General features: G+C 35.8%; 4 protein-coding genes across 4 annotated transcripts; 1 reads left to right on the top strand and 3 right to left on the bottom strand.

Annotated features, from left to right (window-relative positions):
* Positions 1-1,578: 1,578 nt before the first annotated feature.
* On the bottom strand, positions 1,579-6,144 carry LOC134846327 (uncharacterized). Its single transcript, XM_063863632.1, has 4 exons — positions 5,994-6,144; positions 5,678-5,728; positions 5,038-5,277; positions 1,579-1,997 (listed from the first exon to the last, which is right to left on the bottom strand). Exons 1-4 carry the CDS (start codon positions 6,043-6,045, stop codon positions 1,609-1,611), a joined length of 732 nt encoding a protein of 243 aa, XP_063719702.1. The 5' UTR covers positions 6,046-6,144; the 3' UTR covers positions 1,579-1,608.
* A 5,375-nt stretch (positions 6,145-11,519) lies between these two features.
* LOC134845563 (receptor-interacting serine/threonine-protein kinase 4-like) lies at positions 11,520-16,802 on the top strand. Its single transcript, XM_063862507.1, has 4 exons — positions 11,520-11,701; positions 11,775-11,897; positions 13,167-13,317; positions 16,531-16,802. Exons 1-4 carry the CDS (start codon positions 11,669-11,671, stop codon positions 16,800-16,802), a joined length of 579 nt encoding a protein of 192 aa, XP_063718577.1. The 5' UTR covers positions 11,520-11,668.
* Positions 16,803-16,924: 122 nt separating this feature from the next.
* On the bottom strand, positions 16,925-31,256 carry LOC134845562 (peroxisomal multifunctional enzyme type 2-like). The gene is made up of 16 exons (XM_063862506.1): positions 31,076-31,256; positions 30,789-30,905; positions 30,623-30,682; positions 29,607-29,675; positions 29,147-29,419; positions 28,670-28,786; positions 28,533-28,598; positions 28,131-28,300; positions 25,059-25,161; positions 24,560-24,714; positions 24,109-24,232; positions 22,747-22,853; positions 22,476-22,611; positions 21,981-22,087; positions 17,183-17,269; positions 16,925-17,053 (listed from the first exon to the last, which is right to left on the bottom strand). Exons 1-16 carry the CDS (start codon positions 31,194-31,196, stop codon positions 16,973-16,975), a joined length of 1,893 nt encoding a protein of 630 aa, XP_063718576.1. The 5' UTR covers positions 31,197-31,256; the 3' UTR covers positions 16,925-16,972.
* A 7,201-nt stretch (positions 31,257-38,457) lies between these two features.
* LOC134846078 (uncharacterized) lies at positions 38,458-51,187 on the bottom strand. The gene is made up of 4 exons (XM_063863283.1): positions 49,061-51,187; positions 41,008-42,497; positions 39,067-39,238; positions 38,458-38,812 (listed from the first exon to the last, which is right to left on the bottom strand). Exons 1-4 carry the CDS (start codon positions 51,159-51,161, stop codon positions 38,592-38,594), a joined length of 3,984 nt encoding a protein of 1,327 aa, XP_063719353.1. The 5' UTR covers positions 51,162-51,187; the 3' UTR covers positions 38,458-38,591.
* Between the last annotated feature and the right edge of the window lie 4,336 nt (positions 51,188-55,523).

A 55,523-nucleotide genomic window follows, 5' to 3' on the forward strand; every position in this document is an offset into this window, starting at 1 on the left:
ATACTAATTGGTCTCCATGTATCTATCTGTAAAAGTTTGCCTCTCCGGCCTAATTTGAAATTTTCACAATAAAAATGTCCCAGAGAATTCGTTTGTTTTTGCTTTTCTAATTTAAATCACGCTGCGAGTCCCTTAAGCACTAAATGAAATTGATGAAGCGTATCTCCCTCTTTTTGCTTCCGCGATAGTACCTGATTGGTTTCGAATATTTTCGTTCCGTTTTGAAGATTTCTCAAAACTCGACCAGAATCCGAGGCTGTCCCGTTGTCGCAAAATCCAAGTGAGGCTTCCTGTTAACTAGTTCCTCCTGCCGTGTTCCCCCAAGCATTAGTATAAGTTTGAAACAAGGGTCTGTTATGCCTCCGTACGGTTTTTCCAATACATAGATCCAGAGTTAACGCTTTGACCAGCGGGTAAGTCTACTTTAGAAAAAGAACGATGTGGTTTTAAACTCATGTTTTGCAGTTACACCACAGATGAAACGGTTTATCCAATGCTCTACACTTGCTCGGATAGAAGAATGTGACTGCCAGCGGGTTTTTTTCCTCCCTCGCATCGTTCATTGCTTTCTGCAACATGTTAAAAGTGCTGATTCAAGATTTTGCCTCCATTTGATAGGTCAGCTGAAAAATTCAAAAGAATAGTGAAATTGACCATGTTTCAGAACTAGACGTGGCTGTTGGCAGATTCCATTTTGTAACATCGAAAACCACAGACAAGGAACTCAAAACGTCAATCTAAAAATCTAAATCTAATACAAAGTTTTCATATATGACACTGTTTTTATTACTCGCACGCATATATATACATTTAAGTTGTACTTGGCGTTTGCTCTCTGTGCCAATTTCAATGAGATCAAAAGTTTATCAGTTGTTCCACTTTATCGCAATGGTTTCTAATAACTAGTGAGCCCATTTTTCAAATAGTTGTCTCCTCGGATTTCCCATGTTTTGATTGCTGGAGGGCTACTAATTGTTCTCTTCTGTAGACTGAGCTGTTGGCAAATCATGGTATGGCATCAAGGGACAATTACTTCGAAATTTTGCACCCGTTGGTTTGACCTATAAAAATTGTTGCACAATTACGTTGATCTACGACAACGTTTTGCCCACATAAATGTGTAACTTTCTCCAAAGCACTCCTGTTTTGGTAGAACTTGTCGAAACCTTTTTTTTTTGGATTTATCTTTGTTTTTTTTCTATGCGGGTACAGAACACTTCACTTGTTTCCTCTTTGCTTCTAAATAAAACTGTGGATACAAAGTCTTGATAACAAAAAAAATTGTTTACGAGGGCTTCAAAACTATCAAACATTTTTTTTTGAGTTTTATTTTGTCTTACAGACTTCAGCATGGGCCCATGAAATTTTCAACAGTTTTGTCAAGAACTTTGAAATTCTTAAGGTGATATGGAAAAGCGCATTTGATTTATGAACTATGTTCTGGCCTCAACACAGCGACCTATTAACAATCCAGTCATATACAAATGAATGCCAGTTTGCGTTTCAGTGTGTGCGGGAAGGCATTCCAAACTTGCCAATCTAACGTTTTTTTTTGGCTGAAATGAATAAAAAAACGGATTTTGAAATCAGATTTAATTCTAAAACATATCAAATAGCTCCATAATTATTTTGCTTACTGCTAGAAAAGCTGGGCGATGAAAAATTTTTGGAGCACCAGTTTTTAACACAGTAGTGCAGTTTTAAAACTGGGAGTGTGCAAAAGGCGAGGGAACAAGCTGCTCCGAAAATTAGACCAATCAGAATGTAGGATCCAACTATGATCCAAAATGAGGCCCAGTACAGAGTGGCGTTGCAGACATTATCGGAGGACCAGTCATCCATCGGAATGAACACATGTTGTGCATTTCGGAATATGTCCAACAAGGTCTCTGATTGGTTGTGCTGGCTGTAGTGGATGACCAATGAGAACACAGTATCGGTTGTGTTGTTTTGGTCGTGAACTAAGTCATACGAAACGGCGAACACCAAAAAGTTACCTGAAACACCGAAAAGTCACTGCTAAAAATTCATAAAAACTACTGCAGTGATAAATATTTGTCAAATGGTTTTAAAATTATAGTTTTCAAAGCACAAGTATCAAACGGTTGTTTCTTTGTTTGCATTCAATTTGAGATAGTCAGTTAGTCCATTTGATCCCCCGCCATGGCAACGAAAGTGCCAGAGAACGAGCTCTCACTTGACATCTAGATTCATTTCTACCGCAGCCTGGCCAATTTCGACTGCAATAGTGGTATCACGCGGAAAATCTAGACGCAAAAAGAGTTATCCAAAAACGATTTCTAACTTAAATTAGATAAAAAAATAAGCAATAGAATGGAGGTCATAAAACTTCATTTGGAAAATAGAGAAATTAGACAGATCAGAAATCAATTTTTCTGTAGTTCCAATTAAACATTCGATATTCATTTCCTATGGGGGGGGGGGGGGGGGGGTGGTTAAAAAGACAACGCGAAACTTTGGGAAAACAAATCAGATTTTTCATTTGGCCTAAAGTCGTTGAATGTTTTCAATTTGCTTCTCAAAGAAGACATATTTTTGCTCAGCATTAACTTTACAGTACCACTGATAACTATTTAAAGTAATTTGGACCAAAGAGATCATTTCTGCCAAACTGTGGCATTTTAATTATAAATGTAATATTCTAAATTGCAAAGTTTGAGGTCATTTTTGGGTGGTTCTTTTGGTCTAATTGGAAGGGGGGTGATTGTTCACATGGTCTTATGATATAAGTAGGACATCCAACCCCTGCCCGTCATTTTGATTCTCTAGTTTCGCCATTTTAGAATCAATTTAGATCCCCGTTTGAGGTGCTGGATTTATGTTCCGACTTTGAAAGTCGAGCAAGTGCAGTTTTGCGACTTAAACTCCGGGTTCGATAAGCAATTTTAAGTCGAGCAGAAAGTTGAAAAAAAACCCGATTTTGGTCGAGAAAGTAGAAACGTAGGTCGAGAAAGTCAAAACATAGGTCGAGCTTAATCAAAACATACCTGATTTTGGTCGAGAAAGTCGAAACATAGGTCGAGCAGAGTCGAAGCATAGATCGAGCAGAGTCGAAACATAGGTCGAGCACAACCTAATTTTTTTCCAGATTTAATTTTTTTTTTCAAGATTTTAATTAAATTTAACTTAGAAATTGAGCAAATAAGTGCTCAGAAAAGACCTATGTCAGGAAATTGCAACCGATCAATTGAGGAGAGTTGTTTGCAGCAAAACAGCAAGATAAAAGTAAATTTGACAATTCCTCAAATATAAGTTTTCACATCAACAGTTTCAGTCCAGATTTCTAAAAAAAAATTCAAAGCAAAATGGGAGATTCAACTTGAAAACTGTAAGTTTTCCATTGAGGCGTTTTGCATTTTACAGGTTCTTATAGCTTATTTTCAAATGAAGCATCATTCCAAAAAATCAACTGAAAAGCATACATTATAATTTCTTGCCATTTTACTCATGTTATTTGATAGTCAAAAAAGTCGAAACATAAGTCGAGCATAGTCGAATACCCATTTATGGTCAAAAAAGTCGAAACATAGGTCGAGCACAGTCGAAACATAGATCGAGCACAGTCGAAACATAAGTAGAACACAGTCGAAACAAGGCCATTTTTGGCCGATAAAGTCGAAACAAATCTATGCGGTGTCGAACAAATAAACTTTTTTAAAATGTCGGTCGAGACAGTCGGGAATGTCGAAACATATCTGAACTGGGTCGAACAAAGTCGAAAAATTTTTTTTGTGTCAAGAAAGTCGAAAAATACCAAAACTTGGTCGAGAAAGTCAAAACACGCCAATTTTGGTTGAGAAACTAGAAATATATATCGAGCATCTCGACCAGGGATCCTCTAATGCAGTTTCAAAACGTCATTATATATCAACTTTTTTTACAGGGTTCGCGATTATAGGATTCGATTAATGAATTCATTTGTAGGGTTAAATTCTATGGTTCCAAGTTTGTCACTGAAATTTGGTTTTTTGATTTTTGCAAAGATTTTACTTGATTTTCTGAATTTTTATCTCCATTATTAGTATTCGAAATGAATTTGTTCCAGCTGAAAAAGTTTTGGCTGCTCAGATATTGTATAATTGATCTATTCCGCTAATGCTTTGCTTTTTTTCTTACTATTTTAATAAACCCGCATAAAAACCACAAAAAGCTTATTTGAGCCATTTTTTTAAAGCCACTTTTCTGAAACTCTGCCGATTTTGTCCCTTTAGCCTTTTTTATTACTTTGGTTTACCTAGATAGAAGATTTGCTTCAACCAGGCTGAGTTTTTAGTTTTCGGCTAAACTCTTTCACAATTTATAGGCCCATAGGTATATTAGCGCAAACAGGAACACCTTCGCGTTAAGAATGGCATTATTCGTGGAACTGAACGACTCGTCGATTTTATTCTCCATTTTCGGTTTTTGAATGTTTAGCCTGTTATCATGGTACAAGGTTATATATCCAAAAGAGCAATTTGGCTGTTTATTTATTGGAATATGTTGGATAAATTAGGTTTTCGGAATTTCTCCATTTTCAAGTTTCGTCTGACTTCAATTTTTCGCTTTTGTCTACCCGGGTTATCTAGCCAGGGGAAAACCTTAGACTTCCTGTCAGGAACTTAAAGGGTCCATGGCAATCCTGGTGTTCCTGGAAGTAGCCGCCTAGGAACCCTGCCATGAAGTCTAAGATTTTTTTCTTGACAAAAATTCTGTAACTTCCTGTTGGCTACCTCCTTATGCGAGACCATTTTTTTTAGCTTTCAGGCAGATTTGTAGGCATTTTCCGATTTTAAATTTCGCCTAAAAATCTGGGTTTCCAGCCTGGTTTGACGTGGTTTTTCCCCTGGTTAGGTGACAGGTAACCCGGGTAACTTACATGCACCCAAGACAATTTAGTTTGGAATGGGGGGAAAAGCAGAGACGCTCTATCCTTAGACAAGCTTAGTAGATACTGAAAGATCCGCTGCGATTCCCAGAAACGTAGTGATAATAAAATATTTATGATTTCAAGCAACAAATGCAAAGTGTACTAACCGAAGAAAAACCAGATGCAGAGAAAGACTGCGCATGCAGCTCGTGAGGCAGTACAGGACACTTTAATCGCAGACGCAGATACATGCTTAATATAATGTCTCAGTTTAGCAAAGACACTTGGGCGGAAGATAACTTTCTCCGCGGCTTCGATTGTGAGGAAGGTTAGTCCAAAGATGGCGTCCACTAGGTTCCATATTGGCAGTCTGGGCTCAGCCGGACACAAGTGCCAGTACTCTTGGGCTGAAAAGTATACGCGGAATTTTTTTGTAATGAACTTTTCATTAAGTACTGATAATGTAAAACTCGCAAAAAAAATACGCGAAAAAAAATACTAAACCAGATGATGCGATATTTTCTTGCAAATATTTTAGGAGCTGTATCGTTGAATGAGTTCTCTATGGGGGTCAAAAATTTTTATAGGTACCGTATTGGTAGGGGAGGGGATAAACAACTTTTTGCTTTTGAATCTAATGCCTGTGATTTTACTGTTAGAACATTTGAACTCAAGTGTTTTCATTGTGTCCTTGGATTCGACGTAATAATTTTGGGTTTGAAGTTTTTCCAAAATCTGCTTAAAAGTTTGAGGCAAAAAAAAACAGAAATTTCTGTCAAAATGGATGTAAAAATCTACTATACACACCAATGTATATCTGGAATACGTGACAAACAGATCGAACACAGAAGAACACACCTGAAACAAGACACACAACACACATAAGAATAATTTTTTGCCAAATTTCATCTCCTTGATGCAACCCGTAGATTTTTTCTTGGAAAAATTGTTTGCAAACGCCTCCAGGCCTTTGAATTGGGTTATTAATTTAATGCCCGGGTCGAGACATGTCAGCTGTATAAAATTAGACACAGCGGACAAAAACTTAGGAAAGTGTAGGAAAGTATCAGTTGGGAGGGGGGGGGGGGCTAAAAACTTACAAAAACTGAATAGAAATACTTACAGTAGATCACGAACTGAACTAGGCACACAGTACGAGTTGGTTTGGCCACCATTGCTCTACAAAAGCACTGATCTCAACTATATCTCACATAATCCTAGTTGGTTTGCAAATTTAAGTTTAGTTAGTGGTAAGTTAGCGCAAATAAATGATTATTCGGGCAACTCATTGTCTTAATCGGTGATGACCTTGCTCTACCAGTATAATATCAAACAAAATTCACATTTTAGTAAATATTTCTCACTTTTTTAACTTGGGCGCCGCAGACAAAATAGGCGCCAGATCTAGCCAAAAAAGGTATAATAATAATACGAATAATAATAATCATAATAATCATAATAATCATAATAATCATAATAATCATAATAATAATAATCATAATAATCATAATAATAATAATCATAATAATAATCATAATAATCATATTCATAAAAATAATAATAATATTAATAATAATAATAAAAATAACAATTATAACAATTATAACAAGACTGCTTGTATCAGGGCGAAGCCCTTAAAGTTCCGACTGCCTTTTAACGTTTATGGAGCAGTAATAACACAAACAACACAAAAAAGATTAATTGAAATAAAATAAAATGAAAAACTTTTTTCCTAAAATTTTTAAAATTTTTCTATGAAAATCATCCCCCCACACGCCATATTTTGTACAAAAACAATAGATTTTGCTCCTTGTAACAAATCAATTATGGTAAAAATAAGCTTCTTTCAACCAATTTGGAACGATTTCTAAGACGGATTAAATCTCCGGTTACGCGCTAATAGCTCGAATTATATCGCGCGTTAATTGTCCCAAATTGGTCAAAATGGCAATCTTTAAACCCTCATAATTTTACAAAAAATGATCACAGGTGAAATATCTTTTCAAATTTAAGCTCAGGACAACAATACTTTTTGAATGATATTAAAAAAAATTTGTCAAAACTGGCTAGTTAAAAAGTCGAAATTTGTCTGAAGAAAAAAAAATCCACCCCGAGCACAAATATTCCGTTACTTTCGTATCGAAAGTCGGAACAAATATTTTTATTTTCCAGCCAAAACTTATAATATATGTTCAATGAAAATGTACGTTAACAATTAATTTCGGCTTGAGAGAAAACCAAAAAGGCATTAACTTGTCGGGTGCCATCTTCATGAGCAAAATCTATTCATCTACTTTTTCATCTTGTACGCCTTGTCTACTTTTTGTACGCCTTGTCTACTTTTTGTACGCCTTGTCTATTTTCATCTTGTCTACTTTCTTATCTGGCGAAATCTATTCATATACTTTTTTTTATTTTGTTCGATTATCTTGTAAGCCATCTGTTTTCATGTCAAAAATCGATATAACCCCCCATAATATACACCAACAAAGATATCTATGAAAAAAATAAAAGTCATAATCTTGGTAAAAACTGTAAATTACTCACAGGCGAAGAGGAGCCTACCGAAAAAAATTAACATGTTTTCAAGAAACTTATTTGAAAAAATAAAATTTGCCCAAAACGCACTCCACCTATTCACAACTAGATAAGCTATTTTCGGTAAACTAGACATAACTTTTGGTATTTGAAAGCATAATTTAATTTCATAAAATACGCAAAACTAAAACATTAAAAAATCAACTTTAAAACAACCCCTGAGCAATTTGTGAACTTTGTTCCAGTCTTTAAGTTTTCGTCTTTTCTCACACACTGTTCTTCGTTCACCAGAAAATTCATTTGTTACGACCTTGGTTTCTCTCGCCATGAGTTCTAGCGAGAACATTTTAAGAAGATTAAAAATTTTTGAGATGCTCAGTAATGCCGTTTCGAAAAAACCTCCGGGCGTAGTTCGATCTGCTTTAAAAAGTCGAGCCTTCCAGTGACGAAAAAAACGAATGAATATAAAGTATCGCCATTCAATCGCAAATCATCGTTTTAACCAATTGAAAAGCGCTAAAATTGTAAATTCACTATATTCAGGATTAACTGCGTGTCCTCATTTTAAGAATAATTTGCAAACCCGGAAGCAATTCTAACAGAACTTTTTCAGCCAATGGCTCGTTAAACATTATTATAATGTTCGATATTTTAAGCGCACGGAAAAACTTATGAAGTAAAAAAATGACACCGAAATTCAAACCGATATAGTGACAACCAAAAATATCAAGTCGAAAAAATAATTGCTGAAAATTAAACTGTTTCTGGTGAAATTTGAGGAGGCTGCTTCGAAAAAAAGCTCTCAAGGAACACTGCAATTTTGATTTTTCAAGCGATGAAGTGAACAAAACGTTCGTTCTTATTTCTGCCGTTTTTCAACAAGTAATAGAAATTCGCGTTTAAGTTTTGACATACGACTAATAAAACTGTTCGTTAGAATATAGCCGGATTAAAAACCGTATTTTTTTTTCATTTCCTCATTAGCCTTTGAATTAGAGGTGTTCTCATTGCCAAAAATCCATCTGAACATCAGAAGCTTTTTGTAATTTTAGAATTTTTGAGTTTTAGCTGAAAAGCTAAGAAGCTAAATAACACCTTTAGAATTCCCTTCAAATAAAAGTAATGTATTATATTTGATATATAATAATAATAATTGTCGTTTCTGCGATTCGCAAAGGATCTATGAAAGGCCATCCAACCTATCTAAGCATAGTCCGTTTTTTTCTTATTTCCCAACGTTCCAAGCTATTTTGTTGAGCGAAGCTCTTTTTTTCCGAATCCTGGCCGTTTTTTTGCGTCTAGAACTTTCACGTGGTACCACTATTGCAGACGAAATTGGTCAGGCTGTGGTAGAACTGAAGCTAGAGTTCAAGTGAGAGCTCGTCCTCACACACTATCATTGCCATGGCAGGTGATCGATTACATGATCTGACGATCTAATGTGAACGCCTTACACTCACCAAACTCTTGACGTTCTCGGACAATATACGCGCATTTTCCCCTTTTGTTCTTTATTTTGGTCGCTGCAGCTGCTTCTTTTTAGCCTCCATGGCCGGCTTTTTTTCCTCGCTCGCTCACATTTTGCTGCGGATGCACGCCTACTCGTTCCTTTCTTTTTCTCCTTTCACGTTTTGTTCTCGCATCTCCCTTCCTTTCGCTATGTCGCTACTCAAGGAATGGTCTTGAAAGAATACGGAACATTGGCGATTCGTCCTGCACTTACTTTTCCGCAATAGCTTTTTTGTAACCAATTCGGGTTTCACAGGCTGCTCAGTCGCCTTTTTCTTCCATCGCTTTGATTCGAAATCCTCCTTTGACTTCGGGACAATAGCTGCTGCTCCGGGAGCTCTTTTCTTTGAATCATTCGGGGGTTTTCAACGCCATGTATTTTTTTCAAGTATAACACTGTTCTTCTACGTGATCTTATGTTTATTTTAGTTATCAATTTTCGACTTAGTTAGATGTTCCCTTGTCAGATTTACCTAACCCCTCTGCTGGAATACGAACTCGTCCCGGTCAGTTGTTTGTCAGAGAATGTCACCTGCTACATCATTGTCTTCATCTGACCAACATGGCCAGCTCGTATAGTTTTGCCCACTCGTATAAGCATGATTGTTTCTGTTTAATGAGCTTAGCCCAATTTAAAATTCTAAATCAGGGGCGGATCTATGAATTTTCTCAAGAGGGGGGCGGATTTTCAAAAAATTTTCGAAAATTTTGACGACCTTTTTTTTGGGTGGACCAAATTGATTTTCCGAGCTCTCCTAAAGCACTAAAAAGACGCTGTTTTGGCCCAATTTTCTGCGCCGCCGGCAAATTTTTCAAAAATAGGTAAAAAAAACCGTTTTTGGGCACTTTTTAGAAAATTTTGACAAAAAAATTGCATGTTTTTTTGGCGCGCGCTTCCTCTCAAAATGAGTATATATTGGTGCCGAAGGCGCCTGTAGAAAGATTTTAGGGTCGATCTGACAAAAACGAATTTCTTAAAAAGTACCAAAGGGGGACCCTTTGGGTCGGCAGGGGGTCGAATCCCTGAGGGGGAGGGGCGTTCGTATCCACCGCCCCCGCCCCCCTCCCCCCTAAATCCGCCCCTGAGCTAAATCCGCCCGAGCTAAACAAACTTTTTGTCAGATTGTTGATCTAGGCAGTTAGATATCATTTTCGTATTATGAGCTCGTATTTGGGAATTCTCCGTACCTAACTTTTTTAATTTTTCAAAACGGTTCGAAATATTAGTTCGGTGTACATATTGATTTTTGTAACACACCTGAAGAAAAGTTCAAATATGTTAATATGAGCTTCGAGTTTTTTAAAATCACTTTTTGCTTTTCTGTTCCGCAGGTGTAGTGAGAACTTATTTGGGACTTATTTGGGGCGTTTTATTCAGGCATAATCAAGTACCACAAACGGAAGTCAGACTGAGACAAGTGCTATGTCATTTTGAAGCCCGGTCAACCCAATATCGGGCTGTATTAACTAATTTTTAGTGCCATGAAAAAATCGCTGCAACTATTTGGCTTTTTGGATTAAGGTTGATTTATTGCCATGTTCTAATCCCCAACCAAGCAAATATCTACACTAACTTTTCCCACAGTAGTTACTTTTCCTTAAACACTTTTTTCAGTGATGGTATCTATTAAAGGATATCCATCTCCATAAACGACTAACTCAACTGTTAAACTAATAATATATCCCTTAATTTTATGAGTAGCAACATTTCTTTCTTTATTATAGAAGGGGTAAATACAATAAGAGATCCAAAAGTGAGTTAATTTAATCTAAATGACCCTGATATGGAAAAACTTCCATAAAATGGAAGTTAAATGGAGCCCTTACTTTTATTTCAGTCAATGTCATACCATCAAAAGATTCGTCCATTAGTATAAACGGATACTCACTACATTTAAATCGAATGCATTCGAATGCATTAAATTATAAATAAAATTATGTTCAACCAATTTCTTATTGATTTTAGCGCATCAACAGAAAAAAAAACTCGCATCACTAACCATCTTCATTGCAGTGCAAAGGTTTTGCAAGTAAACTGTCTGGTGAAAAATCCGATCCGACGAAGATGTTTAGTTCATCAATTTGGGTGAAATAAACGTCGGTCAGGGGTGCACTTAGGAGAGGTCATGCTCTAAGGAATTTGAAACTGCCCCAGCCATAGAGTCTTCTCTTTGCTACTATTTTACCTATATTTTTTTTTAGCTTACCGGTCGTAATAATTTCTCTAAAGGCGCGTTTAGTGCCAATAAATATTAAATTTGTGGGGAAAAATTCGACTGCGGATTGCAACTTTTGCTTGAAGATCATATCGGAAAACAAATGACTTGGTCGACTTTGAAAAAAGAACATTTTAAATAATTTTGTATTGATAATCCATGGTGACGGGAAAAAGTTTAGCACAGCTTTAAGCATAAAAGCTTTCCAAAAAAAAATTTAAGAATTTTTAGTAACTCAACTTTAAATTCAGAGGCGATTAGTTTTTTTGGGAAAACAAAATAATCGCAAAAAGCTGTGATTGCGATTAAAAATCACTGTTTTGCGATTGGCAAGGATTAGTGAATGAGGCAAATTGACTAGTTTATTCTACTCATCTGTATTTTATAGAGTACATGACCATTATGTTACATCAGCGCGTCTTCTGACTATTATGACCATCATATTATGTCAACACATCTTATCTCATTTTCAGCTGCAAAGCACTTGACTTGCTCTTCTGCAATCTAGAGAAATAGCGAAAAGTAAACAAGCACCATGGTATTATTTTCAGCCCAAATGATAGTAGCAGTAAGTGTCTCTTAATTCTTCTTGAAATGCGTTTGTTTCATTAATTAAGTTTGATTGATTAAATCGTTGCCAGGTAATTGTTGCGCTGTTTCCAGCATCAGGAGCAATTTCAAAATGCGGAAGCATTAAAGAAAGTTTCCTGGATGCAAATTATGACTTCGATCTCAAAAATTTTGTCAGCTGTATCGAATCCCGGGTAAGTCTTTACAGTAGTTTAACAATACGACAACTGATTTATCGATGAGAATCATAACAAAACCCGTAAAGCTGTGATTTGAGCTCCGAAAAAAATTCTCTACGACTATTCAAACTCAAATTTAGGGATAAGGCTCTAACCCAGGGCGGTTTTACAAAATCAAAGACCGCTAATTTTGATCAAAGACCGCTAAATTTGATTGTTGGTAACTAGTTTTGTGAAGCCTCTACAAGCTAATTGTCAAATTTAGGGATAAGGCTCTAACCCAGGGCGGTTTTACAAAATCAAAGACCGCTAATTTTAAACAACAAACAATTAAATAAGCCTAATTCCAGCAGGTCGTTAATTTTTTGGTCGGCAGGGGGGAGAATTCCTGAGGAGAAGCGTCCGCCCCCCCCCCCCCCCGCCCCTCCTAAATCCGCTGCTGTTTTCAAGTAAATTTGATTGTTGGTAACTAGTTTTGTGAAGCCTCTATAAGCTAATTGTCAAATTTAGGTATAAAGCTCTAACCCAGGGCGGTTTTACAAAATCAAAGACCGCTAATTTTAAACAACAAACAATTAAATAAGCCTAATTCCAGCAGGTCGTTAATTTCCTGCAGAAAAAAAAATATTTTTCAAGCAGGCGCGGATCTAGGAAGTTCTCGAGGGGGGGGGGGCGGATTTTCAAACATTTTTTGAAAATTTTGACTACCTTTTTTTAGGTCAACCAAATTGATTTTCTGAGCTCCCCCAAATCACTATAAAGACCCTAATTTGGCAAAATTTTCTGTTCCGCAGGCAAATTTGTGAAAAAAACAGGCCAAAAAAGGCGTTTTTATGCACCTTTTGGAAAATGTCGACCAAAAAATCGCGTTTTTTTGGCGCGCTCCTCCCTCAAAATTAGTATAGGTTGGCGCCAAAGGCGCCTTTGGAACATTTTTAAGGTCAGTCGGCCAAAAATGGATATAGTACAAATGGGGGACCCTTTGGGTCGGCAGGGGGGCGAATTCCTGAGGAGAAGCGTCCGCCCCCCCCCCGCCCCCCCCCCCGCCCCTCCTAAATCCGCTGCTGTTTTCAAGTAAATTTGATTGTTGGTAACTAGTTTTGTGAAGCCTCTATAAGCTAATTGTCCAAGAAAAACATTCAAAAATTTAAAAAAAAACCAAAACAATTTCGGACAAAATTGTGCTGAAATTTTGCCAAAACAACTGTTATTGCTGCAATCCACGCTCTGTTATTCGGAATGTGCAAGAAAAGAGTGACATCAATTTTTGTCATTTTCTTGAAGAAAATAGGTGTCGATCTTTCCAACCGACTTGAATGGAGACCCCTTCACCTCACTGCCAATTTCGGAGATCTAGAGGGGAGCTCGAAGCTGCTTCAGTTTGGTGCGGATCCGGCACCACAGAATATGAGGGCGTCTACACCCTTGCATATTGGTCAGTTACTCGTTCAATTTTTGTACTCTTACCAGCGTCGATGATAATTAGTGTCGGTTTTTTAACTTGTGTTTTGCTATATTACAACAATTTTGAATTTTATATATATATTCAACAAAAAAATTGTACGTTTCCGTAGAATGCAATACTTTTGATACCAGGTGTATCCGGAAGGTCTTCAACATTGACAATCCAAAAAACGAGTTTTGAAACGAGTTTTATATATATTTTCAACAAAAAAATAGTACGTTTCCGTAGAATGCAATACTTTTGATACCAGGTGTATCCGAAAGGTCTTCAACATTGACAATCCAAAAAAAAACTTACAAACATAGGCACCAGACAAACTCAAGAAAAGTTTCTTTTCAGAAAAGTATACAGACTTGAAGCTCTTCCAATTATATAATTGCCCTTTAGAAACTCAGCAAATCGCGGATCTTTTTACTTATTCCGCCAAAATTTCGTTTGCGGTTTTTAATATTCAATGTATAAATGATGAAAACAACATACAGATAGCACTGGTTGATTTGGTTAACGGGATCACTTTATTTATTCTTAAGCCGACTTCTGACAAGGCCGAACTGTGAGCAGATACGGTGGTCGTTTTTTTTCTTAGAGCTGTTTTCTGTGTCTTTTTACTAGTCTGGGTAAGAATCTGGAGCGTATTTGAAAAAAAATTTGAGTAGTATATCAAACATTTTTCATTTTATGTCAATTCAGCTTATTTTTAATTCGACTTAAAATTGTGAACAAAACATCTTGAGTTGGTACTGAAATTTGATTGGCTCATTCTAGCCAATCAAAGTAAAGCAAAATAAATTCAACGTAAGATGTTGAAAAAATGATTTTTGGGAATAAGTAAGAAGACCCATGTAAGCTTCAAAAAAATCAAATAAACTCAAAAAAACTTCTTAAATTCTTATTATGAATCTCAAAAAAAAAGAAAAGCGACTAATTTTTAATCCAAGTCATTTCCAGCTTTCTAATCTTAAACTAATCAATTAAAAAGTCAACACTGCTGCAACTTTTCATTTAAAAAATTTAATTATAAAAAGTGTTTCTTTTAGTAAAAACTCTTCCAAAACGCTGCAAAAAATTGTTCTTAAAATTAACTATAGAGCAAAAAACAGAGGCAAAGCTATGCTTCGCAACCACTAGCGAGAATACGACAAAAAGCAGCTTTATACAGTACAATAACAAAGAGTATAAAGAAGCCTCGGTTTAGCAAAAAATCGTCGACGTCTGAAAGTCGAACATGCAATTTTGAGATTAGGAGTCACACACACTAACCACTCAGCCAGGGAACCTTCTTAGTAGAATGAAGATTGAACAATAGCCACAAAAAAGGCAGAGAACAGATGCTACGCAATTTCCAATGCTATAGTGAAATTTCCAAAAAAGTGAACACTTTTAATGAAAACTTTTACTTCCGAGTTGGGTTAGAAAAAAATAGAGAATGTTCTTAATCATACGCTAAGCTGACGCTAGTGTAATTAGGTTGAAAACAGAAAACCCTATGCATACTAGAAAATATGATACAAGCACATTGAAACGGGGAGTAAGAACTCTACATAACATTCGCCATTACTTTTTAATGCAGCGCAGACAAGTCGCAGGGCGGTTTGCAGGGCAGACAAGTCTTAATTAAAAAATTAATTCATTGCTTACAAACAAGTATTTAAGAACAAGGAAAATATGAAACAAAGCACTTTGAAACTGGGAGTAAAAACTAGATAACATTAGCCCTTACTTTTTAATGCAGCTAAGGCAGTTTGCAGCTCAGACAGTTGTCAATTAATTAATGCAGCGCAGACAGTTTGCAGCTCAGACGTAAATAATTAAATGTTTAATTTATTGCTTACGAACAAGAAATAAAGAACAGAAAAAGAACCAAAACATGTTTTGATAACAATTTTCAAAATAGGACACTATATTCGGGTAACTTTCAAACATATTATTTAGGCCATAAACTTTTTTTAGAAACATCAAGGAAAAACAGACGTGAAAATTTCAAACAATACCAGACAAGCAAACACATTCAATTTTGCATCAAAATTTTAGTCCATTTTAATAATTTTTATGTCTTGCAAAACACTTTTTTTCAATCTTTGAAATTGAGTTTTAGAAAACAGTGGCAATTATCCCAAAAAATTGTTAATAAAACTGCAAAAAAATGCTCCTTTTGTGAAAAAGACAGCAAGTCTTTGCAAAAAATGGTTCTTGCTGAAATTCTAGGCATTATTTAATGCTGAAGCAAATATAGGTGAGGCTTTGTACTATTCTACGATATCCATTTGTCGCTCGTCGACGCTGCATTTTTCCTAAAGCCGCCATTGGTGCTAGTATATGTTAACTTTGAGGGGTAGCGCGTGCCAAACAATGGAATTTCTTAGTCAAAATCTTACAAAGAGTGCCCAAAAACGGCTATTTTATCCTTTTGAAAAAAATTGATAGTTTTATCTCTAGCGAGCGTAGCATTATGATATGAATTTTTTTGTCTTATTTTACTCGCAAATAGAAGTGATGGTTTGGCGGCCCTTTTGGTGTGTTTACCAACATTGGAAATTTAAAAACTTCAGATACTTTCAAATTTCCAATGTTGGTGAATACACCAAAATGGCCGCCGAACTATCACTTCTTTTTAAAGGAAATTAAAAAAAAATGATTTATATTCAAATCATAATGCTACGCTAGCTAGAGTTAAAACTATCTTTTAAAATTTTACGACCTATACAAGTGTTTCCACTCCTTTCACTGACTTTAAAAGCCGGAATTTTTGAATTGAACGAGATATTTTAGCTAAAACTCCAATCAGGTTTCTTCAACGATTTTATACATTGAAAACTTTGAAAATTGATTTAAAATTCAAATCGATTTAAAAGCATGATTTTGTGAAGATGTTTCCTAAATGAGGCAAACAAGTCAGTTAACTTTAGACAAATGCCCGAAACGTTGAAAAATTAAAAAATTTTCTGCTACGGGAGATATCATACCTCATTAAAAAGTGCAATTCAAAAAAATAAACTTGTCAAACGGAAGAAAAGTTCAGTTGATAATTATCGAATGTTAGCCATCGCAAGATTAAAGAGCCCAAAAGTCAAACCACTAAAATGAAATTAAGTGCGTGAAAAACAATGAAACACGACCTAAATACGTATCTTCATTTTGTTCATTGACACTTCGTTTAAAAAAAAAACCAATTTCAAATTTCAGCTGCTTTCCAGAATTATAACGGAATCGTCAAACTACTTGCTCAGAACAAAGACACACTTAACAAAGTGGACTTTCTCGGAAACTCTGCTTTACACCTGGCAGTGCAGAACAAACAGAAAGAAACCATGAATATTCTACTGGACGCGGGTGCAGACCCATACCTGGTCAATCAGAGGGCCCTCAGTCCGATTTCTCTGTCATGCACACTCAAGGATCGAGAGGTTATCAAAGTGTTCAACTTGAACGAAAATATATGTTCGAGAGATGAATAAGAACACTATCATCTTATTCTTATAGATCTTGTCCATCTCTGATTTCAAAAAATTGTACATGAAAAAAAAAACGGTTTTGAATGTAATGCAAATTTTACAAATGATAATAAATAAATATATATATTTGACCGCCTGACAAATAGCTTATCATTTGACAAGCGATAGATGTTTCATAGTTTTGATTTGGAGTTTTCATCGGCTGATAAAGTGGCGTACGCTCCACTGATAATGACGTTCCCACTCTCAGCAGCCTAAACAGGGAAGGGAACAAAATCTGGCTTTGACTATCGTGATGAGTTAAATGATTCGATTCAGAGATAAACACAGGGAAACATTTTAGAAACTTATTTAGTATGTGTAGATGTTAGTTTGGTTCTTACGTGACATTCGAAGTGAACAGTGTCTTTTTCTTTCCACATTCGGGTTTCTATTGTCTCTCCGGGGAAGATTGGCTTCGAGAAACGAGCCTAAAATTTAATTTTAATTAATTGCAAAAAAAAACAAATAACAGTACCCGGTTTCTGTGCAAGGAAGGAATCTTCGACCGTAGTCAGTTTCGCACAAACCCTTTTTTGTTGAAAAGCCTTTTTGGGAGCTTTTCTATGCAATTTCCTTTAACTAAACAGTTTAGCCTCAAACCTCAACAAAACTTCATTAAAGCTTTTCAATACTTATACTTTCTCGCATTTTAGAACAGTTATGATTATTTCAGCGCTAGTTTTGAGCATGATTTCAACCCACACCTGCTTCAAGATCAAATTTTCAAAAAATTTCAAGTTGTATACTCATATTTTTTGAACAAAACATTTAACCAAACCCTATATAAACAAATTAAGCGAACACATTTTGCTCATGGAGATACCACGATACAGGATGATGCTTTGTTAGCATTCTTCCACAATGAATTAAATTGTTAAAAAATATTTCAAACACAGAGACTAAGAGAAGCTTCGCAGCTTCTGCGATACAACACAAGAAGGCCGCAAAAATAAATCTTTTTAAATAGAAAGTTTCGAAAAAAAAAGATCGAAATGAATAAAACTAGTTTTTAAAAAAATCATTCCAAGACAATAGAAAGTGAAATTATTATCGCAAACATAACTTACTAAGCGTTAAAAAAGCAAAAAAAAACATCTAAGCAGAAATCCTAAAGCCAAAAAAAAATATTAAATCCCCTCAAAGCACAAACACACGCCCAACAAAAACTTTCGCTTTTCGAACCACGCAACATAAAGCCACTAAGCCGATTTTATATAGGCTGAAATCTGTGCAGCTAAAAGAAAAGAGAAAAAGCAAAAAAACTAAATTTTTACAAAACAAATTGAAAAATTACAACCAACATGAAAAGCAAATTTCGACAAGGAGGCGATGCTGTACTTTGCAAACGCAAGCAAACAACGCCTAAAAGTAGCTTAAAAAGAGTCACCTTCACACATAAATTAGAAGTCAATCACGTTTTTCGTGACCTTTACTCTTTGGATGTTCGGAACAAAGGAAGTCAACTGAGGTTAAAAAAAATCAGAAGTCTAACCGCGAAAAAGTAAGTTTTGAGCCTGAACAAATTTAAAGGCCTTCTCCTGAAAAAGGAACAAAAAAATCATCATGACCTATAAGAGAGTGTGAACCACCAGATGCACCTTAAGTAGCAATTTTATTTGCCACTTAAGTTGGAGAAAAGTTGCATCGCACTATCACACTACGCCACTCTCGTACAATCGTTGCATCGTACTATCACACAAAGCAAAGTGCACCATATTAAATTTGGTAAAAACCAAAGCATTTTTTGTTTTTATAATTTTGTCCGGATTAAATCAGCACTGTATATTGAGTTGAAAAATTTCTGAAAATGAGTTTTTATTGCACTTTTGTTTGAAACAACAGATTTCTTCGATTCGTTTTATGAATTAACACAAGCGAAGATGCGCTTCGCAAACACAAGCAAGGAAAATGCAAAAAAGAGCTCTAAAAAGGCAAATCAAAGTGAAATAAGAAAAATAATAATAACACAGAATTTTAGTGAGACGAGGAGTATCAAGTTCCCAAATCTCCTCCACGTCGGCTTGTATTTCACTAACACTAGCCACCAATAAAGCAGCTGCAGTTTCATCAAATAGCCAATGCTACACAGCAAAAATTCGACAAAAAAACTATTTCAGTGTTCCGGATTTGAATCTCCGACCTGTTGATTAGAAGTTTCACGTCCTCGCATCTGCGCCACAGTCGCTTGAAAGTAAATTATGCTGCATCCACCTGTTTTAAATCTTTTTAATTATATATTGTACTGATACGGAAATGCATAATTTTCAAAAAAAGGACTTAACGCAAAACCCTATTGACTTCTCTGCTTCAGTCGATGTTTAGCCGTATAATTGAAGGAGAAGACTACTACTTGCTCTTTCAATTGAAGTCTTTATCTCAGATTTGTTTGGGTAGTTTTCGAGAAAAGTGAAAAAAGATTCCAAAAAAATACGAAAAATTTGACTTTTCCTAATTCCTAACTTTTCTCTATCACAGAATAGGCATAACCTCTTATTCAGGGAAGACTTCCACACCCCAATATTCAAACTGAACCCTTGATATCAGCCTTTGCTTGTAGTTTTCAAGAATAGTGATGAAACTTCTTAAAAAAACGTTAAAAAGTCAAAAAATGGATTTTTCCGAAGTCCATATCAGGTTTTCTACAAATAAAAAGGGTAAAACAGATTGTGCAAGGAAAACCCAAGTACCATGATAGTTTGAATGAACTATGAACCTCAGAATCAGCAGGTAAGTTTTTGAAAAAAAGAACAAATTTCAAAAAACGGGCAAAAATTGGACATTTTCTAAGGCCATATTTTTTTTAATGCAGGGCATAGCCGCTTGCGCAGAGAAAATTTGCATAAATGATTATTTTCCTTTCATTTAAACCGCTAATCTCCGATTTGGCAGGGTAGTTTTTGAGCAAAATCAAACTTTTAGAAAAAATTAACAAAAGGTTAAAAAATGGGCTTGTTTGAGGCATAACTTTTTTTTAATGAATTTCAAGAATAACTGCTTGAGAAAAGAAAATCTCCATAAATTGTTCTTTTGATTGAAACCCTCAACTCAGATTTGTGCTTTTAGTATTTGAGAAAAACAAAAAATTCAAAACAAATAGGTCAAAAATCCCTTTACTGAAACTTTCGAAGGCCGTAGAAAAAGGGGTAAAATGAAAAGAGACTAGCGAAATATGCAGGCACATAGAAGAGCAGCCGACTTTTCAATTACAACTTTTTTGAAACTTGGCACAGTTGTCTTTTACAATTTGATATTTACAACTTAATTGATATTTCTGCGGAAAGTGCGAAAATTTTCCAAAGCGTTGAAAAAAAAACAATCCCAAACGTTTTCATTATCCTTTTATTTTAAACAGGACCTAACACCAGCTAAAAATAAAGCAGCAACATATGCTTTTAAATTGCAAAAAACCACCAAATGTGCACTTTTATTTGCGACTTAGGTTAGAAAAAAAACTCTTCGTACTAATACACTAAACATAAATAATCAAATGTCAACGCACATTTACTGAATAGCCATTTCAACCTTCTGGTGTAAAAATGCCACCAAAAACACCACTAATATTTGCGACTTCAATTGGAAAAAGGAGCCTTGAAGTATAACAGTACGCTACAATTGTGTACATAGTACGCGATTTGCACAGAGCCGAAGTTGCACTTCGCATACACAAGCAAAAATATGACCGATAACGCTACTGGGAACAACTGAATGAGTAAAACTTAGAACTTACAAAACTTCTTAAGTGACGCACGCCAATTATGAGTCTACATAATTGCTAAGTGACGCAAGGTAATTATGACGCATTAGCAGTACCAGTCAATTTGAAAAAAAAAAGAAATTTACCAATTAAAATGCTTCAATTTATAGAGCGGACGCATTTTAAGTAGTAGGCGAAAAATTTTATCAAAAACATCCGACCCTGCCCAGCTTTGAACCCTCTTGTTTTGTTAAGGGTCTCCTTCCATACCTCTACCCTACAGATCCATGATACTTTGAAGCTAAAATTTGTAATATAATAGTCTGTTAATATCCTTAGTATTGGCTGTACTTAATAGCTGCTGATTGATCAAAATGAACACATTTTCTCGCAAAAATATTTGCTTCGCAACAATATTTGCGACTTAGATTGGAAAAATAGAGAGTTCATACTACAACACAAGCTTTGCTTGTGTAACAATGCTAACATGCACAAATTGTATGTTGCGGAAAATTTGTTACCGACAGAAGCATCAAGGAAATGAATCTTGTGAACAAAGTTACTTACGAGAAAAAAGTCTATCGCAAGTTTAAAAACGTTTGGTTATGAAGCTTTGGCTTGAAAAAAAATATTGTTAAATGTTTCATCAGTTTTTAAGAGAGAAGGGGCATATGCAGGCATTTTAGCCTCACCGTATAACAAAAAGAATCAAATTATTTTCAAAATGAAGTTTCATTAATCACACAGAGGCAAGGCAGCGCTTCGCAAACACTGGCGAAAAGCAGATATATAAATAGCAAAAGTGAAATAAAAAAAACTATAAATAAGCCTCGAATTAGTAAAAATTCGGCAAAGTCTCGGATTCGATCTGCGACCTAGAGGTTATGAGTCTCACCCACTAACCATTTAGCCACATACGCTTAATAAACCACAAACGCTAACTACAAATCAAGCAGAGGAGAGATGCTACGAAATTTTGAAGTTGCATTAATGCAACTTCAGCCACAGATAAAGCAGAGAAGAGATGCTATGAAAATTTCAATGCATTGGATCGTGATTATAGCAAAAACACCACCAAATAAGTGAACACTTTTAATGAACAATTTTATTTGCGAGTGAGCTTAGAAAAAAAAGAAAGTTCGTTCTAATAAACTAACGCGCGCAAGTGTAATGAAGATCGCTCTTATGAAGAGTGGAGATAGTTACACGGCATCTTTCATAAATATTTAGATTGTTTTCCCTCAACACCCAGTAGTTATATTCGGAATTTTTATTGCACCTCGAATTACGGCTGATCGATTTTGTAATTTGATATATCACTGGATTTAATCTAAATTTCAGCTTTGGTATCTGGACTTTCGATGAAACAAAAAACAGCTCACTCCTTAACTTTCAGTGGTCAGAACAATAAACTTTCACTCTTCGAATAACCTCAAAAACCTCACCTTTAATGCTTTGATTTGAGAAGGGTCATGGTTACAGAACTCGGAGACTATGTGGCGGGTAGCAAATCCAAAACTGCACATGCCATGCAGGATAGGCTTTGAAAAACCTGAACAAAATACATCTGCAGTTTTTAGACGTCACGTTCCTTTACGATTGATTCATTCAAATTTTTGATACAATCGATCATTATGAGGCCAAACTCTGCGCTGGATAGGCTTACAATTTGGTGATTGTAGTTCTCTGGATTCCAGAGACAAGTCTTAAATTATGTTAAAATTTTGTCGGAATGATCAAAGAAAACGAAAGAACAAAAGAAGAGCAAAGAGCGTCTTTGTTGCGGAATCCGCTCACAATTCACAAAAGACACAGTTTGGCCTCGTAAGGATGCGGTTATCATTAATTTTTTTTCTGCAGTAAACCATTATTAATTGTATTTTGCTGTTATAAATGAACGACCACAAGATCCAATACAATTGCGAAAAAAAATGACGCACCTGCCATTTGGGCGAAGTTGGAGTCGACGTGAAGTGGGTTCCAGTCACCACACAGTCTGTACAAAGCAGCCTGATCTCCTCTTGTCTTCTCTCTCACTACCCTGTCCGGTTCCCTCGAAGGCTTCTTACCTAAGGGCTGAATAGATCCAACTTAGAATTCACTCTTTCAAGCTCTTTTGGAATGAATTTTTTTAACCTTTCTGATTAGTATTGTCGATACAAAAATTAGTTATGAGCGAAGCATATTAAAATATATAGTTTGAAAATTCACCCTCGCTGCTGCTGCGACCTTGGGTCCCCCAAAGCCACCATGGCCGACGATGAAGATGCCGAACTGGTTGAAACACACTTTCTCACCGCTGTCGTCAAACGAGTCAACTGAAATGGACAATCCATTCTACAAAAATTATTTCAGTTCTCTTGCCAGTTTACTTATCCCATTTACTTTAGTCGCATTTGTCGTACTAAATAAAACTTGCGGAATCATCTAGACAATTAGGATTCTACCCCTTCATGCCTGTTTGAGCGCTCGCTTTTAAAAATAAAATCAAAAGTCGTTTTATATGATTCCAAGAAACAAAAAGATAAATCAAACCTCCATGAAAGACTAACTAAGGATAGCCGGTTGCAGTGTAAATAGCACAAAAAGTTCCGACCACATTCATCAAAGGAATAAAAATTCTTTCATAAAAAAATAGGTAAATTAGGCATAATTAATTACAAAGGTCATTAATCACAAAAAAATTAATACACAGGGGCAAAACTGAGCTTCGCGACATTTTTGATACCAAATGAATTACTATGATTAAAAGCAAGTGAAACGTAAAATCAAAAACTGAAAAAAAACTTGAACAAACAACCGTTTTTGCCAAAAAAATTCATAAAAATTGCATAAACAAGCCCAAAATATCCAAGAAAAAATTACTTGCACCATAACAAACTATACAAGAAGCTTTCGGAATGCTGCGAAGTAGTCGAACTTTCAAAAAAGTCCTTTCTGTGGGAACTAAGCCGACAAAAATAAACAGACAGACGATAGTCCAAAAGAGCTCAAAATTTCTATTTTGCAAAAAAAACAGGTTCCGGCCGGATTCGAACCACATGACTTTGCCGTCTCAAGTAGATGCGTCGGGTAGTTGTTTGAGTTTAAATTTAAACAGGACTGCTCATATCAGGGCGAAGCCCTGAATTTTCAGACTGTTTTAGGGTCAATAGAGTAGTGTTGAATTTAAGAAATGGATAACATTTTCAAAAAAAAAATGAAAAATCATCTCCCACACGCTGTAAAATATAAAGTGAAATATTTCTCATATAGGAAAGTATTAATAAACCAAATAGCATGCCTCAATTTAATTTGGGACGATTTCTTAGACGGATTAAATCTCCGCTTACGCGTTAATAGTACGAAATATATCGCGCTTTAATTGTCCCCAATTTGGCAACCATTAAACCCCCATAACTTAACGAAAAAAAGATCACAAGTGAAGTTTTAGTTGATAATGTTTTCGAAGTTTAGCAATGCTGCTCGAAACAAAATTCAAAGTGCTTTAATACGATGTATCACTCTAAGACTAAAACCAAACTACGACTAAGCCCCTTCCCACTTTTACTGGTCGGAGCAATGAGAAATTACCATTGATGATGGCCAATGCCCCACTGCCTTTGTCCACTACTTCTGCAATGTCCACTTTGGACACAAGAGACCCACTAACGGGGAAAGGTTTCAACAGCTCCACGTACTGCTCACCATGCAACACCTACAGAACATTAGTACTTAGCTGACGGTACAACTCATATTCATCGTCATCAAACCGTTTAAAATATCTTGCATTGCATTTTAAAATAGCTAAGACGATTTATCCACAAGGAAAAGGACCAACATTCGAGCTGTTCAGCTTTTGATATAGAACCGCTGTTCTTCCCCTGGTTTTCGGAAAGAAATTGAATAAAAAGTTTTTATTTGACTTTTTTACTTGACTTTCTTCCCTCAAATAGAAAAAGAAACCCTTTAGAGCTGTCAGTCATAAACTTCAATTTATGCCAACTTTCACCTTCAACTAATCCGAGTGCCATAATTATATAACCTTTGTGAGGTCAATGTCCTGTAACCTCGGGTGTGACATGAGCAATTCAGGGGTCATGATCACCCTCTGGGCAGGCAACACTGCCATGCTAGGAATGGCTGCGAAGTCATCGCTGTTCTCGTACACCAAGTCCAGCTCAGTCTCTTTGGCACCAACTGAAAGTTAAATCAATTACAACGGCAGTGAAACTTTTGTAATAATCACTCAATATCACCTCTGCAATGAAATTTTTTTTTAGTGTTTGCTCTTAGGGTATCCAAAAATAAGACAATAAAAATAAAAGAACCCAAAAAACGTCACATTTATGCGACTTTACATTTATATTACCATAGACTTGCGAGAAATACATCAGCTAAACTCTTTTCAGGTAATGAAACACAGATCTAGATCTGCTTTTTATGTATTTTTTTTTTCTGCACGAAAGATCATTTCAGTTTGAAGCCGTGTAAATCGCGAATGTTCACACGCACAAATTAAATCGCGACTGAAGAATACTGACCTGCAATATTGTATAGCACTACATCTCTGTGTGTGATGACATACTGGGTGGGGTCAGGAGGGTGTCTGGTGGGGTCATTGAAAGGGGGCAGTCCTTCTGTCGGCTAAACAGACAACAGAAAGAGTTGAATGAAAAAATAAAGATTTTTAACCAAGGCCGATATGCACTTCCCAAAAACAACAAAAAAGAGCTCTTAACTCAAAACATAGCCAACAGACAATTGGAAAAAATTCAATAAATACAAGTAAAACGAAAAAAATCGACTTTTTTTAAATCGCAATTTTGGAAATTCCAAGAAAAAAACAGATGGCTTTAAAGCTCTTTGACTTTAAAGCTCTGATAATTAAATTCCATTTTCGAAATAAGAAGTCGATCACGTTTTTCCTGACATTTACTGTTCGAGAGTTGAGTTTGCTTTCTTTTTAACAAAGTAAAGGAACTAAACTTAAAAAAAATCAAAACCCCGATAAAAAAATTGAGACTTTTCCTTTAAAAAAAAACAAAAAAAAAATCATCACGAACAAAAGACTTTCGAGCCCTTTAAAATTTCGAGTCCAGAGTTCCAACTATTGATTCACAAGCCTTAAGCCACTGATAGATCCGAGATTACTGGGCAATATATACACAGCATTGAGTGCGCCTTAATTGCATGCACACATTTAGCTCAAACTATTTACAATGGCAAAATAGAAACTAAAATGTGACAAGCGAAACACAACACAAAAATAACAGAAATGTGCGACTAACATTAGAAAAAGGGCCTTGTATAACAACACAAACTCGTATAACAACACAACCATATCTATCGTGAGCACTTCACTAAACATATACATCATCATGGTGACACATGTCATTAATTGGGCCGAATCATCCAATGAATTCACATAGGTTAATTATAAACCTCTGATATGTGCAAAAATTTGGAGATCAAAAATATAAAACAATACTTCTAAAATAACACAGAGAGTCAGTTGCTGTACAACGATTTGAGATGATAAATTCAAAAATAAGAAAATGAATGAACTTTTTTTTTCAATTTTTTTATATTTTCTATTTTTTTTAGTTAAGGGCAACTGAGTTAGATAAAAAAACTGCAAGAACGACAGGCAGCAATCTCCATTTTTCAGCAATTAACGTTTGAAATATTACAGAAGCGAAGCGGAGAATAAAATAAAACATAAAAAGCCGAAATTGAAAATTTTTGAAAAAAACTACGTCATATAAACTTTCATATGTCTCGATAGAAGTTCATTCCAGGCAAACAAGCCGGAATTTTAAATCAGCAACAACTGAACAAAATTTACGAAAAGAAACAAAGCCGACAATCTTTGAGCAGACACAAGTTGAACCGAAAAAAAAATTTAAAAAAAAAGTTTTGTCCCACCTTAAACAATAATGAACAACTAGTGAACTTGCAACTACAATGAAAGTTGTTTAGAGCACAAGGAAAATCAGTGATGTGACTGTAAGCCAACAATCTTGAGCGGAAACCACTTCAACCGAAAAATAAAATGATTTTCTAAAAATCTTTCAAGTTCAAGTCCCCCTTGAAACTAGAATGAACAGCACTTGCACTTGTAACTCCAATGGAAGTTGCTTACAATAAAAAAAAATCAGTGACAAGGCAACTAAGCCAACAATCTTTGAGCAGACACCAACTGAACCAAAAAAAAAGATTTTATGAATTTTTTTTAAATTTTCAAGCCCCCTTCAAATTAGAATGAACAACAATTGCGCTTGCAACTACAAGGAAAATTAATTAAAGAACAAGCAAAATCTTTTGTGGCAATTTAGTCGGCAAAACCTGAGCGGACAAACGAAAAACAAAAAATTCATTTTTCTCGGAATTTTTTTTTCAATTTCCTTGATACTGAAAAAAAAAAGATCCGGCCACGACTCGAACCCCAGACCTTAGGGTAAGTTGGCAACTGCTTTACCTCCAGACCAAGGGGGAGCAAAGAGTTACATGATAAGAGAAAGTAAGAAGAGAAGTGAAGATAAATAGAGAAGTGAAAAGAAGTGATTCAACTGATTTTGTTAAACTAGTTGTTAAACCGAAAAAAAGTCTCCACTCCAGTTTGATAACGCTTGCTTATCGCAAGCGTAAAAATCAAGTGGTGACATCAGCCTCTCATCAATGTTCGTATAATTTAGTCTAAAAACCAAAAATTCAAACTATTTCTCTCGACACTAGAAAACTCTTTTTTTTGGAATCCAAATCACAATCAATTAGCACAAATTACCACAATTGTCTTTTTCTGATTAGAGCTTTCTTTGAGGGAGTCAAAATGCGTCAGAAAAAAAAACCACCCAATGCCGTAACTCCTTCTTATCCCACTAGGGAGTGGTCGATAAAATGAATGGGGCCGAATCATCCAATGAATGCACAGGGGTTATCAAATTATTAAATCAAGGATTATTAAATTCAGCTATTAAATAGCTAACAATGGCAAATCAGCTAAATTGTAAAAGTGTCAATGAACTCATGTAAAACAGGAAAAAATATATTTTTTACTTTAGAAACTTTCGAAGTTTAAGATTTGTTTATGATTGGCATATTTCTGAATGTTATCCTATTTAGAGAAAACTATCAGGATAAACTTGACTATTTTTTTTTCGGCTGGGAACTCAGAAAATTAGAGCCTATTTCTGAAATTAGAAGACTTACACGTTTTTCGTGACCTTTACACTTTTGCTGTTCGAATAACAAACAAAATCATCAAGACCTATTGTAGTTCTTCACTACGTTCTTTGACACTGAACAAGAGTGCAAAAAACTGGAATATCTAAGTAAGTGCCTTTATTACGTTCAGTGACTCTCAATGAACTACCCGCAAAACAAAAATTGAATATCGGCATAGTTTCCCAGATAATTTGAATAACTCCTCGGGGCACTACTTTTTGGATTGCGTTTCCTGAATAGGACTAGTCCTTGATGGTCCTTACATGTCTTCTTTCGCCATAAAACTGTTGATGCTATTTAATTCAGTTTGCTTGACATGCTAAATACGCTCTGGCAAAACAATTGAATTCAATCTAATTCTTTGTTTCGGTGTTTAAATCTCAGTCTACCTTGGGACTTGTTGGCCGAACAGTCGACTGTTCCTTTTTGGACCCCACAGTGGGTATTTCTGATGAGCCCTGGATGAGGGAGAGTAAATTCTGCACTGTCTCCTGCTGGTCAGAAGTGGCTACTAATTTACTCCTGTTCAAGTCACATACACTGTCCCAGTTAGAAGCCACTAGACAAAAATATGAAACTATAGAATAGGCCTGTCATAACATTGTGAATATCAATATCTAGGACACATTTATAGGATGTTCAACGGAAAGTATGCTCGCCTACGCCGGCAACAGAAGCATTTTTTCCTTTTCCTGTCCATCACTTGTTACTGTATTCACTATCGATTGGCAACTACAACAAGAGTCCAACAACAGGTAAATTTAAGCGTGCCTGATTTTAAAATAAACTACCTGATTCAACTGATATAGGTGTGTCTTGAGTTTCCATTTGGATTCCCGGTGATCTAAACAGCTGGCCTAAAAACACCTAACTCCTAATAATCTTTCCAGTGACTGAAGTCAAATACAGTCCATTAATGTTAACTCACATTTGGCCGCCCATCCAGCAGCGGTCTCTATTATGGATCCATTCTCCTGGCAAGATTCATGGCACAGATAGGCCACTACAGGCGCCACATAGCTCGGCTTCAGAGCATCCACCAAATCTAACAACATTACACAGTTGTCAAGAGATCTCTCACGATCACACATATTCAGCATGGCACTTTTTTGTAATGAACTATTACTGCTATGTTTAACATAAAAATTTCCAAGTCCTGCTATAAAACAAAATTATAGGAAGCGAAACACTAATCAGAAGCGAAACACTTTGCATACACAAGCAAAGTGTTTTGCTTTTGTTAAATTTTAATTACCTTATGCAAAAAATTCATTAAAAATTTGAAGGAAATGATCAATTTCTTGCTCAATTTTTTTTAAACTCAAAAGGCAAATAATTGGCAAACTTCTTCTGCGGCAAAAACTGCACCCGTAACTATTAAAAAACGTATCCTGTAATCTCACACCTGGTGGCATGACTGTCTGCGTGAGTCTGGATCCGGCCACTGGAGCTACCGCATTACAATGTATATTGTACTTCGCTCCTTCCTTGGCCAGAGTGCTACTCAAACCCACGAGTGCCATCTTGGCTGCCGAGTAGTTGGCCTGGCCGAACGAACCATAGAGACCCGAGGTGGATGACGTCATAACTACTCGGCCGAAGTTCTGCTGCCGGAAGTGGGGCCAGGCGGCCTTGGTGGTGACGTAAGAGCCACGAACGTGCACTCGGAATATCATGTCTAAAATAGCCAACCTGTTGATTGTGCTGAAAGCTGAAGAAACAGAGAACTTGACTCCATTGTGCTTATTCGTTTCAACTTAGATCACTAATTCTGGCTGAATTACTTTAGATAACACATTCCATTAAATCACAGTTCGATTTAACTGGTTTGTGGTCGCTGATGAAAATATCGTAAGTCGACTAACCCCAGTCCTCGTCGGTCATCTTGAGAAAGGACTTGTCACGGAGGATCCCAGCATTGTTCACCAGCACATCTGAATAGTGCCAAATTATACAGCCAGCCTTCATACACACAAGCGAAGCGGAGCTTCGCACCACTTGCGACAAAAAAGAAAGCCACTAAAGCGAAAAAAAATCGAAAAAAAACTAGAAAATGCAGAAAAAACTGATATATCAAAATGAATAAAGCTACATGCAAACTAAAACATTAAAACAAAAACATGCAAAGACAAGACAAAATGCAATTAGCATCGGAAGAAAACTGAGCGAGCGGTAATAAAGTCGAAAATACCGTAGCCTTTAAGCCAAATTGATGACTCAGAAAAAAATTATTAAGTCCCCCTCACCCTCGAAAACGACACAATTTCTTTGCTCGTCAAACGACACAATAAGAGGCCAATATAATTTAGGCCGAAACCTGTTAAGCCGAAAAAAGGAAAAGAAAAATAACAAAACAATGATATTTTGACAAATCGAGTTGGTGAAATCCCACCCAACCTAAAAAGCGAAAAATTTCGAATAGGACAGATATTTAAAATGCTAGCATGCACAAAATATGTCTGTGCAGTAAATTTATTGATAACAGAGGCTTCCAAGAAATGAGTTTAGTAAGTCCTGTGAACAAATTCAAATTTATTTACGGGAAAAAGTCTAGTACCCGATTGCAATACATTGCTACAGCAAGTATAAATAAACACTCAAATTCGATTTTTAAATTGTAATATTAGCACAGATTCCGTTTGAAAACAAGAGTAACTGGTTGCTGTGCAAAAAGAAGCACTGAAATTTCTGATCACAGTAGTCTATGCAAAGTCCAAACTTAAAGTTTTAAACAGCATGTTTTTTGCTATTATTTAAAAAAATTCTACCTGTTATTTTCATAGGGTACGGGACAAAACTGAAATAAGATAACGCGACAAAAATAATTGGTGAAAGTTTCTGAAACAAGAGGTCGTCGGAACAAAAAACACTCAATTCTCACCTATGCGTCCAAATGATTTGATAGCAGTGTCCACTATCTTCTGGCCTTCCTCCACCGAATCTAATTGAGAACACTTTTGAGAAGAGCAATTTGACAAGCTAGTTAATAACAAATTGGATTTTATTTGAATGGCAAATTAAGTGTTCAGTTGCGTGAAGTGTCTCACCGTAATTGGGCACTGCTTCTCCCCCTGATGCTCTGATTTCACTCACCACTCTGTCGGCTGGGTTGTTCGAACCCTGTTGACCTCTACCTCCCAATATATCCCCTCCATAGTCGTTCACTAAAGGTTGTTTTGAGCAAACAATTAATTTACCAGCAGAACAGAGCAATTTGTAAGAAATTTTTTTAAATTTAAACCACCTATTTTGGCAGTTATTGTAACAGAAAAACAACAAAAAAGCACTCGGTTTGAAAATTAGATCTGATTTTAGGCTATCATAATTAGAGTACCTACGACTTTGGCGCCCCTCTTGGCGAACAGGAGAGCATACTCCCTCCCTAGTCCATTGCCAGACCCAGTCACTACCACCACTCTGTTGCGGAACAGATACTTGGCAGCCGAAGACATCATTAGACGCAATACAAGGGACAACTAAGTTTTATTGCGATAGAAATCAGAATATCATGCAATTTATCTGCAAGGATTTCCATGTAAAGAGGTGAATAGTAACAAAACCGCAAATAATTTGAGACAAATAGCGAAGAATAACACGGTGGATTTTGATTCAAACAATGATTTAAAATTCATCTCGTCGGATTCCGCGAAGCGACAAATTGATTAAATAAAAATTATATTTCAAATACAAATTTTCGCAAATTTTCAAACTCACGTTTTGGCCAATTCTTGATCGCTCAGAAACAATTGGCCCAAAACAGTTTACATATCAATTGCTGTCAAAAAGACAATGAGTTTTGAATTATTGAAATTACTCCAAAAACTAACTTTACTCGAGCAAAACTAAAATTAAGCGTGAATAAGCTTGCTCGCTCGCCTTACTCGTTCAAAATAAGACAAAAAAAACGCTTTTTCTCGACACTGTGAAATTTTTAAATGTGGATCGAATCACGACTGAAAGGGCTTTCATTTGATATATCACTCAACCCAGTCCGATGATTATTTGCGGTACTGACTTTGCGTAGAAAACAAAGTAAAACACACCCGAATAGAAAGTTCCTGTCCATTTTTCATAGTCGGAACAATAAGGTAAGCCAGTTGCTGTGCAATCAGCACAAAGCAACGACCACAAAGATAAAAAACCATCTCAATTTTTTTTGGAATTGGGTTGCTCCTTGTTCGTGGTAAAATAGAAAAAATCTGAAGAAAAGCCAAAAGTTTAGACAGATTTGATAATAACAGTATATTAGCTTATTCGGCAACAGTTTTTCTCGAAAAATGAAACAAAAATTATTGTTTCAAAAATCAACAGAAAATTTTCTAAAATTGTTTGCAGGAAAAATTGTTGTTTTTGTTTGGCGCAGAAAAAATCTTCTTCTATTTTTACTGAAGTATAGATAAGTTTTCAGTCAGTACTTGAATTATAAGTGTCCGACTATTTCATGTAGTTTTATTAGATGTAGTTTCTCGCTTTACTCGCTCGAAAATTGAATAAAACTCAAAAAAATCGTAACGAGTTTTGAATTATTGAAATTACTCCAAAAACTAACTTTACTCGAGCAAAACTAAATTTAAGCATAAGCTTGCTCGCTCGCCTTACTCGTTTAAAATAAGACAAAAAAAATGCTTTTTCTCGACACTGTGAAATTTTTAAATGTGGATCGAATCACGACTGAAAGGGCCTTCATATGATATATCACTCAACCCAGTCCGATGATTATTTGCGGTACTGACTTTGCATAGAAAACAAAGTAAAACACACCCGAATAGAAAGTTCCTGTCCATTTTTCATAGTCGGAACAATAAGGTAAGCCAGTTGCTGTGCAATTAGCACAAAGCAACGACCACAAAGATAAAAAACCATCTCAATTTTTTTTGGAATTGGGTTGCTCCTTGTTCGTGGTAAAATAGAAAAAATCTGAAGAAAAGCCAAAAGTTTAGACAGATTTGATAATAACAGTATATTAGCTTATTCGGCAACAGTTTTTCTCGAAAAATGAAACAAAAATTATTGTTTCAAAAATCAACAGAAAATTTTCTAAAATTGTTTGCAGGAAAAATTGTTGTTTTTGTTTGGCGCAGAAAAAATCTTCTTCTATTTTTACTGAAGTATAGATAAGTTTTCAGTCAGTACTTGAATTATAAGTATCCGACTATTTCATGTAGTTTTATTAGATGTAGTTTCTCGCTTTACTCGCTCGAAAATTGAATCAAGCTAAAAAAAAATCGTAACGTTTTTTTTCGATACGGGGAAAAATTTACGAATAAATTTTTAATAGCCTTCGAATCACGTTTTAAATTGCTTTATTATGAATATATCACTCGCCTCCTTTCGATTATTACTATTATTACTTTTTTGCGTGGAAACAAAAAAACTTAAGCACACCCGAAGACAAAAGTTGCTCCCTATTTTTCAAACGTCAGAGCAAAACTATAAGCCGGTTGGTGCTCAACTAACGCAAAAATATCGACCAGAGATACTAGTGCACACAATTCCTAAAAAAAGTTTTCGTTTATTTTCAACTCTTTCTCCGTACAGAAAATTCAGTACCACAATTAAACGACAGATGACGTTGAGTGATATCAAAAAAATGCTTTCAATCGCGATTTAATTGATAATTAAAATTTAACATAAATTTGTGTCGAGAGCAAGTTAGAAATTATTGTTTTTTAGCCGAATTCAGAGTGAAGATTCACTCCTTATTTTTAATTGCAATTTTATTGCAGTTAAAACTAAATTTGCCCTAAAATAACTTTTAATATAAGACTTTTCACTTTCTGTCTTAAGCTAGCTTTTAGTCATTTACCACAAGCACAAAAAACTATACAGAACAATTGATTTTTTTGTTCTTTTTTTGATGAAATAACTCAGGTTGGAACCTTCCATTCTCTTTGCACAGCACGCGGCTATTTTTTTTTCAACTTTTGAGCGGCTTTTTTTTAAATTTTGAAGATGTGTTATCAATTTACCACAGTTGCCAAACTGTAATTCCAACACACAAACGAAAAAGAAACGAGATGCATTATTCAGCTCTTTCACTCAAATAAATTGCCATATAACGAACTCCAGCTTCGCTTGTTCACTTTTCCATTTAAACTCAACCATTTCGAATAAAACGTTTTCCTCCAGAGAGAACTTCTGGTAAACACAGCCAAAGCTGCTCTCGCAAACACCAGCAACAAAAAGGGCAAAAAAAAAACAAAAAATTAAGTTTAAAAAACTTGTGATCTTGAAAAACCGAACACATTTTATGTTGCACCACAGGCAAATACTTAATTAGTCCACTAGACCACTGAGATCTAATAAATATCAAATTTTCACACAATCCTGAATAACAATTACCAGGCAGCAAAACATCCCTGGATTTACGCAAATCCAACATCAAATAATTATTTGTCAAAGATTAATTAGGAAAACAACGCAGATAAAAACTGCTGAAACAATTCTCTCGAAAGTCGTAAAGCAAAAAAAAATTTTTTTCCAACATTCAGAGGAACTTGATTACCAGCAGCATTGAAGCACGATATGAAAGCCACTTGACAGTAAATCAAGCTTTCAAATACTTCAATGATTTCGTCAGATAATCTGCTTACTGAAAAAAAAAACGCGCCCATTTCACAACACTTGAAAATTGGAAGCGTATAAATCTTTCTTATCAATTAATTCAAAATTTCAAAATATTTGCGCAGTTAAAACTGAAAATAAAAACAAAAGAACTTTTTTCTAATTGTTTCGGAAATTGATTTTGATCTTCAAACACTTTCGTTTAACAAAGACCCCAATATGTCGAAAATCATTAAGAACGTTAATGTTCATTTCAAAACATTTACACAGAGGCGAAGTTGCACTTCGCATACACAAGCAAAAATATGACCGATAACGCCACTGGGAAAAACAGCATGAGTAAAACTTTGAGTCTACAAACTTTTTCAAGTGACGCACGCCCATTCTGACGCATTAGCAGTACCATTCATTGTGAAAAAAAAAGAAATTTACCAACTAACATGCCTCAATTTATAGAGCAGTAATAACATGAAAAAATTAAATGTAATAAAAAAAATGAATGGCCCCCACACGCCATAATAAAAACAGAGTGATAAATTCGCCCCTAGTAACAAAACAATTATGGCAAATAAGCTTCCTTCAACCAACTTGGAACGATTTCTATGAAGGATTAAATCTCCGCTTACGCGTTAATAGCGCGAAATATATCGCGCGTTAATTGTCCCAAAGTGGCCAAAATGGCAATTTTTAAAACCCCATTATTTACGAAAAATGATCACAGGTGAAATATCTTTCCAAATTTAAGCTCAGGACAACAATACTTTTTGAATGATATATAAAAATCCCGTCAAAAATGGCTAGTTAAAAAGTCGAAATTTGTCTGAAAAAAAACCCACCGGAGCACAAATATTCCGTTACTTTCGAAAGTGGGAACAATAATAGTCAGCGTTAAAATCCTTAGCATTGGCTATACTTAAAAGTTGGTTATTGATCAAAATGATCACTTTCAAAATGAACACATTTTATCGCAACAATATTTGCGTCGCAACAATATTTGCGACTTAGGTTGGAAAAGAAAAATTGTTCATACTCTAACACAAGCATTGCTTGTGTAAAAAGCCAGTTGGAAGTCTCAAGGAACATTTTAAACTACAGCCAGTTTAACATTTAACAGCCAGTTGAAAGTGTCAAGGAACTTTTCTAATAAACTTGAGAAAAAATCGCACTTGAGAAAAGGTTGTTTCTTCCGCGGAGAAGTCCTATTTTATACTAGTCCCGCAATTAGTGTAATTTTGTACACGTAATTTAAACTTGAGGAGCATTAAAAAACTCATATCTACAACCGAGAAAAAAATATGTTGGCGTGAACAACTTAGTACTTCTCCTCAAACAAAAACCCGGAAACCACGCGACTTGAATAAGTGTCCTCACTTCGTTCAATGAGGTTCAAAAAAGTGTACTTTTGAAGATGCTAAGCTTAGCTTCACTTACACAAGCTAAAAACAATTTTCTTTAAACGACACCAATTTGGAAATTACCTAACTAGAGCTATAAATTTTGCAAAATATAGCTCGGAAAATAATTTAAAATCAACCTCTCCGCAAAAAAAAAATCACAGATCCACACCTGGCTGAAAAACCCTTTGATGTGATTATTCATGCAAGGTATTCAAAGCAAAAAGATATGCCCTCAAAACGTTTTGATTTCGACGCAGAGGCGAAGCGAAGCTTCCGACCACTTTCTCTACTTCAAAAACATAGCATTGCAAGCTGCTATGCCAACAAAATCGAAGAAAAAGAAATAGAAAAAAATTGTGTGGGATGATGTTCTATTTGAGACCAGACACGCTATCGCGGAGTTAAATAAATTTTTAAAAACATATTGAGCTCTGAGCTGCAATTAAGTCGACAAAATAATAACCTCCAGTTGAGCCGAAAGCAACATTTTTGTCACAAAAAACGACACCAATTTGGAAGTTACCTAACTAGAGCTATAAATTTTCAAAATATAGCTCGGAAAATGTTTCAAAATCAACCTCTCCGCAAAAAAAATCATAGATCCACGATCCAGACCTGGCTGAAAAACCTTTGATGTGATTATTCATGCAAGGTATTCAAAGCAAAAAGATATGCCATGAAAACATTTTAGATTTCAACGCAGAGGCGAAGCGAAGCTTCCTACAACTTTCTCTACTTCAAAAACATAGCATTGCAAGCAGCTATGCCAACAAAATCGAAGAAAAAGAAGTAAAAAAAATTGTGTGGGATGATGTTCTATTTGAGACCAGACACGCTATCGCGGAGTTAAATAAATTTTTAAAAACATATTGAGCTCTGAGCTGCAATTAAGTCGACAAATGAATAACCTCCAGTTGAGCCGAAAGCAAAATTTTTGTCATAAACGACACCAATTTGGAAATTACCTAACTAGAGCTATAAATTTTCAAAATATAGCTCGGAAAATGTTTTAAAATCAACCTCTCCGCAAAAAAATCATAGATCCACGATCCAGACCTGGCTGAAAAACCTTTGATGTGATTATTCATGCAAGGTATTCAAAGCAAAAAGATATGCCATGAAAACATTTTAGATTTCAACGCAGAGGCGAAGCGAAGCTTCCTACAACTTTCTCTACTTCAAAAACATAGCATTGCAAGCTGCTACGCCAACAAAATCGAAGAAAAAGAAGTAAAAAAAATTGTGTGGGATGATGTTCTATTTGATACCAGACACGCTATTGCGGAGTTAAATAAATTTTTTAAAACATATTGAGCTCTGAGCTGCAATTAAGTCGACAAAATAATAACCTCCAAATGAGCCGAAAGCAAAATTTTTGTCATAAAAAACGACACCAATTTGGAAATCACCTGACTAGAGCTATAAATTTTCAAAGTAACAAGATAAAAGTCAAACACGTTTTTTCATGCGATGGGAGTTTTTATTAATGGAGAGAACGTATTTCCGTCAAACATTTGAGCGTGATTTCAGTACCATATGAAGTGTCGTTCATTGACAGTTAAAAGTTTGTTCACCTTTTTGCTTCAACTATGCAATTTGAACGTGCACGCCACGATGCATTTAAATGTGCACGCCACTTACATAGCAAATCACTCAAAGCGCAACCTTATGCAGAGTGTGAAAAATTGGGCAAATCCACTTTCTTTATCCATTTCAAAAAATAAAACATTGCCAACAGAAGAATTTGAATTAAGTCGAGTAATCAAAATATATATGCTGTTAAATATATAAATTTATTCAAAGAGGGTTCAAATGAGCTATTAGGCAATTCTAGTTTGAGCCCTTTCATGGAAAGAGTGACCTGAATCGAAGCATAATTTGGGGAAATATTTTTAAAGAAGAAAATGTCTTTGATTTCTCTGTTCTCTCTTATGAAGTTTTTCAACCATCTTAACATGCTGATTGATTTTTGGAGGAGTGAACCTATCTAAGGTTGGAAAAAAGTAAAGGAAGCCGAAAAAATGGATTGAAATTTTTCAAAATTCGGAAAATGTGAATCACATTTAAATTCTTTGAATTTCAAGAATTGTATATCATTGGAACTTTTCTCTTTAAGTTATCCCATTAGAGAAATCTGGATCAAAATGTAACTTTTAACATTCCGCTGGAATTCAGAAATTGAGGTCAAACTAGATTTCAGTCATGTGATCCCCAATCTCAGCAATTTGTTCCTCGGTAGTGGATTTGCCCTTCCTTTTAAAAAAATGAACTGAACTTACAGAAATCAAACCGCGAAAAATGAAATTTGAGCGTGCAAAAATATTGAACATTTTTTTCCAGCAAAAAAACATCACGAGCTATATGAGCGTCTTCAGTTCGTTCTTACCCACTCAAAAACGAACCCGATTGCTGTGCAAGCAGCACAGAATGTTTCGATCACAGTTGTCTATATTTAGCAATAAAAAATATAAAAATCGAAGAAAATCTTGTTTTGACTTTTTCCAATGTTTTGTAGTCGGCGATAAAAGTCTGCTTAATTGAGATGGCTATAGCAAAAATGACGTTAGACAGCCACAGAATTAGATAGAAATTTTACTCTTTCACTCGTATGCCCCCCACTATTTCACTTTTCAATCGTTTAATTAGTTTGAAAAACCGGAAAATTCGGACCCCTTTTTCTCGACACTGGGAATTTTTTAATGAAATTCTTTTGATATCCAAATAACAATCAACAAGGCCTCAATACGATACCACTCTTGTCCCTCCATCTCATAGCTTCCTGCTCAATGGCAATGAAAAAAATATATTTTGAAAGTTCCATTAAGCACCAAAACCATACAAATAGCAAATACATAGCTATTTAAAATAAGCTAACATTGAATAAAAGTTTTAGGCAGTGTGTACGTTCTGCTTCGAGTATTCCCATACAAGGAGTGATGCTGCAACGTGAACGTTGAGAGACCTGATGATTCCTGCTTGTGGGATCTCCAGGTGAGTGGAGCAGAACTCTAGTAGATCACCAGGAACTCCGAACTTCTCATTGCCTAGAAGCACTGCAGACTTCTGGGGAAAAGTGTAAGATTGAAGAGGGATAGACTTGTTGCTTTGCTCTGAAAAAACACGCATATAGTAAGACAAGCAAAAAAAAATACGGATTTGAGCTTCAAGATAGTGGACATATACAAATACTCTCATATGTTTTCCTTGCCCTTTATTCTACAAATTTTGTTACAAAAAACTTTTCAAATAAAACTTGAGGCGTTCTTCACCTTCTGAATTCTTATAACTTTGGGGAAGAAAACTGACTACAAATGAATAAAGTTTAGATCTAGGAGTAGGAAAAGTAACCCGAATACTGAGTCACCTAGTGCAATGAGAGTGTATCCCTGTCCGATGAGTGATGTGAGGTATGGTCTCAGATGGAAACTCTTCACTTCCTCCATTGGGAGCCACTTGTGGGCAGTCACACTCAGATTCACGAAATCCCCACTCATCTCACACGCCTTCACACTGTGCACCACCAATTTCTCCACACCCTAAAATAAACAATATATTTTTTTCGTTTCCCCCACAATTAAAAAGTTGCAATTTAAACTATTTTTCAAGTTTACAGGTAGCGGTGGGGTAGTGATTAAGAATTCTGCGAATTATGTTCACAACAGTGGTTCTCTGTTCGAATATGGGTCCTTTCATAGCCAACGGGCAGTTTGAAAAGTATAAATAAACTCAACGAAATAAATGAGTGAGCTCCAAAATCTTCTATGATTGGCGTTTTTTTTTGATAATTGGGTTACAGCAACCATATATTTCGCTTGGAATTCTTATTGAAAATGAGAGTCCACTTTTGAGATGAAATTGCGCGCCATTCCGCGTAATTTGGTGGCGTCCCTCATGACAGTGGGACCGAATTTTGGAAATTTTCTTTCAGTGATTGAGCCAATCAGAATTGAGTATTCAAAACAGACGCGAAGCAACACTTGCGATACAACACAAACATAAGAAAACGTCAAAAAAATTGAAAATAATGAAAAAAAAACGATGTGAACTAAAGACTTCGTATGTCTCGATAAAAGATAACTAGGGGCCCAGCTAAAGCTGGAGGTAAGAGTTTGATATTTTTTGAATTTTTTATGCTGATGCGGGATTAAGTGTGTAACTTCAGAAATTGGATTTTGCCCAAAACCTTAATTGTTTCTCTGCAAAAATATGGGTCAAACATTCGCCCCACAGACTTTTTCGAATTCTGTAGACTGGTGTACAGAAAAAAAGACTAGAAGATTAAGCAGGTACACAAGGAAGTAGGCGGTCTTTCCATTTCTTTCCCTTCTTTGAGAGTCAGTAGTAGTTTTTGAGAAAATCAGCAAACTTTACAAAACGAAAAAATTTTCCAAAGCGTCTCAAAAAAAGGCAGACACCAGTTGATCCGACAAAAAAATGACGTAGAAAAAAATTAAGAAGTTTCAAGTCCTGAAACTGTAAAGAGCAATATTTTTAAGTACCATGATGCTTGCTTACAATTAAATAAAAACCCGTGGTGTGGCGCATAAGCCAACACATTTTGAACAGACAAACGAAAGTCCGACAATTAATTTTTACCGGAAAATGTTTTGAATTCAGTACAAACCCCTGACTCAAACCCGACCTTAGGGTGCAAAAGCAACCGCATTACCTCCAGGCTAAGTGGAAAAGAACCTCCTCGAAGATGTTAAGGTTCAATGATACAGCAAGTTCAATTTCTTGTAAGAAATGTTGTTTATGTGGAAAAAAGTCAAATTACCGATACCAAGACACTTGCAAGTATAAAAATCTCAAAGAAACCGCGAAAATCTCAAAGCAAGCGAATAAAACCAGGCCGTTAGAATTAATTTTAACCGACTAGAAAATTAGCAGATAGATGAATTTTCAAATATTGCGAAATCAAAATCGGGTATAGGAAAAAAGCCTATGACCAATTTTTAAAAAATAAAAAATAAAACAAAACTTTGTTGAGCTGCTATAGTTCATTTTCTATTAATAATGACTTGGGTTTAGTGCACAAGTCATTTAGTCAAAAGTAACGTCTAACAATTCTGATTGGTTAAAGTTTTCCATCATTTTGTCCCTCCATCATAAGAATACCCCGTAATTTGTCTTCTTTATAGCAAATGAATGAATTGAACTGACAAGAAATCAAAAATCAAACAGCTGAAAATCGAATTCGAGCGTGAATAATTTTTATTCAGTACATCCACTGACACATATCAACTCGATGATCTCGATGTTATAGCTTCTCTCTGGTATCTCATGAAACTCGTCCGAAACCTACCTGCACCTCAGCTGTGCGAGACAGTCCTCCAAGATTCGTCATCTTCTCCAACAAAGAAGCAATCAGAATCAAGTTGCCCGGACGCTTAATCTCGTGCAAATTCTTATGTATTTTGACATCCATCAATTTTCGTTCCTTGGAAAACACAGCTGCTAAGTCTAAATCAGCCACTGGTTTCAATTGAGACGTACATGATATATCTAATAAATCCAGACCGTTTTTCTTGTTTGGTTCTTTCGGTTTAGAGACTTTTTTCTCATTTGGTTTCAAGCCTTCAATTTCATCTTCAACTGCATACCTTTTAGTGATACACTTGTAAATATCGCTGAAAGATATCTTTTTTAAGTAATTTTCCTCGTGGCTACTTCTTCTTTTAGAGAACAAATCTTCGTAGTAAGTCATCACATGTGCGTTCTTCTCAATGGCTAGTTTGAGTTTTTCGTGACACTTCCAGAAAGCAATCATTTTGTCAATGAAAGAAAACTGAATCTCCAACCCAGTATTTAAGACAAGATTTTTGTTTTCAGGCGATGATTCTTCGGTGACCGTTTCCCAAATCCTTATCAAAAAAGCTTGAGCAGATAAACGAATACTATTATGACTAACGGTCGCCCAGGAACTCAAAAAGGTGAATAAAGACTGCAAATTGTTGCTGATACTTTCAAAACAATTGAAATTTGATAGAAACAAATATTTGAAGCCAATTGAATGTATGATAGAGCACACAAATGTGGACGATTTTGCTTCCAGGTTCCGAAGTCCAACCCAGTCCCATAAATTCCAAGGTAGTAAGAACGACAGTGAAATTTCCATGAAAACTCTCAGCGACGGATCAGATTGGTCATTTCTTAAGATTTCCAAGATTTTATCTCTCGCGTCAATCACAAAATCTTCATTTGTTGGGATAGATGGAAAAGATTCGATTAATCTGCAAACACAGCTCCAAAGCCTGAACCTCTGCTGGTGAATGAAGGAATTGACATGTTGGTGTGTTGTCAGCGAAGAGACTAGTTCAACGTCAAACTTCAGAAACTCTATAACCAGATTGCAAATCTTTTCAGAACTGCTCTTTCCAGCGAACATACCAAGAATTTCATGGATGTTTTCTCGAGGTGTATGCATGCTTGTGAATTGGTCCAGAATCTGTTTTACGGGTACAGTACCAATGACCATTTCGAACTCTTCGTGGAGTAACACAGGGACCATTACTTCATAGCCCAGACGAAGGGAGTAGCTGGTCATTAAATGAATAAGCCATGAATGATGCAGTTCAAAAAAATTTTCAAGCTTGGAGGGCTCGTTTTTTGCCATATTCAGTAGAGTATCAGCAATATGGTTCGCAAATGTCAAAACTGAAAAGGCTCTGCAGTCCTTCAGTATCACTTCTGCGCATCTCTGAACGGTAGCTGCTAAGTTCTGGTCACCGATGCACTTCGAACTGAAAGCCATTCCGATGAAGCTTCCGAATGCTCTGTAGAAGCCATCAGAACCTATACAGAACGAAAGTTTTCAACATTACTCAATGTTTAAAGCAGAGCATTCATAGAACACCAACGCCGAATAAACTCATCCAGAAAGAGACGGATATAAAATGCATTTAAAACATACTACCATACCAGCGTTTTAATCAGACCACAAAACAGGGTTATTTTGAGCGTTGGTTCCTATTTCTATGAAATTAGGCTCGTGCTTCCTAATAACAAAAACAAAGCTTCATGTAGTAAATAATGTCCCCAGAAAACAATCACAGCACAGCGGCTGATAAGGCACTACTAATTCGAACTTATAACAATTCAAATTGAATAGTTATCTATCTATTCGCCAGTTTAAGTATCAAATAAAACTAGCGCATGACTCGCACCTACGGTGCTTTAAAACAATTTTTGAACGAGAAAAGAGCTTCCTAAGCTATATACAAAAAAAAACAATGCGATATTTCATGCAACCGTTAAATTAAACTGGGCCCCTCCAAGAATTTCTGTTTCATTAAATGACAATTATAAACTCTATTTTTAGGCTATTTTCTACCAAAATGGTTATCTCTCCAAAAATAGCACCCTGAAAAGTTAAAAGTCGGCGTTAAAAAAATGGAAAATGAACCGACAGAAGCTAGATCGAAAACCACAACCAGAAAAAAAATTCAGAAAATTTTTTGAAAAAAAATTACAACCTGAAACGGGCTTTACCAAATTACTTCTTAAATGATGTTAGTTTTATTTACAATTTTCACGAAATTGAGCATATCAGAAGTGCTATCTCCCATTCCAATTAAATTGACCATTTTGTGAACAAAGTTATTTCCGGGGAAAAAGTCGAGTACCAGGCTGCAATACCCTTGCTTATCGCAAGGGTAGAAATTGAGGCCATATATGTAACTCCTGGAACTAGCCTGGCATCAACTCACTTCAAGGACAAGAATTACAATTTTCGATAAGTTTTCTTTTTCCTCCAAGTCTATTTGAAATTTAAGCAGTCAAATTTCGAGGTTCTACCTGTAAACCATGGGAATACTTTGGACTCATCTCAGAAAAGTGTCGAGAATTTCAAATTCGAGAAGTAATTATTTCCATTCGCTCCTGATTCTGAGCAACGACCGGTCGTAACACTCAGTCCTTGACTTCACGCAACCGGGAATTTACTTTATTTCTTTTTGCGCGATTGAAAAACCATGAAACACGCCAATTATAAACAAAACACAATATCTCGAAAAGCAGAGGGATTTGAGCAGTAATACTAGAAGGCCAGATTGCAGCTTTGAGTGTAACCTGACACGTGGGGATGAAAGTTTTAATTTTGACCAAAAATACCAACAAAAAGCCTTAAGAAGTTTGCATTGTGAAAAAGGAAAAACTAAACAGTTAAAGCATATGTATGATTAAAACTTATGTTTAATCATAGATGTATGATTAAACGTTGCAAAATATTGGAACTTTATTTAACATGCTCAACAGACAGTTGAAAAAGGGTCAATGAACGCAAGGAAACAAAAAGCAGAGGGATTTGAGGAGTAATACTAGAAGGCCAGATTGCAGCTTTGAGTGTAACCTGACACGTGGGGATGAAAGTTTCAATTTTGACCAAAAATACCAACAAAAAGCCTGAAGAAGTTTGCATTGTGAAAAAGGAAAAACTAAACAGTTAAAGCATATGTATGATTAAAACTTATGTTTAATCATAGATGTATGATTAAACGTTGCAAAATATTGGAACTTTATTTAACATGCTCAACAGACAGTTGAAAAAGGGTCAATGAACGCAAGGAAACAAAAAACTGGAAAAATTTTGAAAAAACTTCATTTTTCGAATTTCAAAGTAAGTAATCTTTTATTCCGCTGGGAAATCTTTATATTAAAAAATCCACTTTTGAAGGTGAAACCATTACCGTTTTTTTCGCGCCATTTCCAGGTTCGTATGAGGAGAGTGCAATTGACATAACTTTCAGCAGATGAATTGAAAATGAACCCAAAAAAAACACATTTACATAAGTGCATTCATAATTGCATTAATATCTGCTAGCGTGTAACGCACCTCCGGTGCTTCAAACAAATTAGTGAACATGAAAGCTGTTTATACATAATAAATGGAAAAAAAACAGCGAAATAAATGTAACCGAAAAAAATGACGGAAATCCAGCAACACTTTGATTTCATGACGATAAAAAAAATTTTGACTTGGATGTTCAAATCTCCGTAATTACTGAGTTTCAAATCTTCGTTAAAAAATCCTAAAATAGCCTACAGCAGACAACTGCACTTACCATAATAAAAATGAAATAATCAATTGTAAAATAATCAAATTCATAAATGGGATTCATAATCCATCGTAATTAATTTTAATACAGCAGACTTTTTTTCCTTTCATTGAAGTAAGTTCAATGAGAAGATTTGAGCAAATACATGAGGATGAGAGGCCAAATATGCATCCGCGGGTAGTAACCTGACATCACGCCACTGAAACGTCGACAATTTCGAAACTTGAAAAGCGTTTATTTGAAAACAAACCTTTTTGAAAATTTTTCAAAAAGATAGAAACGTCAAAACTAAGAAAACGAAAGGGAAAGAGCAGTCCTAAATGGAGTCCAGACAAACATACTGAGAGTACCTTGAGAGCACCTCGCCATAGTGTTGAGTATTTTGAGCTTGGAAACTAATTTAGATCTTATTATTTCATTTAAAAAATTTAAAAATGGCATCAAAAACTGCATATCTCAGAAACTAAGATTATAAGCGCAATCAAACTTTGAGGCAAGATCCGCAACCTCTGAGAGTACCCAGTGAACAAACCATTGTAGGGTTGGAATTTCAAACTCTGAAACGTTTCTTTTTTTAATTCAAGTCTTTTTTCGAAAAGTTTGAAAAATATTGAAAAAAAAATCATATCTCAGAAACCAAAAGCATTGAGCAGTCCCCTTTGCAAGCAAGAATTTCAACCTTTGAGGTACTTCGACAGCACCTGACTACAATCTTGGGATATTTTTGAATCTAACTTTTCTGGGAATTTCTGAAAAAATCATAAAGATGTCAAAACTCGGAACATAAAAAGAATTGAGCAGTCACATTTGGATGCAAGATTTGCAACGACTGGGGGTATACTGACAGCCACTCACACTATAAAAAAGAGAACTTCAACTATTAAAAAGTTTTTTTTTCAAATATCTAATGTACTTCAAAAATTTTTGAAAAAATCTTTAAAACGTCATATCTAAGAAACTAAAAGGATTTGAGCAGTGACAATTGGATGCAAGGTTTGCAACGACTAAGAGTACCCTGACAGCACCTCACCTAAAGAGTTGATAATCTCAAAGTTAATTGCAAAAAGTCTCGGAAACTAAAATTTGAGCATTCATTTTTGAGGCAAGATTTGCAACCCCTGAGAGTACCCTGACTCACCCAACTACGAGTTTGAGAACTTCAATTTATGTGGGATGTTTTGAATCACAGTTTCCAGAAAGATTTTGAAGAAGTCACAAGAATCTTCAAATCAATTAAACTAAAAAAAATTCGGGTGTTCATATTTGGACTTATTTGCAACCCCTATGGTAACACTGACAGCATCCCACTTTTGAGTTGCTAATTTCAGACTTGACAAAAAACACTGAATTCAAGCTGGAAAATTGAGAAAAATTCTGAAGCATTGCAATATACGATAAAGCTGAAGCGTGCAAAAATTCTTCCGTTAAACATGCAAAAAGAATACGTTGAAAAAGCTTAAACATGGCGAGATAGTGAATTCCGCATTTGAATGTATAATAGATGAATGCACATGAGTAGTTGGTGGAGCATTTTAAGACTTTTCCTTTAAAAGATATTATAAAATCAACAAGACCTATACATGAGTCTTCATAACGTTTATCAATTCTTAGTCAACTTGCGTGTTTCATACGCAGTTCATGCAAAAATCAGTACGTAATATTTGCTGTATGAACGAAACTAGTTAATCTGCAACATGCGTTCAATCGGCGTACAAAAAATTTTACAAGCATGATCGCAAGTGAGCTGTTTAGAGGTAATTTGAAACATGTTTTAAAATCAGAAAACAACAACTTTAGCATGTGAAAATTAAGCATGAACACATACATGTTTCGTAGACTAAAGCAATTTTGGTAATTGTTTTTTCGCCCAATCGGGAAATTAATTCACTAGCCTCAGACCTCGCGGCCCTCTGATCGTGAATAAATTCCCTCGTGAAAAAACAGTTGCGTAGCTACTACTTAAGCATGTCAACAAAGGGAATTCTTAAACATATTTTACGTGAACCGCCAAACGAATAAAAGCTAGGGAAAAGTTGAGACAAGAGACAATTGTTTGGCAGGAAGACAATTGTCTCTTGTCTCACGCCTGAGACAATTGTTATGCAAGAATATAAGGCTTTTTCCTTTTCCCTCCATCTGCAAATTATTTAGAGTGAACTTTCTGTTCACTTGGTCGGATTGTTATTTGGCATACGGACTAATTAGGCCATGACAAACATACTTGGTTTTCAGACCCAACCTTGTAAAACAACTCGTTACAACATGAGATTGATGCTTATGGGGAAAAAGAGCCGAATATTAATACAGAGGCAAATCGTAGCTTCGCATAACTTGCGATATAACGCAGGCATACCATTGCAGGCTAGCGGACAAAAAATGAGACAGAAATAACTAAGTATAAAATAAAAAAAAGGAAAAATTCACTTTCAGAAAAACAGTCGAGAATTAACTACCAGCATGAAATTTTTTTAATATAATTTACCAACTGGTCACTAAGCCAGACAATAATGGGTAGACACTTATTGAGCCAAAAAAAACCTTAGTTGTCATTAAAAATCTTGAGCGATTGAGTTTTAAATCTTTCAACATTTACACCACAACTAACCTGAGTTTTTTATCAATTATGATCAATTTTTGCCCCTCTAAGTACCTTAAACAAGTTCAATAATCCAATAAAACGTATGCCAAAATTATTTAGCCCTAATAGAGCTTTTATTTGAAAAAAAAAACAAAAAAAGAAAAAGTACTTAATCAGAGTTAGCAAAAATTAACATAACTAAACCAACAACATTCGCAACTTAAATCAAAACTGCTTACAGCACAAGAAAACTTCATGCTGTGGCAACTAAGCCGAAAAGCAAAAACAGACAAATGAAAGGCCAACAATGCAATTTTTCAATTTAATATATACTGAAAAGACAAGGCCTGGTGGGACTCAAACCCCTGACCTGAGAGTGCGAAGGCAACTGCTATACCACTAGACCAAGCGAAAAGGAGCTTGAAAGTTAACGTTCAAAAAAAAGTAAAAGAACATATTGAAAATTTTTATTGAAAACTAACAGTATTTGAGTAGTCGTAAATTGATGCCACGCCTGAAAACCAAGTGACTTCTGTGGCATTACCTCAAAAAAGGGTCGGCCATTATCAAATTTGGATGAATACATACTAAATTTTTGGAAATTAAGAAAAAAAACTTTTTTATAAGTCATACCTCAGGAGCTGAAAAGATTTTAGCAGTTATTTTTTGGAGGCAAAATCGTCGATCCCTACAAAAATCTCGGCATCACTCAGACAAAACGAATTTTGTTTCGGAAACTTAAAAGATTTGAGTTTCAGTCATTCTTGGAGGCGAGTTTTGCATCCCATGTAAGTATCCTGACAGCAACCTACCAAAGGGTTGAAAAATGCTTGTATGGATAACACGATGTACCTGAACTTTCGAATTAAAAACTTCAGTATACATTGCAATGCAACATGCAATACATTGTCAACATGGAAACTCCTTAGATATATGTCAAGTGAAACTGTATATGTCTAGAGTTAAAAATGTATAGATTGATAATGCTTATAGCTAGAACCTACTGATGTAATAACTAAAACGCGCTTATTGCAAGAACACGCTTAAACCTACATCTACAACATAGATTTGCTCCTAAAGACTGCAGCTAAAACATTTAAAGATGGTTACAAGGCTTAACTGACTTAAAGAGACTTAAACATGGCAAGAAATGTCCCGATCAGTTTAGTTAAGTGGAACTCATGAGAGGAAACGCGACCCTCATTTTAAACAGAGCATCATGGTGACGGATTTGCCAACTGAAGCGGATGAGTGATAGCTGTGAACTGTGCTTAAAGACACTTGCTTTCACGCGTTTCGTCGGATTTTCAAAAAATCCAACAAATGGTGATGTATTAATTTAAACGTTTGTCTCTTACCTTTGTAATCTGTATTATTGTGGCCTAGTTAAATCTTGATAACTTATCTTTGCTATTTAGTCAAAATAAAAAATCAGCCAAAAGGATATTCTAAAAAAAGTTAACCAGCAAGAGTCCTAGCCCGAAGGTTAATTATTTAAGGTTAAATAAGCTATGGCATCTTACAATAAGCTCACCTTATAAATTGCAGCCCATGTGCGATTCGAACCCAAAATCATATGATCGATGCGTCACTCAAGATAGATTGGATCAATTTTGGGAGATATTGTATGGTTGATTCAATAGATTGAGCTAGCTTTTCAGGTCTAACGTGACCCTTACTTTTTACTGTGACGACAAGAAACCTTCAAAGCTATTATAACATACCTGCTTCTTTTCTGCAGTACAAGACACAGCTGTTAACAGCCAGATTGCAAAGCTCTTCAAAAGCCTTTACTTCTGAATAAAGTTCCTCGCAAGTTTCTAAACACATCAAGATGCCGTCCACCAGCAGTAAAGGTGCTGATTCCAACACATCAGAGGCAACTACAATCAACTTTTTCTCCGAGTCTCGGAAACTTTGCTGGTCTTGAATTCCCAAGCTTTTGAAAAAACTGATTATTTTGGCAACTGATTTCCATTGATATGTTGACAAAATTTGATTTCGCAGATACTGCCTCCTTGAACTTTTACATAAAGAGATCTTATTGACTAGAAAGTTCAAAATGTCACACACACTCTGAGCATCCAAGCCTGGTGTGAGCTCAATTGAGCTAATTAAAACTGCTACCCACTCAAGACTTTCTTGGTTCTTTTCTTCAAGGACTGAACACACCCTTGACAACTGTTTATCGATTGTTTCCGAGTAGTTTTGTCTAAGGAAGCTTTGAAATAATGCGAAGTCTTTTTCATCGTCACATTTGCCACAGAGCGACTGTATAAAATTTATATCGATAAAATTTTCATCGACAGCAGTTTCATCATTGTGATCTTTCTTCTGATGTAAGGTATTGACTTGATTTCTCAATCGGAGCTCCCAGTCATAATCAGTATAATTTTTGAATGGCAATATTTCTAAATCTATGTCGACAGTAGAAACATTTGAGAGAGATTTTACAACTCTAGCAGTAATTTGAGACTTTGATAAGATTATCCACAAGTCAAAATCAAAAAATTTGAAAATTGAGAGAAAGAACTCAAATAGCGCGAAATCTACACCACGCCAATCAAACACAATCTGTCCACAAAACAAAGAAGCAGAAAGTAAGGCACTTCGCAGAGGTTCGGCTATGCAAGAATACGAAGCAATGCATTCACGCAGCGATACTAAATTATCGCGGTTCAATGTCAACTTCTGGCCTTTTAACCCACAGTTTATAAATAATTGTAAGTAATGTAATTTAGTGACGTAGTTACCACTGTATTTAATAACTAGATCCCATGTAGAAACCAAACAATAAGAACTTCTGAGACATATTGATTCTAGTGGTTTGATAATTTCGGAAGCCATTGGAGAAGTTTCAAAAACACTCTGCTTCATAGCGGCTGTACATATAGAATTACGAAGAAATTTTTCTATGATATCGAATTCAGTTTCACTAATCATAAGGTGATCCCAATCAATTTCAGAGAACAGCCGCAAACTTTGACGAACGACGGATGCGCTGTGATTCGCTAAAATAATGTCTAGCAGCAACAAAAACCATTGCACGCCCATTTTTCCAGAATTAACTAACGGTAAAATATTTGCCGCTTCAATAAGGTGTTCGTCAACAGTGCTTGAAGCACACTGTTGCAAGCTCAAACTGAGTTCTGAATATTTTTTTCTCAGCGTCTTATCTGAAGAGCAAAGACCCCAATGGGTCGACTTCTCCGTCACCTTATTTGCTGCATAAAAAATTTCACTCAGTAGGTAAATTAACAGTCTTTTGTCGGTAGATGTGTTATCAGAGAAAAAGTATTTGAAAAATAAGTTCCAGAAATTGAATTCTTTTGGATATTGACCAAGGATGTAATCGCACACTTCAGGTAATGGAAACAGCGCCATAATCTTACTATATAACTCGAAATACTTGCTCGTATTCCTTACTGCTACAATGACGACGTCCGCGGACACCGGCAACTTTAATTTTCCAGATAGTAATCTCAGCCTCTGTAGTGTCGCCTCATTTTCCATTTCCGATTCACTATGCTTCAAATTTTTTAAAATGTGCAAACATAACTTTTCACAGAAAATTGTGGACACAATAATGGATACCATTTCCGGTAAACATTTTGATAATAACTCTAAACACAAGTTTTCATCAAAAACGACAGCATCGTTAACAAAAATCTGGAAGTCTGGAGAATTCAGTAGTTCTCTCAATTCCGACAGAGTATATTCAAATTGAGAGTCAACAGAATATATAGTCAGCCATTTTCGCGCATTTTCTATATTCAAGCCACAATTATTTCCGTTCATAAAGTCTTGTAACATATTTAGAATCATTCTTCAAGAACCATCAAAACCCTGAAAAATAACGAGAAAATGACGATCTGATCTTTCAGCCTGTGCTCTAAAACATGGATGTAAAGAAATATACCAACTCCTCGTATTTCTTACACATGAGCTTCGCGGGCCACTTTAGATACAAATATGAATGTCTTTCTGATCAAAATCAAACGGAAAAAAACTTCAAACAATCGTGGTTGTTAATAGAGAAATTTGCAACAAAGACGAAAAAATCCGAAAAATAGCTGCATCAGTAGAAACTTCACAAAGACCATTCGGAATGCCAGAAAGAAACCAAATTTTCACACAGAGGCGAAGCGGAGCTTCGAACTACTTGCATACCTAGAACATTCCAAGGATTTTGACTGGAATACGTGATGAAGGGACTCCTGACTGTTACCGTGGTTACTATGATACTTTTGACATTCTGATTACCCTGCGATATACATTAAAACATAAGACGAAAGATTTTAGACAATGAAAAAAACTAGGTGAACCAAATTTTTCGAAAGTCTCGATAAAAAAAACCGCTACACGCTCAGCTAAAGCTGGAGGTACATGTAAAATATTGAATGAGTTTCCTATACTGATGCGGTACGAAAAGTAAGATTTCAAAAATAAGTGAGAAGACTAAGAAATTGATATAATCAAATTTACCAAATAGATAACATTTCTCTCACAAAAAATTAAGGGATCGCTTCTTCAGCAGGAACAATTATCGCAACCCGTTCTTTCAATGCATTTTTTCTTATCAGACTTGATTGTGTGAATTTTAAGAACACTAAACAAATTTCTAAAAAGCGGTCGAAAAATCTATAAACTTGAAAAAGACTTTCCAAAATCCAGAACGCTTTTCTGAAAAAGCAGATTATGGCCACTTAAGCAGATACGTCTCCCAAAACCGGGTTTCTCGATTGAACACAACCTGAAAACTGGCCCAGTAGTTTTCGCCTAAAGTCAATAAGTTTCCAAAAAAAACTGTCGAAGTTTGAAATCTTCGAATTGTTGGAAGGCCATAACTTTTTATAAACAAACTGCTCATAGCTAATTGGAAAGCTAGGCTATCAGCAATCTATTCATTCGATCAAACCTATAATATCAGATTTGGCAGTAGAGTTAGCGAGAAACTTTTGAAGTCAAAAAATTTGTGCGAAGTCGCATAAAAAAAAGTACTTCCTGGAGCCCGTTCTAAGAATTGAACACAAAATCTAAGGTAAGGCAGGGTAAGTTTCGAAAATAAAAGAAGTTTTAATCGGCCAAAAAAATCTAAAATTTGATTCTTATAAAAAAGGGTTGCTAAAAACGCATACTTGCCTCTCATTGTTCAATTCCTCATAATTTTTCATTACCAATTTTACCATTGCAGCTTCGATAGCTTTTAACTTTACCCTGATTCTCAAGAAATCCGAGCTCTCCACTCATGTGTCATGATCAAGTTTTATCAATTTTGTTGCGTTTTCTCTTACCTCTTTTTGGATTCTGAAGATTGCGTAATCATGGACGATGATCACATCAAAGATCTTTATCAAATATTTGCCCCGAAAAAAACTGATCTGATTCATTTAGTTTTTCAACCATCAGGAAGCTCATTCAAAGATTAATTCCTCCCTCAACATTTAGTGCCAAAATAGAGGTTCTGCTGAGTTTTCTCAACGCACCCTTGTATTTCGCCAATAAGCATGTTCTGGAATCAATCAGGCTCTTCTTGTTAAATTCCATTTTGGACAAGTTTTATTTCGGATCATTTTTTGAGCTCTCCCGTCGCTAGTAGTCCCTTTACTTGAAATTCAGTGCAAGGGCAGATATATCTACTTGTAACATTCGCCCAAATACTACACAGTGATGGAGCGTAGAAAAAGTACCTATTAACGACTGGCCGGCGTCAGTTACCTAAATTCTACTCGTTTTTCACCGTCTCGACCTAGCCAGTTGATTTTTTGGTCTGTCTAGGGCTAAGTGAAAAGTTACCATTTTTAGGCCATCAATCATCGACTTTTAATCAGCTTCCGTTTACATGCGAACACAACCACATAGCTGGGTCTCGGATCCTCAGACTACATGATTGCTATTAAAAACACTGCTCGAATATCCTATTTTACTATGTTTTTGGTGCCAGTTCTATATTAAATCCATTGGAGATGGATTGACCCTTTTCTCATTCTAGCTACTCATATTCTTAAATATCAAATAATACCGGTGTTAATTCAAAGATTTATGGCATCAGAGTACCTAAAAAGTCAGTTCTTCTTATAGTCCTTCGCCATATACTGTCTCTGCGGGGCCGAGCCTCCGCTTCCGTGATTTCTCTGTAATAACGTCGTTATTACTCCCAATTCTTGGTACGGGAGGGTACTGCTCTTTTTTCCTTCCCCACTAAGCCTCCTTTCCGTCTGTTGTCTCTGATTAGCTGTCTTATCGTGCGTGATCGACACGATAAGAGGCTTCGTTTTATTGATATCTTCTACCGACTGTCTCCTGCTATTTCGGTTGTTGTTCTGTTTTCTTCTGTTTTTCGGCTCAAAATGGCCGTTTTTGCATTTCTCAGAAATGTGACGTCACAATTCGAATTTTTGAAAATTAAAAATTCCAGAAAATTCCGCCCTCCTTTTTACTAATAAAGGACAGTCCCCATCAATGTCCTCATTGATCGCATAACACCGAGTACCTCCAAGGCGAAGAGTACGAGATGAATGGGCAAATAGGATGGATCTTGAGTCTTGAGAGGAAAGGGGGGCTTGAGTGTGAATCCGAGTGAAACTTGGATTCACGAAAAAGAAATTTTAACAAAGCAAATATTGTTACTAATATACTATATTTATTATATAAATCGAAATGCTGCATGACAATTTCCTGATTGAATAGGACAAAAGAGATTTTTAAATGATTGGCTTGAAAAGCGAAAATTCAAGGGTGCAGGTAAATGCAGATTTTGGTTGCTGTTTAGCAATAGTGTGAAAATTTTAAATGGCCGTGAATTTTGGGGTGTAGATAATCTTGAATCTGCTGCAAACTTCTGTAAATGACCACTGGCACTGTATCTTGAGCAACACTCGGTTTTTCTGGGACTCACTGGCAAAAGACAGCGCGCGATGAGGACATCGATCTCGAGTCCGGGGAGTATGTGCCAGTCGGTCATATTTGGAAGTTTGACCTTGAGAAGAGCGGAGAACACTTGATTTTGGAGTGAAATTAAATTTTTCAAAATTTCGAATGGAACATGTCATGCACGATTTTCTCGCGATAACTGAAAATCAGAGAAAGAAATCAGAACAAATTCAGAACAATTGCGGGAAAGTTGTCAGATAAAAAAGAGTGGGAAATTGCTATTCGCAATTTCCATCATAGTGAACAAGAGTAGAACTGTCCTATCTGAAATAGAAGACAGAGTATTCCCGAGAGAACAATTATTTGAACTGGACCAGAGTGAACCTTCGACGGAAAGGTGGACAGCTTGAGTGTCCCAATGGTCCAAATAAAACTTCATTCTAGAGTTCAAACTTACCTTTGCCATTCAAACTGATAAACATTGAACTTATCTAGTTATCTTAGTTAATTCTAGAGTTGCTCACCCATTTAATTACTTCCTGTGCTTGAGCGCATCAACATGTGAGTCCTTAATTTAAATTTCTAGAGTGTGTTTTATGATTGTTATGTTGAGGTAAGGCGAGTTTTAGGTTGATCCATCTGAAATGGATCAAAGTTCCACTGTCTAATAAAAAAGTAACTTAACGGATTGTTCCGACCCGGTTTTTAACGGCGTTCATGTATTTTGGGTATTTTGAGACCTAAGTATGGGGACGTTCTTAATTCTAGAGTGGGGGGATATTTTGGTAGTAGCCTTAAGCAGTAGCGGGTCGTAGTCTCATGTCACAAGCGAACCGAATTGGCTCCGACTGATTTGAGGTGGAAAAACACAAGAGATAGTGTCCCTGACTCCTGAGCCAATAGTTATAGGGCCTATTTTTCTTAAGCCTCATGTGTGACTGTAGTAGACGAATGTTACATAGTGTTTTTATGGCGCTCCTGGGTGTTTACGACATCAAGACTACGGAGTCAAACCCACTTGATACAGCTTCGGACTGAATGCCCATTCTAGAGTACCGGCGGTACGGTTCGACAGGAACGTGCAAACCTTCCGGTTGTACCGTGATAGCTTTTTAAGAAAACTCGAGAAAATTTCCTGGTACGCTCTCCGAACGAGGCTTAGCTAACCGAGTAAAGGGGGGCAACTAGGGGGACAAAAACACGAGCAAAAAGACAAAAAGCAAAACAAAAAAACCAAAAAAGAATAGAAAAAGGAACAAAAACCATAAAACGAAAAAAGACAGTGACTTTGACACCAGATCAGTTGGATCAAAC

The sequence above is a fragment of the Symsagittifera roscoffensis genome, chromosome 5, assembly GCF_963678635.1.
Source record: "Symsagittifera roscoffensis chromosome 5, txSymRosc1.1, whole genome shotgun sequence".
Lineage (NCBI taxonomy): Eukaryota > Metazoa > Xenacoelomorpha > Acoela > Convolutidae > Symsagittifera > Symsagittifera roscoffensis.

Coding starts and splice junctions, on each gene's coding strand:
- LOC134846327 (XM_063863632.1), bottom strand. CDS start 6,045: ATGGTGGCCAAACCAACTCGTACTGTGTGCCTAGTTCAGTTCGTGATC. Junction 5,278..5,677: donor CGTATTCCAGATATACATTG/GTGTGTATAGTA, acceptor TATACTTTTCAG/CCCAAGAGTACTGGCACTTG. Junction 1,998..5,037: donor CTGCATCTGGTTTTTCTTCG/GTTAGTACACTT, acceptor TCGGTGTTTCAG/GTAACTTTTTGGTGTTCGCC.
- LOC134845563 (XM_063862507.1), top strand. CDS start 11,669: ATGGTATTATTTTCAGCCCAAATGATAGTAGCA. Junction 11,702..11,774: donor CAGCCCAAATGATAGTAGCA/GTAAGTGTCTCT, acceptor AATCGTTGCCAG/GTAATTGTTGCGCTGTTTCC. Junction 11,898..13,166: donor TCAGCTGTATCGAATCCCGG/GTAAGTCTTTAC, acceptor ATTTTCTTGAAG/AAAATAGGTGTCGATCTTTC.
- LOC134845562 (XM_063862506.1), bottom strand. CDS start 31,196: ATGATGTCTTCGGCTGCCAAGTATCTGTTCCGCAACAGAGTGGTGGTA. Junction 30,906..31,075: donor GAGGGGCGCCAAAGTCGTAG/GTACTCTAATTA, acceptor AACAACCTTTAG/TGAACGACTATGGAGGGGAT. Junction 17,270..21,980: donor CTCAAATCAAAGCATTAAAG/GTGAGGTTTTTG, acceptor ATTAAATTTTAG/GCTCGTTTCTCGAAGCCAAT.
- LOC134846078 (XM_063863283.1), bottom strand. CDS start 51,161: ATGATTCTAAATATGTTACAAGACTTTATGAACGGAAATAATTGTGGC. Junction 42,498..49,060: donor GTACTGCAGAAAAGAAGCAG/GTATGTTATAAT, acceptor CGTTCTGTATAG/GTTCTGATGGCTTCTACAGA. Junction 38,813..39,066: donor ATACACTCTCATTGCACTAG/GTGACTCAGTAT, acceptor GTGTTTTTTCAG/AGCAAAGCAACAAGTCTATC.